This window comes from Apium graveolens, chromosome 9, assembly GCF_009905375.1.
Source record: "Apium graveolens cultivar Ventura chromosome 9, ASM990537v1, whole genome shotgun sequence".
In the NCBI taxonomy this organism is placed as follows: domain Eukaryota; kingdom Viridiplantae; phylum Streptophyta; class Magnoliopsida; order Apiales; family Apiaceae; genus Apium; species Apium graveolens.
The window spans coordinates 30,946,684-31,018,772 of NC_133655.1; the positions used below are offsets into that span (position 1 = coordinate 30,946,684).

The 72,089-nt window shown below is 34.6% G+C and overlaps 3 protein-coding genes across 4 annotated transcripts; 1 reads left to right on the forward strand and 2 right to left on the reverse strand.

Moving 5' to 3' along the window:
- The first annotated feature begins 15,238 nt into the window (after window positions 1–15,238).
- Window positions 15,239–30,219, forward strand: LOC141683201 (zinc finger protein BRUTUS-like At1g74770). Its single transcript, XM_074487898.1, has 12 exons — window positions 15,239–15,508; window positions 24,135–24,356; window positions 24,553–24,747; window positions 24,822–25,159; window positions 25,330–25,561; window positions 25,879–27,590; window positions 28,161–28,376; window positions 28,458–28,595; window positions 29,346–29,580; window positions 29,662–29,721; window positions 29,797–29,868; window positions 29,967–30,219. The coding sequence occupies exons 1-12, from the start codon at window positions 15,296–15,298 to the stop codon at window positions 30,066–30,068; spliced, it is 3,735 nt and encodes a 1,244-aa protein (XP_074343999.1). The 5' UTR covers window positions 15,239–15,295; the 3' UTR covers window positions 30,069–30,219.
- Window positions 30,220–30,936: 717 nt separating this feature from the next.
- Window positions 30,937–31,551, reverse strand: LOC141682986 (uncharacterized). Its single transcript, XM_074487674.1, has 2 exons — window positions 31,150–31,551; window positions 30,937–31,064 (listed from the first exon to the last, which is right to left on the reverse strand). Exons 1-2 carry the CDS (start codon window positions 31,521–31,523, stop codon window positions 30,962–30,964), a joined length of 477 nt encoding a protein of 158 aa, XP_074343775.1. The 5' UTR covers window positions 31,524–31,551; the 3' UTR covers window positions 30,937–30,961.
- Window positions 31,552–32,959: 1,408 nt separating this feature from the next.
- Window positions 32,960–44,527, reverse strand: LOC141683969 (uncharacterized). Of its 2 annotated transcripts, none has more exons than XM_074488781.1 (15): window positions 41,621–44,527; window positions 41,415–41,543; window positions 41,125–41,316; window positions 40,932–40,984; window positions 40,439–40,748; window positions 40,171–40,255; window positions 39,874–40,050; window positions 38,928–39,038; window positions 38,222–38,403; window positions 37,918–38,133; window positions 37,398–37,670; window positions 36,761–36,908; window positions 36,524–36,657; window positions 34,106–34,192; window positions 32,960–33,726 (listed from the first exon to the last, which is right to left on the reverse strand). In XM_074488781.1, the coding sequence occupies exons 1-15, from the start codon at window positions 44,252–44,254 to the stop codon at window positions 33,640–33,642; spliced, it is 4,818 nt and encodes a 1,605-aa protein (XP_074344882.1). In that variant the 5' UTR covers window positions 44,255–44,527; the 3' UTR covers window positions 32,960–33,639. The 2 variants fall into 2 exon arrangements, with proteins under 2 accessions (XP_074344882.1, XP_074344881.1); XM_074488780.1 differs by having other exon boundaries at window positions 40,129–40,255.
- Between the last annotated feature and the right edge of the window lie 27,562 nt (window positions 44,528–72,089).

Below are 72,089 nucleotides of genomic sequence, written 5' to 3' on the forward strand. Positions count from 1 at the left end.
AACTCGGAATTTATTAAGTAGTGGAAACTGGAAAGAGGCTTAGGTTATGGAGATGATAAAAGTGAAAAAGGAACTGAACAAATTGAGCCAATTGTTTTTAAACAAACTGCTACGCCAAAGGTAAATCTTGTTAAGTTTGTAGCTAAAACTGTAAAGTCTGATTCTGAAAAGATGAAAGAGTCTGTGACAGAAGTTCAGGAGAAGTCAACTTCGGATAAATTAGAACAGGATAAACCAGCTGAAGTCAACATAGGCTTAATGACAAAGAAGCAGCTTAAGCATAAGCTGAAACAAATAAGGAATGACAACAAGGTTAAGGCAGCTAGGAAAACTAGGAATGGAAAGAAAGGTATGAATAAAAGCAATAATTATATGCTTGTTCCTAATGCTCCTAGAAAGAAATGTTATAACTGTAGAAACTCTAACCATCTTACTTCTTTTTGCAGGAAGAATAAGAATATAAACTCTTTACCTCCTAAGTCAGGAGTTAAGAGTCAGTCTGTTAGGTTTAAGCTACAAAATCCTTGTTTTCATAGTGGTAGTTTATGGCATTCCATTTATACTTATAAGGAATGTCATAGTTTATACTATGATTATTATCAAATAAAACCTTCTTTAAAGAAAGTTGCTTTAATTCCTTCTAGTGTAAAGTCTGATATAAGTTCTGATAAACAGCATGTTAGCATAAATTTTGATATTAAATCCGCTGCAAATGCTAACAAACTTAAAAGACCAAAGGATCCAAGCAAGTCTGGGTCCTTAAAACTAACCATTAGTGGTCTTTGTGATTGCAGGGCAACAGGAAAAACATCCTAGTACTGGATAGTGGATGTTCAGGATATATGACTGGAAATAAAGCCCTGCTCTCAGACTTTGTGGAGAAAGTTGGCCCAGGAGTTTCTTATGGAGATGGAAACATGGGAAAAACTCTGGGATATGGCAATATTAATTTTGGAAATGTCATCATTGAAACAGTAGCTCTTATCTCAAGACTTAAACACAATTTGCTGAGTGTGAGTCAAATATGTGACAGAGGTTATCATGTGGATTTCTTTGAAGAACACTGTGAAGTTGTAAGAAATTCTACAGGAAAAGTGGTTCTGAAAGGTTACAGTCATGGTAACATTTATGAAGCCAGACTTTAAACAAGTTCTGATGGTTCTGCAATCTGTCTGTTGAGTAGAGCATCAATTGAAAAAAGCTGGAATTGGCACAAAAGACTCTCTCATTTAAACTTCAACAACATAAATGAGCTTGTAAAGAAAGATCTTGTGAGAGGACTGTCAAAATCAGTATTTGCTCCTGATGGCCTTTGTGATTCATGTCAAAAGGCAAAACAAAGAAAATCTTCTTTCAAGAGCAAAACTGAGTCATCAATTCTTGAGCCTTATCACCTACTGCATGTTGATCTATTTGGTCCTGTCAATGTCATGTCTATTGCAAAGAAGAAATATGCTATGGTTATAGTGGATGGGTTCACAAGGTACACTTGGGTGTACTTCTTGCACAAGAAGAATGAAACTGCATCTACTCTAACTGATCATGTTAGACAGCTGGATAAGTTGGTCAAAGATTCTGTTAAAATTATAAGAAGTGATAATGGCACTGAGTTCAAGAATTTAATCATGGAAGAGTTCTGCAAAGAGCATGGAATCAAACAGGAATTTTCTGCACCTGGAACTCCACAGCAAAATGGAGTTGTAGAAAGAAAGAACGGGACTCTCATTGAAGCTGCACGAACTATGCTTGATGAAGCAAAGCTGCCAACCTACTTTTGGGCTGAAGCTGTGCAGACTGCTTGTTTTACACAGAATGCAACACTCATAAACAAGCATGGAAAAACACCATTTGAGATGGTGAAGAAAAAGAAGCCAAATCTGAAATACTTTCATGTATTTGGATGCAAGTGTTTTGTTCTTAAGACTCATCCTGAACAGCTGTAAAAATTTGATCTAAAAGCTGATGAAGGAATCTTTGTTAGATATCCACTTTTCACAAAATCCTTCAGAGTCTACAATTTAAGAACAAGGGTTGTCATGGATTCTATCAATGTATCTTTTGATGATAAGAAGATTACTGGACTTGAAGATTTCAATGATCACGATCAGCTGAGATTTGAAAATAAAGACTTAAATTCTGATTCTGTAAATTCTGATGACCTAAACTCTGATCCTGTAAGTACTGATGTCATTGAATCTGTGGTAACAACTCCATAGGAAAATGCACCTGTCTAGGGGGAGCAAGCTGAAGATCCTACCACATCTCAAGACTCTCAAGAAGCATCAAAACCTGACACTGGCTCTTCAAGTTCTGATTCATCTAGTTCTGATGAGCCAAATTCTGATAATTCTGGAAACTCTGATACCTCAAATCCTAAGGATCCAAGTCAAATTCTGAAGTCTCAGAGAGCATAACTACAGGGGGAGCATCAGAAAATGCTGATGGAGATAGCATGGATCATAGGGGAGGATCCAGTTCTAGAAGTCAACTTCAATCTGCAAGGAAGTGGATCAAATCACAAACACCTGACTTAATTATTGGAGATCCTAAAGCAGGTGTCAAAACTAGAACATATCCATTATTGGCACAAAATGGGTGTTCAGAAATAAAACTGATAGTGATGGCATAATTACAAGAAACAAAGCAAGGTTGGTTGCTAAAGGCTACTCTCAATAGGAGGGTATTGATTATGATGAAACATTTACACCAGTTGCTAGATTAGAAGCCATATGAATCTTTTTGGCTTATACTACTCACAAAAAGTTTAAAATCTTTCAAATGGATGTGAAAAGTGCTTTTCTTAATGGAGAATTGGAAGAAGAGGTCTATGTTGAACAACCTCCAGGCTTTGTAGATTCAAAATTTCCAAATCATGTCTACAGGCTTGACAAAGCACTTATGGCCTAAAGTAAACTCCTAGAGCATGGTATGAGACTTTAGCTCAATTCCTTCTGGAAAGTGAATTTCACAGAGATACAATTGATAAAACACTGTTCTACCTCAACCATGGAAAGGACTTACTTTTGGTACAAATATATGTTGATGATATCATATTTGGTTCTACAAATGTCAAACTCTGTGAGAGATTTGCAAAGCTAATGCAGTCAAGATATCAAATGAGTATGATGGGAGAACTTAGTTATTTTTTGGGCCTTCAAGTCAATCAAAATGAAGAAGGAACTTTTATCTGTCAATCCAAGTATACCAGAAACTTACTAAAGAAGTTTGGAATGCAAGACAGTTCAACTGCATCCACTCCCATGGCCACTACAACCAAGTTAGATAAAGATACCGGTTCATCAGTAGATATTACTAACTATAGAGGTATGATTGGTTCTTTACTCTATTTAACTGCAAGTAGACCTGATATCATGTATGCTACCTGTCTTTGTGCAAGATTTCAGGCTGATCCAAAAGAACCTCATTTAATAGCCGTGAAGAGAATTTTCAAGTACCTTAAGGGTACAGCTAATCTGGGATTGTGGTATCCTAGAGAATCAGATTTTAAGCTAATAGGTTACTCAGATGCAGATTTTGCAGGATGCAAAATAGACAGGAAAAGCACTAGTGGAAGCTGCCAATTTCTTGGAGGCAGATTGGTTTCTTGGTTTAGCAAGAAACAGAAGTCAATTTCCACATCCACTGCAGAAGCAGAATATATTGCTGCAGGAAGCTGTTGTGCACAGATTCTTTGGATGAAGAATCAGTTACTGGATTATGGGTTAAAATTTCTAAAATCCCTATTTACTGTGATAATCAAAGTGCTATTGATATGACAGGTAATCCAGTTCAACACTCAATGACAAAGCACATCAGTATTAGGTACCATTTCATAAGGGAACATATGATGGAAGGTACAGTGGAATTGCATTTTGTTCCAACAGATCAACAACTAGCATATATCTTCACAAAACCACTATGTGAAGCTACTTTTACAAAACTGGTAAATGAACTTGGAATGGTTTCAGGTTCTTTCTCTAAATATTCTTAGTTTTTGTTCTCATACATCAGACTTTATGATCAGTGTTTACAGATTGTTTTATTGTCATATAATCTGTGCTAAAATTGAGAATTCATTAAATGCTGATTGTTATCTGATGTGGATCTTTAAACTCTGACAGTGTTTTGAATGTTCTGTGACTATTCAATCCAATGAGGATAAATGTGCTAGATACTGACCTAGTAGTCTTTAACATACTAGACATCCCATGTTTGAATTAGTTGTTTATGTGGAAACTCATTAACACAAGCAAATTCTGATTTTAAGCTTAGTCAAGTTTATTTTGTGTATCTTATTACTAAGTCACAAACTAGATTCTTGCTTCTTATCTGTCATATTCTGATGTCAGTAAATCTTAAGAATGAACTAAATGCTGATAAGCCTCACTTATCAAAAGAAAAGAAAAAAAAATTCAGGTACTCCTTTGAGATCTAGAGTAAATATGTGGAAGGGCAGACCCCAAATGCATTGCTGGTATTAAGTAATATGCATTAGAAAAGTAAATAAATTTTCTTGGTGACTTTTCACATTCTCTGATTACTGGAGAAATACTCTGACAACAGCATAAATTCTGATAAGCAGTCGTGACTCACTTACACTGAGAAGCCACTGTAAAAAGGAATTTCCAAAGATGCATAAAATGAGCACAAACAATTGAGGTGAATTCTTGTATAAATTTGTTCTTGAGTAGACTTTGTGATTGATGACAGATTTTAAGCACTTTTCTTAGTTATGCCTTATTTCTAAGATATACTGAAGTTTATCAGACTTTAATCTTTATCTGAAATTCTGCTGAATGCACACACTTTCACTCCATATGAATGATGAAAATTACTATGGTGATTAAGTTGTTTTTGACAAATAGTTAAGTGTCATTTGCATAAATTCTGAGGATAAGTTCTGATGAAAGTTCTGATGATTAAAATCTGAAGAATCAAGTCAGTATTTTAAATGAAGAATCACAGAAAAAGATTCACTTTTTGAGTTCAGAAGCCAAATTCTGATGATTGTTAAAATCTGATATAAGTTTAAGTTCTGATATTAAATCCTGATGGAATCCTTGATGCTTACGTGGCATTATTCTTTAATTGAGTTATTTGTGGTAAAAACTGAAATAGTCATATTTAAATCAGAATATATTAGGGTAAGATAAAAACAGTCATAATCATTATGGGTTAGTGGTAAACGTGTTTTTCCTGAAAAACTGCATGTGCACGGTAATTATTGCTTATTTTACGTGTCCATTAACTCCTGCTTTAACTTTTTTTTACTGACTGTTCACACGTTTCCAGGTGTAAAGTGTATCCCATGCTTCAAAAATATAATTGTTGAGTGAAGAGAGTATATATATGGGAGTTAAAAGATTTTATAATCTTTTACTTACTTTTCTATTCTTAATTTCTTTTATTCTCTCTCTCTCTCTAATATTCCCTGAAGCGTTTTCTTACAGGCATTCTCACAAACATCTTTCGCGCAACATATTTTCTCACTTAATTTCTTACAAAGATAGCACCAAAAGACTTGATTTTCAATGGAGCTAATTTTGTTCCCAACAACTACTCGTCTATTCTTAGCAAGGCTGAAGCTCCATCGGAACTTCACTTTATTCAGGATTTCCTTGCTAATTCTGATATTGGGTATTCTTTGACCCAACCTGAAGTAATATCTGGAACCCAAGTGCTGGAGTTTTGGAGAAGTGGAATCTATGATGATGGTGGTGCTCAAGGGTCCCCAAGTATTATCTTTACAACAGGGGAGGATGAGCATGTCATGACTTTGGCTACAGTTCGTCAAGCATTGCAGCTGCCTGAGAACTGTGCTTATACAACTGTTGAGGAGCCAGTTCTTCAAAATATGATGGATGGTCTGGGGTATGAAAAGACATTGGCCAAGTTGGGTCAATTGAATAGATCTTACATAAGGAGGGAATGGAATTTCTTCTTTGAATGCATTACAAAGACCTTCGCCAACAAATGTTCTAATTTCGATGCAATCCCCATACTCAGTCAACAAATCGGGTATGCTCTCATTAATCAAACTGATTTTGATTATGCAAGTCTTGTTTTACGCTTTATTGGGGATAGGATGATAGAAGATAGGAATACTGTCTATTTTGCTAGATTCTGTCAGCTTATCTATAGTGTTTGTTGTTCTGATAAGCCCCAGTTAGCTAGTGAATCACTTTCACCATTTAGACTAGCTAAAAGAGCTTTTAATGACTTGTTATCTAATGATAATAAAAAGGCTGTATTAAGAACCCTCCAAATTCCTTTATCTGTCAAACAAGCCTTAATAACTTATGATCCAATTACATACACTGCACTATATCCTAATGTTCAACCATCTGAACCTCAACCATCAGCACCTACCACCACTACCCATACACCTCAAACTTCTCAACCACAACCAACATCTACCATCAGGATATCTGTCAAACCATCAACTCAATCATCTCAACCTGAATCATCAGCACATACCATTAGATCTTCATCTTCCAGGCCAAAGAGGACAAAGTCTGTTCCTCAACCTCCATAAAAGAGAAGGATGATGATTCTCAGAGATGAATCTGATAATGAAGAGGAAACAGTTGAAGCACGGGTTCATGCATCAGAACCTATGATAGTTGGAGCTGAGAATGTTACTTCTCAGAAAGAAACTGTAGCTCAAAGTTCTAATATTTTGAAGAGGAAGTCTGTAAGTTCTGAAGTTGCTAAAGCAACTCCTTCACAGGCAAAGAGACTAAAGAAAATGAACATTTGGTATATTCAAATTATGAATATCAATTTCAGAAGTTGTAGTTTGTTCTTCAGCATCATCTGTAGCCTTAATAGGAGAGACAGGAGGTGTTGACACAGAATTCTGAGCTTGAGTAGGGAATGGCAGAGCTTCAATTACCACAGGTTCTGATGAGATCAGAGATTCCTGATCCCCTTCCTCAGCTTCAGTTGAATCCTCAGATATAGGCTTGGCCTTGTACCTTTCTGCCCTCTTTTTCTTTAGTCTCCTTTCCAGTAAAGGAGTAGCAAGGCTGAAGCTCCATCGGAACTTCACTTTATTCAGGATTTTCTTGCTAATTCTGATATTGGGTATGCTTTGACCCAACCTGAAGTAATCTCTGGAACCCAAGTGCTGGAGTTTTGGAGAAGTGGAATCTATAATGATGGTGGTGCTCAAGGGTCCCCAAATATTATCTTTACAACATAGGAGGATGAGCATGTCGTGACTTTGGCTACAGTTCGTCAAGCATTGCAGCTACCTGAGAACTGCGCTTATACAACTATTGAGGAGCCAGTTCTTCAAAATATGATGGCAATCTGGGGTATGAAAAGACTTTGGTCAAGCTGGGTCAATTGAAGAGATCTTACATAAGGAGGGAATGGAGTTTCTTCTTCGACTGCATTACAAAGACCTTCGCCAACAAATGTTCTAATTTCGATGCAATCCCCATACTCAGTCAACAAATCGGGTATGCTCTCATTAATCAAACTGATTTTGATTAAGCAAGTTCTGTTTTAGGCTTTATTGGGGATAGGATGACAGAAGATAGGAATACTGTCTATTTTGCTAGATTCTGTCAGCTTATCTATGAAAGAGATATGTCCTAAGTCCAATCATGTATGATGATTTAGAAATAACTTTTATGTAATATGTTTTGATTTCATTGATATTATTAAAAGGCTTGTTTTATTTTTATAGCGGGCTCTATCTATTTAAATGTTTAAATAAGATATACCACAGTTTAGAGTAAAGCTTTTTATGGATTGTGTTGAGATCATAATAATGAGACCTAAAAGATTATAACTGTAAACTAAAATAGTTCCTGGTCGTAGGATTACTAACTGGTAATTAATAATCCGTAAAGATCGGTACATACAATGCTTGCTTCATTATGAAGGATGTCTGTTCTCATAGATATTTGTGTGGTGACACTATAGCTAGTATGTAGGTGCTTATTATAGAATAAGTTCACTGAACATGACTCACACAGCTGAACAACTGATGGAGTTCACTCACGTGTCAGCAGTTGTTCACATAGTGATAGTTGTACAAGTATCCTTAGACTTGAGGTCATCATAGTCATCTTGTGTACACTGAACTATGCTTTGGTTTAGTTCTTAGTCTCAAGGGACAATTATAAGGGCTCTACTGGGTATAGGAATTTGTACACGAAGATAGTGTATGATCAATAAAGGATCTACCCCTTTCAGTGTAGGAAGAGAATGTTCAATGCTGATCCACTTATGTTAGTTCAGGAATCTCTGGCCAGAGTGAATGAAATTAGAAAGGAGTTTCTAATTTACATTAAATAGAACCAAGCATAGTGAATGGGAAAGCAAGTGATTAAATAAGATAGACTTGACACAAGTTCCATGCCTTGTATTTAATCGTGACATTGCAGGGTAGAAGGAATTAATTGTACGGTAACTACTCACTGAATAGGTTCTTGGTATTCTAAGCAGTGAATTCGTATTATCCGGATAGTCGCGATATGCTGAGAAGTATCCCTCACGATGTAGAATAAATATGATTAATTAATTAATCATATTTAATGAATTAGAGAATTTATATAAATAATGATAAAATAGTTTTATTATTATTTATTTCTACTACCGGCTTAATATTGAACCTACAGGGTCACACCATAAAAGAGAATGATTTAATGGTGGAGGAATTAATTAATAATGGCCGATAATTATTTATTTATGAAATAAATAATTAATTGGCAAATTTAATAATTGATTAAATGAGATTTAATTGATTATAAATTAATTAAGAAAAGGTTCTTAATATTATTAATTAAGAATTTAATTTTTGGAAATTAAATCAAGTGAGAGAATTATTTCTAAAGAGTTTAGAAAAAGGATTAATAATTAAAAGGTGTTTTAATTATTAGTGAGAATAATAAAGGGTTAATAATAATAATATTTTATGGGAAAATTTTCAGCTGAAAATTTTGCCTAGAAATATACTATTATAAATCCTATTTTTGCCTCAACCAAAAAGATTTACAAAACCCTAATTCTCTCCATCTCCTCCTCCTTCATTACATCGTTTTCTTGGTGGATACCGGTGGAGTGCTTCACACTTGAGGAGCAGCTGCTAAGGATCTCCGTTCATCGTTCTTGGATCGCTATTAAAGACCTCCATCTTTCCATTAACGTAAAGCTTCTTAAGGTAAACATACTGAACTACGAATTAAATATTATTTTTCGCATGGATCCTACGGAGGGTTTCGTTTTTTTTTTAAGATTAAATTTACATTTTTGTTGCGTTTATGTGCTAAAAACCTTTCAATCTATAGTGTTTGTTGTTCTGATAAGCCCCAATTAGCTAGTGAATCACTTTCACCATTTAGACTAGCTAAAAGAGCTTTTAATGACTTGTTATCTACTGATTATAAAAAGGTTGTGTTAAGACCCCTCCAAATTCCTTTATCTGTCAAACAAGCCTTATTAACCTATGATCCAGTTACATACACTGCACTATATCCTGATGTTCAACCATCTGAACCTCAACCATCAGCACCTACCACCACTACCCATACACCTCAAACTTCTCAACCACAACCAACATATACCATCAGGATATCTGTCAAACCATCAACTCAATTATCTCAACCTGAATCATCAGCACATACCATCAGATCTTCATCTTCCAGGCCAAAGAGGACAAAGTCTGTTCCTCAACCTCCACAAAAGAGAAGGAAGATGATTCTCAGATATGAATCTGATAGTGAAGAGAAAATAGTTGAAGCACGGGTTCATGCATCAGAACCTGTGATAGTTGGAGCTGAGGCCCAAATTACTAAGGTCCCGGCTAACCAAGTTTCTCAGAAAGCTCAATTGGAAGAAATCCAATCTTGAGTAGAACTTCTTCTATCTCTCTTACTTCCTGATGATGCCAAAAAGGGGGAGAAGGTAGTTAAGTCCAAATGCTCACCTACTCAAATACTGAAGAAAAAGGATGATAAAGGTGATGACCAGGGAAACTCTGATAAGAGTAGAGGTCAAGGAAAAGTTCAAGGAAAATCTTCTACACATAACAAGTCAAGTTCTGATGCTATGAATGCTAAAAGTCTAAAGTCAAGTCTTGATAAAAAAAGTCTGATGTCAAATTCTGATATTCTGATTCAGTCAGGATCTAAAGTCTCTCAGAAATTTTTACAAACTCTGAAGATAAAAGGGAAGCAGACTACTGTTTATTACAAAAATCCTAAATTCCAGACACTTCATGAGGAGATAGCTAGAAGATTATTTCTGAAACAAAATCCAAGAATGGATTTGGAAACTCTCAAGGAGGAAGAAGCTAGATTTGTAGCTGAGAAGACAAATCTTAAGTCTAAAGCTTCTGATGCGAAGAAACCTCCAAGACCTAAGGAAAAAGGTATTGTGATCAGGGAAAAGTCAAATTCTGAGACTTCAAAGCCCAAGACTAGATCACAAACTGAGATTGATCCTAAGTCAAAAGAAAAAGAAAAGGTTGATGAACCTTTAAAGATTGAGAAAAAGATAAGTACTTCCATTCCAGTCTATCAAACTACAATGCATGATGATGATTTGATAGAAGATGAAACTGTTCAAATTCTGAAGAGAAGAAAGATAATTGAAGAATCTAAAACAACCTCTGATATTGCTCAAGTTGTTCAGAATGAAGAACATCAAGTTACAGAAGAAACAGCAAATTCTGATCAAGTTAATTTAGAAAAGATGACAATTGCTGATAAGAAGAAGCTGTTATGGAAGAAAGCTACTCCAGTTGAACCAAAATCCAATCTTATGATGAATCAACTCGCAACATTTGGGTTGAGATCCAAGCAACCTAGAGATAAAGCTGGATTAGGTTCTGATGAAGAGAAGATACAAACAAGAGTAGAAGTTACTCAGAGATCCTTTCATGTTGACAGACAAACCATATGAACAAATCAAACAAAAGCACCCTGACAAAGTGTTATCTGCTCAAATTGTGATAGATGCTCATGATAAGGATAATCTAAAGGAGAAATTGATTTTATTTCTTAATGATGGACTAACTTACAGACTAGCTGATACTAATGTGATAAAGAAGTCTGTCAGAGAACTTCAACATATTCACTATCTTTTGGAAGTAAAATCTGATGTTACAAGAAGATGGTCAGAATATATTTTGAAGGCTATAAAAGATCTATTCAGAATCTCTGGTACAAAGACTTCTCAGTATATACCAATGATTACTGAAGGTGATGGAAGAGAAATTTCTATGCTGAAGAATTCTGCTAAGGTGGAAGTTATTCTGAAAGGAAAATGCTTATGTTATAATGAAAACTCTTCACATCCTAGAGTTATCAGACTTGGTGATGGACTTGAAAGAACATCAATTCAAGCTCTCAGAACAGCCATTTATCAAATTGGTAATAGTAAAGATGAAGAACTGATGCAGGTCAAAGCACACTTAGTTGAAGTTCTGAGGAAAGCTGAAGACAAACTGGTAAGAGATTTTGTTAAGAATCATTATAGATTCAGATTGATCCAGTAAAGTTGGTAAAGCTACAAGGACTGTAAGTTGTAGTTAATAGTCTTATTAAACTCTCATTGCATTTGAACTTAAATGTTTTTGACATCATCAAATCTATTAACTTGTATATTTTTGCACAATTTACAAGTTGGGGGAGATTGTTAGATATATTTGAGATGTCATGTCTAATATGTTTCATATTTAGTTTTCAGATCTTAACAAACAAGAAATATCAGTACTTACTGGAATCAGTACTTACTGGAAGTCGGAACTTAAGGATATCAGAACTTAGATTATCAGAAGATAAATATCAGAAAATGGATATAAGAACTTAAGTACGGGAGGACTAACAGTTAAGGAAGGAAGCTGATTTACAGGAAAGAAGATCGAGACTAATACAAAAGAAGATATGCATGGAAAGAGTTAGAGGACTAAAAGAATTGTATAAGATATCTGATTGATATATTTTAGGAGACAGAATTATATTCCATGTCAATTAGAAGTTATCTTGTAATTGTGTACTATACAAACACAGACATAGGTTTACACTATATGTGTTATCATTATCGAGAAGATCATACATCATAGCAGCTCTCGTGATATTTGTTCATCGCTGAAAGAGAACAGTTCCATTATAACAGAGTTTATTATATTGAATATATATGTTTACTGTTACTTGTGTTCGAAATCAATTTGATTGTATTCTACACTGTATTCAACCTCCTTCTACAGTGTTGTGTGACCTAACATAAATTTATATCAAAATTATTTTTAATTTGTAAAAACTAAATTATAAATCATTGTTTAAATTTTAGAATTAATTTTACATACTGATCTATTTTTTGGGTCCAAGATTTAAATTATAATTGAAATATGAAAACCAAAAGGGGGAAAGGGAGTTCAAATATTTAGTGGGAGGTTGGTAATGGAGTTCGAGGAATTTGGGGTAAACCTACCACTAAAAAGGAGAAAGTGAATGATTGTTTTTATTAAACAAACATCAACGAAGGGAATGAGTCTAATTTTTTCTCTTTCCTTTTGTTGAATACCTTATACCAAACACCCCATAAATAAATGCAAAGAAACTGGGCTAACTAAAATGTATGTTAAACAATTTAACATATCCCATATTCCATTTCTTAAACATGTACACGTAATATAATTAATATTTATTGTAATATTTTCTTCAAAAAAATATATATTATAAATTTGTAATATTATGTTGTCATTTCGAATCAATTCTCTTGTAATCAAAAAATTAAATATCTTTCCTTATAGATTTTAAAATTTTCAATATATAAATTATTATTATTTTATAAAGAATGAGGATACCCGATAGAATTTAGGAAACTTTCCTTAAATAATGATTACAATATACGTATAATATTAGGTACATGATTAACGATAAACGGGTAAATTAAGTTTTTTACTACTTGGGGGAAAAACAAGCTAAAATTAATTTAAAATTATTAGTCAATAAAGTGTTGATGCAATGATTGTTCCTCTTCTACTTCTTATGAGAGGTCAGATAATATAATATACTTACGTAATTAAATTATCTGTGTATTTGTGTACTCCCTCCATCTCAGTCATTTGTATACAAATTGTTTGGATACGGAGAACAGACATATTAGTAAAATAATGTTATTTTTGGTAATTTTGGTAGAATAATGGGATGAGAGATGAAGAAAAAATATAATTTAGTGAGAATAAAGTATAAAATTGGGTAAAGTGATAGGTTCAATCAATATTTAATGAATAAAGTGAGTGTAGTAGCAATAAGTAGTTGATGTAGTTAATTTTTACTATTTTTGATAAGTTTGAAATGTATAGAATTGAATGATAAATCCAGTTTTTGAAAAGTGTATAGCAGGGAGTAAAGGCTACATTGCCTAATTATGTTATTTATAAGCTTGGATTATCTGGGCTATATATAATTGTTACTATTAGGTAAGTGTGTGGACATGAGGTAGCCACATGGTGTGTGGGAGACAAACACACGCTAAATTGTATGGTATAAATTTATAATTAACCTCAGCTAAACTGTACTACTACACTAAGGTCGCCGCTAATTAACAACCACAGTCCAACTTCACAATAAAGAAATTATGTAATGAACTTAAGTATTGCCGGCAGATACATTCTTTACATCTCCGGGGATCAATTTGACCTTACAATTACAGAATATTTGGCCCTTGATTTATAGTTAAATCAAGTTACTTATTTTTAGGTTAAACTGTAATTTTATTTTAAATCAAAATGATTTTTTTAACATACTTCTTTAGTAATGAAATTTGTAGTTACATTCTAATTATTTTGAAGCTGCATAACTTTAGTTCCATTCTTTTTTGTTTTGTAAGACGATTTTAAAATAGTTAAAAGATGAACTTTAATGTTAACCATCTTTTTAAATAATTAATATCAAAAGTCGTAGCTCCTAAAAATCATTTTTTCACCATAAAAAATCGAATGCTCGCTCTTAAAATTTCTCCCAAAAATCCAATCCTCAACTTCAAACTGAACTTTTGTTATTAGTTTTTGAGTTAAATTTGGGCAAAATTAACTATATTATATATCAGGGCGACTTTGTAGCTAGTTTTAATTTGATTCATTGGACTACAAATTTTAATTATAAAATAATGACAATGCCTGTTTCTCGAAGACAGTAGTATAATTTTAATGACTATTTTGTTTATAAAGTCATTCAACTAATGCATGGATCAAGTCGCAAAAATAGTAAATTGTGTGTTGACCATAGTTAGTTAATTTAAGCTGCATGACATGCACCTTATATTTTGCTACAATTGTCACGTGACGTGCTCTCTTTTCGACATTTTCACATAATTAATCACACTTACGTGGCAGTATGTAGTTAGGTACAATGTCTTTGATTGCCTACGTGGCAATTATAACATATAATCAATTATTTTTTCAGAAAAATGGGATTGGAATACGGGTGAGTAACGGGTTGAAACAAAAATGAAATAAACAAATATTAAAATTAAAATATTTTAAGAACCAAACCGGAATTGTTTATATAAAAGAATCGAACTAAAACCAAATTGTAAATTTTGGTACGGTTTAGTTCCGAACAGAATTCTTATTATATTTCATATTTATATATATTTTATATATAGGTTTTTATCCACATTTTTTAATTGTGACTAATTTTGAATATTTATTAAAGATAACTTATTAAAAGTTGTATTCGACTACTTTCTAAAATTTAATAAAATATATATTCATCAAAATAATTGAAATATCTTATATATTTAAACAAATGAAAAATATAATATAATATAACATCATTCTTATTCTCAAAAAAAACATCATTCTTGAAATTTATATAAAAAAAAAAGAAACTGGACCTTGAATTAGTTAAAATCTGAAGGGGAACCAAATGTTTTGTTGGATTCAATTCAATTCAATTCTTGATTCTGAATTGAAAAATGTTCACTCATAAAAATGACCCGTAATTTTCGTGAGATTATATTTTGATATATATTTAATTGCATTACTATATCTACTAGTAATTTTTTATTGTGAACTTTCAAAATTACCTTGATACATTAATGTTATAACCTAACATAGGTTATCAGGTACGTGATTCTCATATTTTAAATAATTTACATTCTTTAATTATAGAGTGAGAGTGATAGGAGAGTCATAGAAGCAAATGCTTTATATTGAGCAGTGTCATGACAATGAAACTTCCTTTCTTCTCGCTTGGAAATGGCCGGAGAAGAACTCAGTGGGGTGCCGGAAGAAGAAGAAGACGAAGAAGAACCAGCAGCAACATTAATAATGGCGGGAGATATAGTTGGACTGATGGATGCTCCCATTCTACTTTTGCTTTGCTTCCATAAAGCTCTTCGTGTGGAGCTCACGGAGCTCCGTCGTATCGCAGTGGAGGCGGCGGAGAGGGGAGGTCGTGACGATGGTTTTGTCATTGACATTCGCCAGCGGTTTGAATTCTTGAAGCTTTTCTATAAATATCACTCCGCTGCTGAAGACGAGGTATTTTTTTTAATTTCTTTCTTTTGCTAAATTTCTTTGCTTAATAGTTAATTGTTAAGGCTAAAATTTTCATGTATGCTTTTAAGCTAAATTTTTTAAAAGTTAGAAATTAAAATGGCTTTCAACAATTTATTGTGCACTCTTCAAACACTCAAGAACTCAAGCGTACTCAGTAATGATGTATCCTTATTTTTATATTGTTAACTTATGATTATGCAATTTAATGTCGTTTACTTGTATTAAATTAATTTGATATTTTAATTCTGAATATGATTATTATATTAATTATATTACTAATCTACTTGTATTTTTGTTTTAAAATAAACACACATGTATTTAAAAAATGGTTAGGAAGTCATCACATATATTATCTGTTGGTGAAGTTGGTACTTGGTATTACTATTCCACTCGCTCACATGACTAATACAGAGCTCTGATTTGAGCCGACCCGCATTCAAATACAAAGTTCGACCTAGTTTACTTAAACGACTGGAGTTTTTGCCCAACCCTAAATTCAAAACTCAGTTAAATTCAAACTCGTACTCGAATACATTAAATTGTTAATAAATTTAATATTCATTATTTATAAATTGAAAATTAATTATATTTAAGTTTTTGTTTTTCTTTTTAAATTGATGAGCCTGCGAGAATAATAAGTTTTACTTGGCTTGATTAGCTCGTAAGTTAACTTGACTAGACTATTTAATTAGACAACCGAGTTCAGATAGAGATTCAGCTCACTTATGTTAAATAAGCATATCGACACGTTTAAAATTAACTAAACTCCAACTTGTTTGTTAGCTATTTGATTTAGCTCGTTCAAAATTAACATAAAAATGAACGTCATACGAGAAAAGTGGAGGGTGTTTTTATATGCATAAAATAATTATTATTGCATAGTATTATTATTGCTACATTTGACATATGATGTATAATCTGCGTATTTTTGTTGCCTTGATATATGATGTACAGTTAGGGTGTTTTCATATGCAAAAATTATTATAATATTATAAATGGTGTTTTGTTATATAATATATTATATAAAAGTAGAGAGAGTAAAAAAAAACTTAAAATTTCATGTTTATTGATATCACAAGATAATGTACATGCAAGCCTTTTATATGCTTCTAAAATATAGGTTACTTGAGAAGTGAAAAACCAAAAGTTTGTGTCAATTAATGGGGTAAAGGAGAAAACTCAAAGGACATCTAGAAATTTAAGAGTCATACAATAATATCATAACACTCCCCCTTGGATGACTCGTACAACAACATGCCTCATTAAAACCTTACTAGGAAAAACCTGTGGGAAAAACCCTACCAAAAGAAAAATAGTACATGTGTTGCTCGTGTAACAACGAGCGTATTATATCTCCCCCTCATTTTGACATGACTATGAATATCAACATAGATCTCAAAGTTTGCGCATTCCAATTTTGTGCACCAACTTCTCGAACGAAGATGTAGGAAGTGATTTTATAAACAAATCTGCTGGATTTTCACATGAACGAATCTGACAAACATCAATCTCTCCCCTTTGTTGAAGTTCATGGGTGAAGAAGAATTTTGGATCAATGTGTTTTGTCCGATCTCCTTTAATGTAGCATTCACGTGTCTGAATGATGCAAGCTTCATTGTCTTCATACAAAGTGGTAGGAATTCTTTTGTTGACTGAAAGACCACATGAATCTCGAATATGGTGAACAAGAGACCTCATCCATACACATTCTCGACTAGCTTCATGAAGGGCCAATAATTAAGCATGATTTGAAGAAGTTGCTGCAAGAGTCTGTTTTGTTGAGCGCCAAGATATTGCAGTATCACCATATATGGATATATAACCTGTTTGTGACCTTCCTTTATGAGGATCAGACCGATATCCTGCATCTGCATAACCAACTAATTCCACTTGTGAGTCTTTAGCATAAAATAAGCCCATATCCATTGTTCCTCGAAAATATCTAAATATTTGTTTCACACTAGTCCAATGTCTTCGAGTTGGAGCAGAACTATGTCTTGCCAATAGATTAACAGAAAATGCAATATCAGGACGTGTGCAATTGGCAAGATACATTAGTGCACTAATGACACTAAGATATGGTACTTCTCGACCAAGAAGTTCTTCTCCTTTTTCTCTTGGACGGATTGGACCTTTTCTAGTGAACGTACAACCATATGTGTACTCACAGGATATGCTTTATCCATAATAAACCGTTTACGAATCTTTTCAATATATAAAGACTGGTGGATAAAGATTCCTTTAGATAAATGTTCAACTTGAAAAACCAAGGCAGAGTTTTGTTTTACCCAAATCCTTCATTTCAAACTCTCTTTTCAAATATCCAATCGTCTCATGAAGTTCATCTGGAGTTCCAATGATGTTTAAATCATCAACATAGACAGCAATGATAGTAAACCCCAATTTTGTCCTTTTAATAAAAACACATGGACATATTACATTATTAGTATATCCATATTTCAAAAGATATTCACTGAGACGATTGTACCACATACGACCCGATTGTTTCAATCCGTATAATGATCTTTGTAATTTAATTGAGTAAATCTCTCGGGGTCTTGAACTATATGCTTCAGGCATTTTTAATCCATCAGGGATCTTCATGTAAATGTCACTATCGAGTGACCCATACAAGTAGGCAGCCACAACATCCATTAAATTCATTCGAAGCCATTATAGAATTGATAAACTTATTAAAAATCTAAATGTTGTTGCATTCATTACCGGGGAATAAGTTTCTTCGTAATCGATTCCCGGTCTTTGTGAGAAGCCTTGAGCAACAAGGCGTGCCTTGTATCTCACAATTTCAATTTTCTCATTTCTTTTACGCACAAATACCCATCTATATCCAACGGATTTTAAACCTGCGGGTGTTTGGACAATAGATCCAAAAACTTGGCGTTTTTCAAGTGATTTCATTTCTGCTTCAATAGTTTCTTTCCGCTTTGGCCAATCATTTCTTCTTTTACATTCATAGATCGATCTAGGCTCACGATCCTCGATTTCCTCAGAAATGTCAAGTATAGCTGCATATGCAAATATATCATTCATGACAATTTCTTTTCTGTTCCACCTCTTTCCTGAAATGACATAATTTATCGAGCTCTCTTCATTATCAATAATTTCAGGTGTTTGATCATCCTTGGAAGACGTCTCTTTAGTGATCAAATTTATGATGTCATTTGATGTTCCAACTTTCTTATCAAGTTTCCTTGTTTTTCTTGGAGTTTTATCCTTGGATCCAATAGGTCTACCACGCTTCTGGCGTGCTTTAGACTCATTTGCTAGCATGATTTTATTATCTTCTTCAGGAAGTTTAATCTTACAAGGAACATTAACAGCTGGTATATGTGACTTTGTCACATTCTTGACATCAGTAAATGCATCAGACAATATATTTGCGACTTCTTGTAGTGGATAATCTTTTGAACTTCAAGTTCACATTGATTTGTTCGAGGATCATAATGAGACAAGGATACTGTATTCCACAAAATTTCTTGCTTTTCTTTTTCAAATTTTGTCTTATCTCCCCCTAATGCAGGAAAAACCGTCTCATCAAATTGACAATCGGCAAATTTGCCCTGAATAAATCACCAGTCTTGGGCTCCAAATATTTAATAATCGAGGGGGAATTAAATTCAATATATACCCCTAATCTTCTTTGTGGTCTCATTTTTGTTCTTTGGGGAGGGGATATTGGAACATAAACTGCACACCCAAAAATTTTCAAGTGAGAGATATTTGGTTCTTGACCAATTACAAGTTGCATTGGGGAATATTTATGATAAGAAGTCGGTCTTAACCGGACTAAAGAAGCCGCATGTAATATTGCATGTCCCCGGGAGGTAGTTGGTAAATTTGTTCTCATAAGTAATGGTCTCGCAATTAGTTGTAGCCTTTTAATGAAAGACTCAGCAAGACCATTTTGAGTGTGTGTGTGGGCAACAGAATGTTCCACTTCAATCGCAATAGACATACAATAATCTTTAAAAGACTGGGATGTAAATTCTCCTGCTCTGTCCAATCTTATTTTCTTTATATTATAATCTGGAAATTGTGCTCGTAATCGAATTATTTGAGCAAGGAGTCGTGCAAAAGCCACATTACGAGTGGACAATAAACTAACGTGTGACCATCTTGTTGATGCATCAATGAGTACCATAAAGTACTGAAATGGCCCACTAGATGGGATAATTGGTCCACATATATCTCCTTGAATTCGCTCCAAAAATTTTGGGCATTCATTGACAACTTTTACAGGAGATGGTTTTATTATCAATTTTCTTTGAATACAAGCAACATATGAAAAATCTTTGGACAGTGGAACAATTTTGTTTTTGAGTGGATGTCCATTTGAATTTTCAATAATTCTTCGCATCATTGTTGAACCTGGATGGGCTTAAACGATCAAGCCATATAGTAAAATTTGTCGGGTCAACGGATCTTGTATTAATAGTCATGTGTGATTCAACTGGATTTATGAAAGTATAATATAATCCAGAATTATATGATGGAAGTTTTTCTATCACATGTTTCCTCCCCTAGACTATAGTCGTGATACTTAAATATTCATTATCACGTTTATTTGTCGTCTCAATATGATAGCCGTTGTGGCGTATATCTTTAAAACTCAAAAAATTTCTTTTTGATCGGATGGAAAACATTGCATTTTCAATCAATAAACATGTACAATTGGGTAGCACTATACTTGCTCTTCCGGAGCCTTCAATTATATCTGATGCACCCGATATTGTATTTACATTAGCTTTGGCTAATATTAGATGCGAAAAATATGCTTTATTTTTCAAAATTGTATGTGTTGTTGCACTATCCGCCAAACAAAAAGATTCCTCATCTTTTATAACACATGATGAGAGGCTACTGGCCATTTTTCTTCACGAAAAATTAAATAAAATTAGAAGTAGAGGTAGAACATCTCAAGTACTTCATTAACGAAAAAAACTTAACAAGCAATATAAGGCCTTGTTTAGTTATTCTTAGGCTCATCACCACCAAATTTAGGCATATTCACATCAACATCTTCAAAAAAATCACCAACTTTCATGTGAGTAAAGGCCGAAGGATCAACTTGATCATCACTTCCAAGATGTGCTTCAAGATGGGCAATCCCCAAAGGATCATTCTGTTCGGTGAAATTAGTTTCAACATTCTTTAAAGATGCTTGATATAGGTCAGCAAAGTGCTTGGAGGTACGATATGTACTTCTCCACTGACCTTTCATTCCACATTGACTACAAGTACTTTCACCCCTTTTAACCATTGTACTACCCTCGGATTTCTCCTCATTTATTGTTCGTTTCTGGTAGTAAGGCTTCCTTTTAAAGTTGGGGGGATTTTTTTGATTACGGCCTCTACCATGCACAAAACAATGACCACGGGCACGTCCACGCCCACGTCCATACCCATATCTATGTCCACGTCCACGTCCACATCCACGTCCAAATGATTTATTATCTCTATATTCATTATTAGTCACCGCATTCACTTCAGGGAATGGTGTTGAGCCAGTTGGACGTGCTTGATGATTTTTCAGCAAAAGTTCATTATTTTGCTCAGCAAGAAGACAAACAGATATCAGCTCAGAATATTTTGTGAATCCATGTTCACGATATTGTTGTTGCAAGAGCATATTATTGGCATGGAAAGTGGAATATGTTTTTTCCAACATATCTTTATCGGTGATATTCTCGCCACATAATTTTAATTGAGATGTAATTTTAAACATGGCAGAGTTATACGCACTCACACTTTTATAATCTTGCAATCGCAAGTGTAGTCAATCATAGCGAGTTTTAGGAAGTATCACCATTTTTTGGTGGTCATATCTTCTTTGAGATCCTTCCAAAGTGTTGATGGATCTTTAATAGTCAAATATTCAGTTTTCAATCATTCATCAAGGTGGTGGCGAAGAAATATCATGGTTGTTGCCTTATCTTGTTCGGAGGTTTTATTTCCCTCTTTTATAGTGTCACCGAGGCCCATTGCATTAAGATGAATTTCAGCATCAAGAATTCATGTCAAATATAATCATGACCATGAATTTATAATCATGCCCATGAATTTCTGTTGTATCTCAAATTGGTTCTCTTTCGTATGCATGCTTCGTTAACACTTTTATAATAAGCACATTCGGTCAATCTATACTAAACTATAATAACCGAACAGAGCTATAATTTGTAGTTTGGTTGACTCTGTTTTTGGTTATCCTTTTTGATCACGACCGTCAGATCTCTTAACCAAATAATCATAACCGTTAGATCCGAATACTAAAAAAATACACCAACCAAACTTACAGGTTCGAATCCCGCCAACAACAGACATTTATATTATTATTTATAAAATTGCAAATAAATTTCTAGGTTCGAATGCTACCAACAACAAACATTTATATTAATATTTATAAAAAAAATCACTAACCAAGTTCACAGTTTCGAACCCCACCAACATCAAACATTTAATTATTATTTATAAATAAGTTTAATAATTCAAATCTCATCAACATATACTATTTTATACTATACTATTTGATTTAACTTAAAATTATACACAATCAAATTATAATTAAATTGTTATTAATTTACGTATTCAATTATTTATATTAGAATTTCAATAAAATCATATAAAATATAAATAAAAATATATAAATAACGGGTTTTAAGCTAGTATTTAATAATATGCAAGAAAAACACATATGCATTAATATTTAAAAACGCATGATAATATAACATGATGATGGTGCATTGAATTCAATCTAATGGTACATTGAATGCAATCTACTGTATAAAATGGCTAATTATGATAAAGTCAAATCTGATCAGTTTCAAAGAATTCCAATTTGCTCTATGAAGATGATTTTATCTGAAAAAGTATAAAACACGAAGAAGTCACTGCATATCATCCTGAATCATACAATCAGATTACACAAAATGCAGATTTTGACATACTTATAAGCAGATTTCGGAAAAACGCAAAGAAGAAAGATTGTAGATAATCAAAAAGCCTTTACAACGAGTATTAACTCAATAAATTCCGATGAATAATGAATCAGGTACAAAATATACAAGAATCAGGCACATAACAAGCACATAAAGATCATCCAATTGCAACCGAAGCAAAGTAAACTAAAAATAGTGTATTTACCTGGTGGACAAACTGAAATAACGTAGAATCCTTCTTCTTCTTGAATTTTCAACACCTATTTACACTTTGATGATCTCCTTTCAACACTTAAGTAAAATTGATCTCCTTATTTTATAAGCAAATCGTGCTGATAACGTGTTATATAATATATAATATAAAAGTAGAGAGAGTAGAAAAGAACTTAAGATTTCATGTTTATTGCTATTACAAGATAATGTACATGCAAGTCTTTTATAGGCTTCTAAAACATAGATTCCTTGAGAAGTGAAAAGCCAAGAGTTTGTGTCAATTAATGGGGTAAAGGTGAAAGCTCAAAGGACATCTAAAAAGTTAAGTGTCATACAATAATATCATAACAGTTTTGATATATTAAGAATTTTGTTGTTAAATTAAATTACTGGTTCTCCTAAAATATTACTCTCTCTGTTTTTATATGTCGCTTGACTTTGTTGCACACAATTCTAAGTGTTTTGACCGCATAGATTAAATAATATTTTTTAAAAATTTTATTTTGTAAATTAAAGTTTTAATTATATACTTTTATTCGCAAAAAAAAATTGAAAATTATTATGCTAACTACGCGGTCAAAGCACTCAAGTCAAACTTTCATATCAAGTAAGAGATTACAAAGCTATTTTATCAAGATTATATAATATCATCCACATCATATCAATTTGGGGTGTTTTTGTTGGTAAAATTTATGTAAATGCATGAGTTTCTATTATAAATTGATTTGTAGCCAATCATACGGACATTAACGGTCCATTTTGGATATTAATTTGGAACCTCTTGAATTATTTTCCTGATATTTTATATTATCTATGAACAGTGAGATAAGAGTATGTTCGAGATGATCAAATCATCTACGAAGAGTGAGTTAAGAGTATGTTCGAGATGATCAAATCATCTACGAAGAGTGAGTTAAGAGTATGTTGCAGATGGTAAAAGTCGATTTGTCAAATTTTAAACAAGTGCCTATGGGAAAAATGGAGATAATTATAAATAGCTTTACGTGAGAGAAAAAAAAAATGAGTCACAAATAGATCAAGTAAATCATCTTAGCTTGAGTGACAAATTCAGAGTTGTAGAAAGAAGAAGCAAGTTGCAGAGATAAGCAAGGAAGAAGATGATCCGTAACAAGCTACATTTCAACCAAAACAAACAATCAGCTTGTCTTGTTACAGTGAGTGGATCAGACTATATACACCACTTTGGAATCTTCTACACGATCATTTCTAACTAACTTTTATAACAGAATCTGATGTCATAATTATCTCACTTGCATTCCAACTCAGCACCTTTGATCAAGCTGGATATAGTACATATTTGGTGGTGCTGAGTGTTATTCTCAGTGTCATCTATATAGCTTGAGGGTTTGGTAATCTAGTAACTATAATTGGTTTATAAGCACATCAATGGTATCCTGATATGATCACCACATTGGCAGGTCATTTTTATGGCTCTGGATAAACTTGTAAAAAATGTTGTTAATACATACTCACTCGAACATGCCAGCATAGATGACCTCTTCGGCTCTGTTTTCCACTGCCTGGATGTTTCAATGAACGACAGCCACGAAGATAGTTCAAGTCCATTCCAAGAACTTGTATTCCGCATTGGCACAATACAGACAACGATTTTCCAGCATATGCTTAAAGAAGAAGAGCAGGTATATATGTTGGTTACTTTACTATATCACAAACTATATGCTCAATAATTGTATAAACTTGAAGTAGTTACCATTGTTTTATAACCAATTGTGGCAGTGTTTTTGCACTTACCATTAATTGTGTCGAAATATATTCATCTCTGTGCACTTAAGGTACAGGCGAACACTATTTTATGACCATAAATACTGTGTGCAGATATTTCCACTACTTACGCAGCAGTTCTCTCTAGAGAAACAGGCAGCATACGTTTGGCAGTTCATGTGCAGTATCCCTGTGGCGCTGCTTGAGGACTTTTTGCCTTGGATATTATCTTTTCTTTCCTCACAAGAACAGGTAGAGTTTATGCACTGCATAGAAAAAGTTGTTCCCAAGGAAAAACTATTGCAAGAGGTAAATTCTGACTGAAGCTCTCAATGACTGCTACTTAAGTTATATGTGTAATATGCTGACTTCTATCTTGAAAGGTAGTACAATCTTGGATTGGTGGCAAGAAGCAGAAATATGATAGTGGTGCACTAGGAGTTCAGTTTCGTAAAGGCCTTGGCAATTACCGGGACATTCACAAGATGTACACGTCCGAGGCAAACATTGCAGAAAATCAGCAATTTGCAGAGATTTTTGCACTCCAAACTGGTGGAAACAATCCAGTTGATGGGATTCAACTTTGGCATAGTGCCATTACAAAAGATCTGCAAGTGATTTTGCTGGAGCTCTATCAAATGAGATCCTTAAACACCTTCTCAGATCTTGCTTCACTTGTTATACAGCTAAATTTTATGGCAGATACCCTCATATTCTATAGGTATATACAGTGATTACATAACTAAGCCAGTTTGGTGCCAAACGGAGTCCTCTTTAAAATTAGTGGGATCATCTCATTATATATGAACGGGGTTTGACACTTACCTTCTCTAAGTTATTGTCACTACTGTCAGTTCAATACTAACAATTCTCGATAAATGCTCTTTGCAGCAATGCGCTGAATAAAATATTTTACCCTGTATGGAATGAACTTTCCAAAGATTCCAGTTTGCCCGAATATGCACAATTCCTGGACGAGAGGAAAATTGAAGGTCTACAGAACTTGCTGTCTTATAAATCTCATATCGCAATACCACTTAAGAACTATGTTGAGAAGCTCTGTGGGGAACTGGAACTATTTCTGAGCTGGATTGATGAACATCTGACCTTACTTCAGAAACAGGTCCACTGCTTTTTCTGTTTATCATGCTTATACAGCAATGAAATTATGAAATTAGAGACTTAATCATTAGTAGTGACATAGTCCTACACTCCTACTATTTTACATAAGAGCATGATTAAAACAATATTTGCTGTATGTAAAAATCAAAATGAAACAAAGATACATTTTAAAAATCTGTTAAGCGTCAACAAATTTATATAATATTTTTGGCATGTAAATGAGGGAATTTTTACCTAAAACATAAATAATTCTACTTCCAGTTTATATTGAAACTTGAAGTGCATCCTTCTTATCTCACTTTATTCCCTTTAAATCAGGTTTTTCCATTCATAGGAATGAACTGCAGCCATTCAATGCAACAGTGGCTATTGTACACAAGCCTTAAGCTGATGCCACTTGGGTTGGCAAAATGCATGATTACTTGGTTTGCAGCTCATTTATCCGAGGAGCAATCCAAGTCCATTCTCATCAGTATGAATTTAGAAGCATCTTTAGCCAATAAGCCTTTGGCAGCTATCTTATGCGAGTGGGTACGCACTAGTTATTCAGGTAAGATCTCTACTGAAAAGTTCAAAAGGGACCTGCAGAAGTTTTTTAATAGCAGGTGTTCATTTTTGTATGAACAAATCAAGGAGGAGACCAAGCTCTCGAAACTTCAGTTGGATATGCAACATTACAACAGATCTAACTCTTGGCAACTAGAAGATAATTCAGCTACCAAAAGTGACATGCATACTTCATCTTCTGCCTCCGAAAGCACAAGGAATTATGACACATCATACAACAGTGGGATGAATTTGCATGTGTTACTCCCTCAAACTTCAAATATCTCTTCCCAAATTTCATATCATTCTTCAGCGAGTAATAATGCTACCACTTTTTCCTGCCTCAAATCGACACCAATGGACCACATCCTTGTTATTCACAAAGCTCTCATGAAGGATCTGAATTACCTTGTAATTGCTTCATCTAAGTTGTCCGATAGCATAGCTTTTCTTACGGACTTCCGTTATCGCCTCCGTTGTGTAAGATTAATGTATCAGATGCATAGTGCTTCAGAGGACGACATTGCCTTTCCAGCTCTGGAGGCCAAGGTGGATTTTAAAAATATCAGTCAATCCTACACCATCGACCATAAATTAGAAGTTGAACATTTCATCAAGGTTTCCAATATTCTCGATGAAATTTCAAGATTTCTTGCTACATTATCTAATTATGGTATAGATACCCCAGATCATAGGGAGCCGAAGTACAAGCAGTTGTGTGTGAAACTCCATGATACGTGCATATCAATGCATAAAGTACTCAGTGACCATATTCATCATGAAGAAATCGAACTTTTACCTTTATTTAGGGAACACTTTTCTGTTCAGGAGCAAGAACAAATCATAGGACGCATGCTTGGAAGAATAAAAGCAGAAAGTTTGCAAGAAATTATACCCTGGTTAATGTCATCTTTAGAGACAGAGGATCAGCAAAGTATTTTATCATTATGGAGGAAGGTGACTAAAAATACCAATTTTGATGAATGGTTAGGGGAATGGTGGGGAGGTGGGAAGGTGCTTCATATGGACAAGGTAGCAGAAAAATCAAATTCTTTGCCATGGTTGACCGTAGAAGAACTAGAGCTTGTGTCAAAATATTTGGTGAAAGGAAGGTCTGCCGAAAGAGATGGGTCTTTTCTTAAGATAAGCATAGAAAATTCACAAAATAGAACTGATTTATCTGGAAATCTTCTTCTGGCTAGTAAGGAAGAAAAATTGAAAGAAAACCAGCAGAAAGAAAAACCTTTAAAGTGTGTTGATATTACTGGCGAGGTTGACAACAATAGAGATGATGAAAGAACAGATTTCTCTGCTCTAGCTGATGAAAAAGAAAAAGGTTCAGCAATCCATGAGAAGTTGAGGGATGAAAAGGACATTTTAATAACGAGTCAGGAGGAACTGGATGCGGCAATAAGGTGTGTAACCCGTGAGCCAGCTTTGGATCTTCAAAAGAAGTCTTACATTATTCAATGCTTGCTTACCAGGTTAGCATCAAGCTTCTTCTCTTGGTAGCTTCTTATTACACAGCTCTATTGTCTCTCCTTTCACCTTTACAAATTACCTAATTGGTAATAGCGTAGATACCATGCAATTCATGTAAACATAGAACAAAAAAAGTGATAACAGATAAATCGAATGTGATTAGTATATATATCTGTAAAATATTTTCAGAAACTTGCATATTTTGAAGTCAGGCACGGGACTTGGTATATAACTGTAGCAAAGTAGTATCAACTTATATAATTTAATAGGTTTTGCGTAGATCTACAATGGATATATTATTTCCAGGTTAAGCAACAGGTTTCCAGCAGATAAGTTGAGATGTGCTGATTCCTATGCAGTAATTAACACTAGTGTGAATAGCTCATACTTGATTAGGTTTCTAATCACAAAGAAAAATGTAAAATTTTATGCTGGTGTTCCCTTGTATACAACTTCTGTGACTGTTCACTAGAAACTGTCCTTTTAAGGCAGTTGTTATTTTGCTATTTATATCTGATTTCATAATTGCTAAATGTCAATGCAAACTTGACTTGCACTTCCACGACTTTCAGCCGCTGGATTGCTACACAGAAGAAATTGCAGTCTGAGACCGAACCAACTGAGGAGGAAAAAGTTCCAGGACAATTTCCATCTTATCGAGATCCTGAAAAACAGACATATGGCTGCAAACATTACAAGAGGAACTGCAAGCTTGTCTCTTCCTGCTGTGATACACTATATACATGTTATAAATGTCATGATAAAGTGGCTGATCATTTTATGGATAGGTAACAATTAATATCTCAATATATAAACTTATCGTTATTTTGTTTTCTTGCATATTTGATATTTCTTATTATTGCATGCAGAAAAAGCACCACCAAGATGATGTGCATGAGATGTCTGATAATTCAGCCTGTTGGCCCCACCTGCTCAACCCCTTCTTGCAATAATCTATCCATGGCCAGTTATTACTGCAAAATCTGTAAATTATTTGATGATGAGAGGTAACAAAGAGTTTATAATTCGTTTTTTTTTGTCGTATAGATTCTTTACATAATTACATGGTACCTACTGCTTGGAACTTCTCATTCTTCCTTACAAATCTGACATTACATGTAGTGATGAAGACATTTAAGATTGGTGTTTTATTCGTAGTTACTTACATCATATATTCTGAAATTGTTCTCAGAGTAAATTGTTTCATTATGAAGGTTATACAATGTATACCGTAAATTTACTTAATTATCTTCTAAATATATTGTGAATTTACTCTATCTGATGCACTTTCCTGCTTATACATATGTGTGTCCTCCAAAGTGTATAAGCTGCAACTTTCCTGTTATACGAAAAGTTTTTCTCCGTGCGTCTGCAGAGTTTGCTACCAAGGATAGAAACAGGTGTTTGGTATTATTGGACCTGTTTAAGGTTATAGCATGATTGAACTTGATTTAGTAAACGAATTAATTCTGTAGGTGTTCTCTCTTTCTATCTAAATTAATTTTTTGGAAAAGAGAGAAAATGATTATTCAAAATGTCTCTAGCTGAACTTGAGGAACAATTCAGACAACGAGAAAACCTATCAAAGTGATATGCTTGTTCTGAAATTATATAAGGCTACATCGGTCGTCCTGGACCTTCATAAGATGGATCTAAATTTCAAAGTTGTAATCTTATAATCTTAATAATCAACATTTTTTCTACTGTGGAGGTTTACCTTTATTTTTAATAATCTAGCATATACTGGAAATGTACAGGCAAATTTACCACTGTCCATACTGTAATCTGTGCCGTCTAGGGAAGGGACTGGGAATTGACTTCTTCCATTGCATGATTTGCAATGCTTGCATGCATCCATCTCTTACTTTGCACTCATGTAGAGAAAAGTGCTTTGAGGATGTTTGCCCAATATGCCATGAGTCAATTTTCACATCAAGCACTTCCATCAAGTCTCTAAAATGTAGCCATTTGATGCACTCTTCATGTTTCCAGGTATTTATCTAACATGAAGTTCCTCCCCTTCCTTATCATTATACAATCATACCGATTATTTACTGACAGAATTTCCTAAAGGCCTACACGTTTTCCCACTACACCTGCCCAATTTGCAGCAAATCGCTCGGGGACATGCAGGTTTTTACCAAACTTTGTTGTCATTCTTGTTACAGTTTTTAGGACAGATTTAATTTTGAAATGGTTTAATTGTAGTTGTATTTTGAGATGTTGGATGCATACTTGGCTGATGAGAAAATTCCAGATGAACATGCTGGCCAAACTCAGGTTGATAGTGGTTCCTGTTGTTAACAGCTTAACTAGTTTTCCAGTTTATATAGTGTAAGAAGATGCTAGATTTGCTCAACTGTCTCAATTATGTGCAGGCTATATTATGCAACGATTGTGAAAAGAGAGGTAATTCTTCTTTCCACTATTTTTATCACAAGTGTCCTCAATGTGGTTCATATAATACAAGGCTTGTGTAAGTGAAATTGTACTGTATGTGGCTAATCTCTCAGAAACTCTGTACAGATGACTTGTACAACTTTTTATTCCACTGATTAAGCAATAAATATATGTACTTGTACTCTTCATTTCTCTTTAGAATTGAAGAAGATTGTACATAAGTTTGTTAAACATTGTATATATGTTTGAAATTGCGAGCCTTTGTTATTAGATGTAAGCAAACATCAAGCCATAAACTGTAAAAACATGTTATCATTACTGACGAAATAACTACATGATGATGGAAGAAAGCCTTTCTTTTCTGAAGTATGGAAAACTAAAATTCCTCAAATTAAACTTCCACGTTATCACGTTACAAATACCTTCAACTCTCTTTATTTATCAACTAAACACGATAATTTAATCTTCTCCGCAGTTGCGTGGGTTAGGTTCCCAGAAGTATGTTACAGTATACCATACTGCGCTTATTTGATGTTTATTTATCTATGCCAATAAAGGACGGCCCACCTTTTCCCATAGAGCGGTACGGTATGTTGCTGCAACATGTGTCCGTTTTGGACCTGACCCCAAATTTTTAAACCATCAAACGGTGACATGGTTCATGTCATAGTTACGATGGTGTCTGACATAAAAAGATGTTTTTTTTTCCTGATGACGCGGAATAGATGGATTATGGTTTGATTTTAAGCAATTACATGGAATAGATTGATTAAGTTGAATAAAAAATAAGTTCTACAAACAGATATGAATATCTATGAGAACAATACACAGGAGACAAACAAGGCAAATGGCAAGCGAAAATAGAAGATAAAGAACAATTATGTAATCATAATTGTATAAACATACATGATACTGATTAAATACATAAATGAACTTAAAGGAATAGCACAAAATTGTTTGAAGTCCATCACCTCTACTTCAAATTTGTTTGAGTAAAGCATTTTGCTGAACTCTTCAGTTCATTACCAGCAATTTGTTGAAGAGACTGCGTTGAATCTTGAACACATGATTCCGAACTGCAGATGAATTCATTATATTACGGAATTTAACTTTCTGGCATATAAACAAGTCTACAAATGAAACGAGTATACTCTACATTACCTCAACTCACAGGGTCCTTTTGTGTCAATGGAGGATTGTCCATCGTGAATAGCATCAATAAATTCATAATCTTGATCAACCATGTCTGGTTGAGTGTTGGGTGCTTGCAAGTTTTGTGCCATGTCGTTGTCATTGGTTTGGATCCTCAACGGATTGACTACATTGTGGCTATTAATATCAGAACCAACTTCATGTACATGACTGAAACTTACATTGCCATCACAAAAGTACTGAGGATCAGAGATAGCTGTCAACGTCACGTGATCGATAGATTGAGCTTCAAAAACGTCAAGTGCATTTTGAGGTAATGCTGCCATTGACAGGCCCGACAGAAACTGCGATGAATGATTTCGTGCAAATCGCTGTTTGCACATAACAAGTTGTGACAGAACAAGTTGCAGTTCTTCCTCCATTTGCTGAATCTGGTACTGATACTGCATTATCACACCTAAACAACCATGCACAGGAAATCTATCACGAATATTAGCTTCGTAGATAATCGATCTCATCGCCTCCATCTTCTGCGTCTCGTCGAGGTCCTTGAGTATTTTCAAAATGTTACCGACTCCGAATAGCTTATGTGCATTTTGGAAAATCTTTGGTTTGTCAGGTGGGAAAAAAGGAGCAAGTACACATTCTGAAGTGCACTTTCTCCTCTGATACCTGCACCTAGCACAAGCCTGGTTTATCCCACTCTTACTCATTTCTTGTTTTTAGGCTGACAAAACTGAGAAACAAGTGGTCATTCACTTGTAGTGCATGATTTGAGGATGAGTAAAATGAAGAGAGATTTAAATTTTTTCTTATCCTTGGAATTTCAAATTACCACTATAATTTATCTACTTATCCTTATTGTGTTTATTTCTGTTTCATTCAAAACAAACTATTGTTTAAGTAGTGTACCGGAACGTACACATTTTAAACACCAGAGTTAAATTTGAAATTTCGGAAAACATACATTTATTTTATCTATTTTCCCCGCATCATTTTAGTGATGCTATAAACTGATATTATATATTTGGATGTCTCTGCACCGTTGTTATGCCTATACTTTTTTCTCAAATTGGATTTTAGTGCACATTTTTCCATTTTAAAAACACATTTCTTCTTTTAAAAAAAAATATTATTATGGTCAACTGGTTGATTGAGAGGCTATTTCTTAAAAGATTAATACAGAGATTCTTCAAACAAATTCATCATCAATTTTATTTTAAACGTGTAGCAACTCCGGATAAGACAATTATGCTCGAGGATCGGTGGGAGAAAACGATCCAACAATATAGTGTACTTTAGCAGATCGTTTAATCAATATTATTTGTGTTTTCTAGTTATATTACATTATTTCCGACACGCATTTAATAATTTTTAACACCATACATTTGTTATTTGTCCAAGTAAACTGCAATTAGGCATTCAATTGCACAAGTAAACTACATTTAACTACACTTCAATTACACGTTCTAACAAAACATTATTTTTTTTCTACATGTGATAACAGGGGGAAATTTTAAAAGGGGAAGAAGACATAAACCTTGAGCTACTATTAAGGACATTTAAAGGTTAAAAGAACATTACAAAATTTTTAACATTATAATGTACACTTATGAACTACCCCTTGTAATAACAAGATTATCACCGAAATCGAAGAATCATAACTTAGAAAAAAACTTTGAAAGTGCAAGTGCTAGTTCTTTAAGTGAAATGTCAGCAAATGTACACCAGAATACATGCACTTTACTCTAAAATTGTCTTGACCTTTTCAGTTTCGAGGATTTGACTATACTCCGATTGAAGGGGATAGTCATTAGAGTGCAGTTGTGAAGGGAGAGGCCAACTATAAATTTAAGATCCAAGAGCCTATAAAATCACTGTACAAAACCATTTTGTTTCAAGAACAAATAGGAAATACAATTCTAATATAACCTGATAGTTCTTTACTATTACCTAAGTTTGTCTGCATTATAATAATACTGGCAAAGCATACCAGTCTAAGTTATCGACATCATCACATGCTCAAAGTATCCAAGTTGAAAAGCTCTGCAATTTTCTTCTCACCCGAACCATCTCCAAGTTGAAAAGACCACCATGAAGCGGAATAATCTTGAATTTCTGCGTCTTTACTTCATGCCATTAAATTTCATCAATTTTCAGAACAAACCTACTCTAAAACCCGGGATAATGGGAAAACTTTACTGACTAGATCCTCGATTGTTTTCGCAAGTATACCTCAATACCATCAGATATTATTCCATGACACAATACTTTGCTCCATTTAGCGTGTCTGTAACTCTACAAAATTTCTTGATTAGAACAGTAATCTTTACTGTTAATATCCTTGCCTGGATATTAAGCCCCATATGTACGAGTATCAATCTTTCCAATTCAACTAGAAAATACATCCCTGCATTGTCTCGGTTGCATGTTTGAATTTCAACCCACATAAAGCTCAAAGCTTCCGGTGCATGAGAATGTGATTAGGTACATGTAAAACTAGTTTACAGCTTCAAAAAAGAGCACCTGAGGTTGCAAATGTCCTCTTTCACACATCAGAATAACATCATCCCAACCACCAATTACCTACAGAAAAAATAGTTAGGTCTGTGAAATCATATATTAAGGTAATGAGAACTCAAGAATTATTAATTGTCAGTGATCCTCCTTTGAGTTTACTTTGTAAATGAAAACAATATACATCCAACTCCAAGTACGCAAGGTCATCACCACAAATTAGTGTGGTGAGGTCAAAATTTCAAAAAGTTCAATAAATTGATGAAGGGTCTTCATTTGAATGTCAGGTATTAATTTAATTTGCAATATACATGAAATCTGTGTATACACAATTGCAAGTTCAGCAGGCTCTATTTTAATTTCCCCCCACAGCCCCACTCCTACCATGCTGGCTATGCTACCTACGGACAGACTACGAAATAGTTATCACCAGAATGTAAGGATTTACCTTGACGGTTTTATCATCATACATAATCCACCGTTCATGATCATGACTGTATGCAAAACAAAAATAATGTTGCCCATAATAGCAAACCTACATAAGAAAAACTTTGTGAAGTTAAAATCGAACAGTAGAATAAAATATGAAGCATTGATTGGATATAATTACATTAGAATCTACATCGTCTTCCAAACAGACAAAAAAGACAGGCATAAAAGATACATAAAGGGAGGGGGTCCCAAGTAAATTTGCACAATAAACTCTTAACGCTACAGAATCCTACAGCACAAAAAAGATTATCACAGATGTGGCTGGTTTGTCAAAATCAACCATACAAATGTTATCATAAAATAACTTATAAAGATCTTCGGGTTGGAATAGGTACCAAAGATGATCGGGTTAATTTGAGCCACTTATAGGTTTAGGAATTGGATTATATTAAACACAACAAATTGGAGGGTAGAGATTTACATTAAAACAAACCATACTTTATACTTGTACATATCGTATGAGCTTTCTAACATGATTGTCTGGTAGAAACTATATCAGAGCAAGTCCAATGCTAGATAGAAAATGGCTATAGCCACTACTCTGATATGACACCAAAAAGTTGTTTTTGGTGCTAAAATAGCACTTGCACTCCAATGCTAGTTGTATTTTACAACCAAATAATTTCATATTTAGCTAATATTTCATCCAAATCATTCACTTTATTTTAAAGTGAACCTCCTTGCACTACATTATTAGTTATTTGATGATGTGGCAAGGATGGCTATAGCCATTCTTGGTCTCAAATTTAAGACCAAGTATCCATTTATACATTTATCCATCAATGTATAGCTATGCAAGTGGAGTTTTATGATTTTAGTCCAATATTATAGCTAAAAGACTAAATATAGCTATGCATTGGACTTGCTCTCACAAAGATAATCAAATATATCTTTCTAATACAAATATGAGCAACAAAGTCCGAACACGTAGAGGAATGAAAGATTACAAGAGTTTACATATACAAACTATAAGTAAACGTAAATCTGCAAAGAGTCGGAGAAGTAGCAAATAAATCTTCTCAAATATATATCCAATAACATCACTTCATTATATTCATCATCTCCGCAAATAAATCTTCTCAAATATATCCAATAAACATCATTTCATAATATTCATCATCTCCACAGATAAGATTTCTTATTTATATCAAATAAATCAATTCATAATATTCATCATGTACACCTGCTACTACTGCTGCTAAGACTACTAACACTACTACGACGACTACAACACTAGTATGATCAGGACACCTAATCAATTACATTTAGTTCTTTCCTATATTTTAATAATATAGAATATATACAAATCAATTTACAATTTCTTTGTTCACATCATTAAAATAAACATAGTTGTGTTTTAAAAGAAACAACTAGTTGGGCCAATTACTTTAAGCATACATTTCTTGAATCTCAGCGATTCCTTGAGAATTTTCACCAAAATGAAGTCTAAAACACATATAACAGGTAAAAACCAACACGAGAACATGTTCTACTCTCATTGGTGTTAGATTTTGTAGGATTGCAGCCAAATCAATACCCCTCTTTTCTTAAGGAAAAAGGTCAAAGTTTGAACCCTATAAGAGGGTAGCCCAATAAGCCCCTCATTTACTAATTACTAATATGAGGTCGACGGTTTGAACCTTAGTGGATCCATGTGCCCTCTGCAATTAAGCAATACTCAAAAAACAAGAAATTACACACTGTTTTGCTAGATGCGGGAGGACATTCTCCATGCACAAGGGGTCGCCCACCCAATTAAAATCACTAAAATCAAGGCAAGGTGAGGCCTTGACAACTATGATTATCTTTAATTAAATGTGCTAGGTGGAGACTGTTTAGGCTACAAATTAAGGTATAGCATGCCAAAGACTTGCAACATTAATTAGTTAAGATAGACCATAGATCCATAGATGGGCCATAATAATGGAATTAGGATGCCAGAATAATTTATCAATATGTCTTGTCCCAACTTTGTCCATAAAATAATGAAGTGGCAGTGCTATTGATTTAAATGACTAGAGAATATATTATTAAGCATAGTGTCAATTCTTCATCTAGTAATGATTAAGGCTTAATTATATGCTTTATAAAATATAATCAAGATAAATTCTTATCAAATATATGTTTAGATTTAAAAAAATTCAATGGACATTTAATTCTATAAATTAGATTTTTCATGTATACAGACAGAGGTGAATGAGAATTTGAACCATCGGCCTCGGTCAAGCGAGGAGAAGGGAAGGAGCCTAACCAGTAACCACTAATCTATCAACAATTCCTGAATATATCAAACTCATATTTGTATAAAGATAATAATAAGAACAACCATTCATACGTTCAAATCTCAAAAGATAAGCCGAGAAGTTGTGTATACCACTGAAATCAAGCAATGTCGATTATTCAGATCAAGACCTTGATAAAGAACGCCAATGTCTATCTCAGTAGCTAATGATGCCAATGTAGCTTTAATGTCATCAATGTTTTCACATGTATTCTGCCAGCCCAAAACTGCAAAAATAACATGTACATAGGCATCGTTGAACAAGTCACTTACAAATTAAAAAAAAAATCACCTATTAATTAATTATTTCGCGTGCACAAAATTAGCCACCTGTTGTAAAAACATGAGGGGGGGTTGAGAGAAAATGATGCTTGTAATTGAACTTTCCACAGCCTTTAGATTCTGGATCACAAGTGTACTGGTCATTCATTTCAACAAATTTAAGTAGCTCACCAAAGGAACTTTCAGGACTCAGAACCTGAATGGTAAAGGACATATTAGAGTTGAGACTACGCTAACTACATATTACTAATCACAAGTTATGACCCGTAAAATATTGATACTATGCAGGACAGAATTGAGAAAGATAAATTATATTATAAAATCAAGAACAGAAGATCAAAGCAATGAATTATATGAATCCCAAGAATAATTAATCAATATTATTTCCAAGAAAGTGTATAATCAAAGCCAGGTAATAATGTGGGGATTACAATACTTATATAATAAACTGAAACCCTAATAAATAACCTAATGGTCTAAGCCCCGTAACAATTGGGCTTTATTATAAATACCCTTCTTATTTAATATACTACTAGCCCCACATAAAAATATAGAGATAAATACTTTACTTATCTTTACACTAAATAAATATAAACTAATTAATAAAATATATATTAATACTTTATTCTTGTTCCTCATCATATACAATATTAAGCATTTCAAAAAAAATAATTCAAACACATACCTTCATAGTACGGAGGGAACTGGCATTTATATTATGAAAGAAAGATGTGTATTTCATAAATTTTGACTCCAAACCACAATTGTAGCAGTTCAGTCTTTCAGAAATATTCATTCCAAAAAGAGTGTGTGCCACACAAGCGTTATTAGCACAGTCCCACGAGCTCAGGTTGCTTCCAACAGTTTCAGTATTAGACATACCAAGGCCAGACGTGAATGACCGATGAAGACAGTCAAATATCACTCCTAATACTTCAGAAGCATCATTCATCTGAGCCTGTTAAATACAATCATGTTATTAATACACAAGGACCTCACTTTGTCATCTGACAAAGGGTTAAAGAAATTGTATGGGTAAGTGGTAACTGAAAGCTTTGACAACAAATAACCTACCAACTCCCATCTCTCCAATCAATTCAGAATATTGTTTCCAAAAAAAAAATAGTATATGCATGTGCTCGTGTGATATAACATACAACTGCACTACAAACCAAAGAGACAAATACTCACACGGTGAGAATTACCTCTTGGAAAAAGTTGCTTTCAGGATAGAGATTGCTTAAAGCAATCCTTAAAGGAGTTGGGGCAACAGCCTCTCTCTTCAAGTCTACGGATGCCATGTTCAAGGCATTGAAAATATCAAACAAAGCACAAATGACACAAGGATCACCAACATGAACATGCCCCGAAATTGACTTCTTCAAGAACTCTTCACGAAAACGTGTTATGTGCCATAAGGACTGCAGTGTCAAAAAAAATGACCAGATATTAAGTTGTAGATTGTAAAATTTGACAAAAAACATGACCCTAAACTTTAAAGAGTCGAACCTGTATGATAACATTCAGAAAACAATTATATTCCCCGACTTCATTTTTCAGACCTAGGCCATACACTTCTTCCCCATTGATATTTTCATTAGTTTCATGGGACAAAACCACACCGTCATCTATTTCTGATAGCTTTAGTGGCATCCTTGAACTTGGGAAGTTCTTGTGTGCATGGAATGTGTCTGAAATATAAATTAGAGCTTGTAAATACTAATTAGAAATAAGTTGCAGGAAAATTTTCTGTACAATTTGTTGCCAAGTGGAGTAACAGTTTTGCAGGAGGCATTGCACAAACCAACTGCATAATGCATATTATTTACATGTTTGTATTTTCTCCAAACAATTTGGTACGCACATGCCACTTGTAAACTTGTAATAAGATTAATTAAATTTTAAGTGGGTTCATTTCCTAATATTGTAGTGTTCATGACAGGATAACTAAAATGTTTTCTGTTAATGATCCGGGATTTAGTGTACCACAATACTTGCTAATACTAAATGCAAAAACTTACAGCCTATCATATATAGGCTATAAACTTGCTAATACTGAATCAAGTACAAGACACTTTGTGATGTGCCGCATTCTGCATCTGAACTAACATAGTTTAGACAAATAATTAGAATAACTAAATATATAGCCAATAAAAGACTACTTGAGGTCATTGCAATTGATAGAAAAAATGAAGGCGAATTGTTTATTAATTACCGAGGCTTTGCCGCACTGCTCTTTGAAGGTCGGCTTGAAATCTCTCTTCGTCGTCCTCTTCTGAATGTATTTGTCTCAATGTTTTTGAATTGTTCTCAGAACAATCACCATCTGATTTCATGTAAGACCCGTATCGTATTAGTTTGTTTCTATACAAGATGATTCGTCAAACATCTCAAAGGAATACGTATATGTGTGTGTACATATATATAATATCAAGACAATTCCGAAAGGTACGGCTATATTATTATGGAACAACGAAAACCTCAAATAAGCTCTGATGAAGCTCATTCTAATCATATTTACATACTTGATATTAAAATATCAAAAAAAAAAATTCAAAAAAAGCAAGATGCCGACAAATTATCATAAATGCAGGAGCTGCAAACATGCAATTGTAAAAAAATAAAACAGTAATGAATCGGTGACTAAGATGGACTATAGAGACTTAAAAAAGGTACTATTTCTACTCTTCCCACATACGATACGGGTGAAGGCAAGGGTGACAAAAGAGTGCGCAGCAGGGCACTAAACTGGTAAGAGTCGCTATTCTGTGACCAAAAGGTCTAAAAAGTAACAGTCCAACAATCACAAAGCCCAACAAGTATAAAAAAACATATCAGGAAAGAATCAGCGATATTCTAGATGCTCAATGATTTAGGTCATAAAAATATTCTAGATGCTCCAACTGTCTTTATAAATTTGATAGTGTTTTTAAGAACCTTAATCCTACTTCCATACATACAAACAAACCATTAATAAAAAAATGCATGTTTTACTGGCATACAATCATAAATAGTTGCACATTGAAGAATTGCATAAAGATGCAATTATGAAAACACTTGCATGCAATATGCAACAATAAGTATATAATACATCCCTTAAATCCGACCAGAAATATTAACAAGGTTTCTATATGCATGTGTGTACATAGTACAGGCCTTACCACGGATACTTTCATGTGAATGAGATCTTCCTGCTTCAACTGTTTCAGTCTCAGATGGCACAGGTTGCAACTTCCCATCAGCCAAATTTGCTGAATTTCTATGGCGTTTACCCCTCCTTCCCTTGCGTCCCTCAGAGAGAAAAACACCATTGTTTCGAATAGCTCCATTAGGTAAGCCTGCACAAGATAGAATATGACCACATTCATAATACCATCCAAACTCTGGAATAGCCTTGTGATATACTAATGACTGACTTTGTTTAATTTCTTCATTATAAAGATGGCCTTTGGTGATACCAATCAACTGGGATGCTTCCTCTCCAGAGTCTTCAGGCACACGTCCTAAGAGGTTTGGGAATCCAGTGCTCTGACCCGAGGATTCCTGAAGTTTGAGTTTTGTAAGTTAGCTCATAACAAAATTCAATTTGCATTCCACCAATATTTGGAGAGTCTGAATATCTGAATATAGTGTAACAGCAAGTCCTAATTTTCATATTTTTTTTGAACAGGATAAATTTTAATATTCTCTATTAATTATAATAATAGTAGTAAAACGAACACTCACCTGACTACTGTTATTCATTTGTCCCTGCACGTTTTTATCATTAACACTGTGAGTAAAATAATCATCTGGCAGCCCAACTGCCACCTCCTCTGAATTTGCTGCTGCAGATTTTTTATGTTGCTCAGCGAGGTGCTTCTGCTTAGCCTCATTTTCAATACGTCGTTGATAATCCAAGGTTTCTTCAAGTTTCCTTTCTTCTGCTTCAAGCTCAATCTTCCTTCTTAGTTCTTCCTCTTTATTTGACTCAACAGCAGTCCCATCAACAGTTTCATGATCTGGATGGTTTACATCGCTGGGAACTACTGACAAGCTGCAGAAATACATAGATCAAAGGGACACACAATTATAACAGAGGGACATACAAACTAACAGAGGGACATACAAACTAGATGATGAAATTAGGCATGGACTATGACATACAAACAATTATAATAGAGGGACACATTCACGAGGGTGCACAAGTTTATGCATGTTAAAAAAACAGAAGGCATACGTCTGTTCAGAACTCTCATGGTGAAGCATATGCAGTTCACTGCTACCAGAAACCTGCAAAAGATGCAAATCTATTACGCATACTTCATCTATTCAATTGATAATCATGAAGTAAATAAAGTGTGGCCATTTAGCAAGAAGCAAATAAATAAATAAAATACATATAGCACAATGAAATGCGACTATTTTCATACTTTATGATCCTTGGTTTTTCTGTAGTCCTTATTTTTCTTCTTCTCCTTAGATTTCTCATGTAGATGTTTTGCATTATCGGATGCACCACCTACTCCCTTTTTTAAGTCAAGATCAAGTTCTGCTAAAAATGCTTCTCTAGCAGCATCAGATTTCTGTGTCGCATCTTTTTCTGCAAGATCTTCCAAGCGTGCCTGGAGAGATAGAAATGAACAGACAAACAAAAGTTTGCTCAAAAATAATATGAAAGCAAGAAGTAATGAATTGTAGAAAAAATAATGCATATACAGACCCGCATAAATGACTTAATTAGAGGAACTAATATTGATTGATAATCATGGGCAGAAACTGGATCAAGCTTGACTTTAAGTTCCTCCATCCCACTAGCATTGCGCATAATCCGAGCATCAATTTTGCTGAGCTGCAGTGATTTAAAAGTGAGATAATATGGAAAGATAATGCAAACTTTACGTAAAAAGTAAACGATGACCTACAAACCTCAATAGACAAGTGTTCTTTTTGTCTCTGGATTGCAACTTCAATACAGGAGTTCACTTGATGCAGATAGTCCTTTTTCCAGTCAGTTTCTTCACCAGATTCCAGATCACAAAAAGGAGAATTCACTCCAGCATAATTATCTTCAATACCAAAATGGTTGTTGACATCCAAAGATTCGGCTTCTTTTAAAACATTAGAGATTGCATCCAGTTCAATCCTATTGCTAATAAGCAAACCATCACTGTCACTTTTAATGAGCTCTTCACGTCGCTTCATTAAGACAGACTCGTAACTTCTGGGAACACAATCAGTGGCATGCTCTTTCTTTTTACCTTCCTCGAGACAGATATCTTCTACCATTTGTAAAGCCTCCTCATAACTTAGATGCTCGCATTTTCTCTCACACAAGCTCTGTTGGTGGTGAAATTCCTTCTCAAGCATCTGAAGAATTTCCACGCCCTGATTTGTTTTCTCTTCTCTATTTCGTGTCCAGATGGCCAACTGTTCCGCAAAACTGGAACCTGTAAACAACCAGGACAATAAAGCATCTTCATCGATAACATGTCTATTCTCATGAGAATCGCGAGACGAAGATGTTCTAGTTGCATCAACCGGAAGAGCATCATGGCAAGTAATTGAATATATCTCCCAAGGCAAGAAATGTTCGTTAAACAAAAGGCATGATTCACATTCATCAAGAACTACCTGTTCTACAGTATCAACAGCTTGGCTGCTACTGCTAAAGTCATCCATGGAATTACTCTTCTCAGAATATCTACCTACTCCACAAGAATGAGATAGCTCCTGTAAGAATGCATGTATCTTCTTCAGCTCGGGAGCTCCTAGAAAGCATATGCATACAGGTGACAAGTCAACTCCATAGTTAAAAAGCCGAGAACCAGCCGAAAGCCCCTGCAACTCATCCATTGCAAACTGTATCACCTTACTGAGATGGCTTGCGGCCAGGTATTTATGTTGAATTAGCAACTCAAATAAGGAACGAATTTTCTCAAGGAGCTTTGCACGTTCGGAATCATCAAATAATGGCCAGCTATCAGGAAGAAATGTTGTATTGCTACCTGAATTTTCATTGTATTTTGTCCACTTCATGTCAGAAATCTTATCGTATTGTTTGCTACTCTCTGTATTTATGCCATTGCAAATATCATCCGATCTCTCGGATGAATCCCATGCATCTTCATACACAGAACTTCCGGTAAAAAAGTCCTTGTGCTCATCAGATGCTTGACCATCAGAGTGTTTCTCAAGCAACATAACTGCAGCATTAATATCCAATGGTTTCCAAGGACAGTTGAGAAGCAAGTCACTCGACTCCTTTCCAATATTTTGAGGCATAAGTGACTGCATTTTAGGCAACAGGATGCCCAAGTGCTCCAGATTAACATGGTTAATATGCAACTCAGAGTTCGCAAACTTCTCACTGCAACGGCAGCATGCCCAAAACTTCCACACTTTATTAGCTTCAGTAAATGACAAAGCTTCTGAAAGGACTTCAGATGCCAGCCCATCCTTTGACGAGCTGAAATGTGCCTTGATATCTGAGACTTTTATTTTAAACAAGTCTTTCTTCATTTCCAAGCTCATACATTTCCAAAAAGATTGAACCAAATCTTTTCTCTCAGCAGAAGATGCAGCTTTTCTGACATTCTTTCTCCGCTCACCAGCTCGCTGACCAGATCCTGAAGAGGTTTCTACAGCCTTATCGCCTTCATTTTGGGGTTGAGGTGACTCTGTTTTCTGCTGCAATAGCCGCGCTGCAGCAACCCGAACTTCAATCTCTTTCCTCCTCTCCTCAGGCGTCTTGGTTGCCTTCTTAATCTCATTGGGCCTTCGTGACTGAGCCATTTTCACCTCCATCGGGTCCTCCGTAGCTCTCCTAATCGGAATCAACCGAAACTTTTCCTCCCCATTATTAAGATTCTTCATCCATGACGAAAGCGAAGCAATATTCGATTTCTGAATCAACGACCGCAGCTCATTCTGCACATGTGCCACTCTCGAATCAAGAGTAGACAGCTTCAACTGACTCTCATCCTGCAAACTCTCCTTCCCGGGATCAACCGGATTCTCAATCCCCAACGCACGCTCACACTCCTGCACCACTTCCTCATAATCCTTCGCCTCACTCGCAGCCTCATACATCAAATTCGCATAAAAATGTGCAAACTCAATCGAATTAGGCGACAACACCACCGCCTTCCTGGCACTCTCCACCGCATTCCTCAAATGCCTTTGCTTCGTATTCGTATCATCAATAACCGACGCAACCTTAACACACACCGTCCCTTGCACTCTATGAATCAACGCTAAATACGGAGAATTCTCATTCCTAACACACATATCCTTCATAAGCCTTAAAGCTTTCGTATGATTCCCCCTCCCTAACGCATTTAGGGCACGCTCACACTCCAACTTAATAGCACCATAATTCGAAACACCTAAATCGCTCCCGTAACCTCCTCTAACTCTACTAACTTGCAGTTCATTCGTTTCGCTTCGACGAATCGACAAATCTAAACTACCGTTCCCATCCAATTCACCGCCAGACTCAATCGGCGGTGAATTCGACGATATCTTAGAGCGAGGAGCTGCGCCTCGCTTCTTATGCCCCATAACAATCCAATTTCATATATAATTATGTAAATATTATAAATTAAACATAACTAATCAAATACTTACTCGGAATTAAACAGGTGATTGAAGAGAAATGTGAGAAATAAGTTGAAATCGATCGATCGGCGTTGATGTAGAGAGGGCTGTTTGAGTAAATAGTTGTTATGTTGTGTGTGTATAGATGTAAGTATAGGATGAACACACCAACCCAGGGTGAGGTTTGGTTTGGTTTGGTTTGTATATCTTATATCTGCGCCCAAATACAAAGTGTTACTAAACGTTTTCTCTAGTCTAACAAACACATACATACATGTTGGATTTTATAAATTTTTTTAAGTGGAAACTTGCATTTTTATTTGATTAAATTAGATTTGTATAGGAGTATTTTTAAAAAATATATTTGTAAATTTTAATATCCTTAATGCAATTATAATACTTTATCATTAAAGAAAGATGACTTGTTATGTTAGAATATCTTTTTAAATTCTTTTTGTTTTAAAAGATATAAATTAGATACTTATTTGTATTGACTAGATTAATTTCAATGTTTTTGTCATTTTATTCACGGCTGAACTTGAAATATTATTATTAGTTAACTCCGAGTTTAATGTATTCTTCTTATATAATTATGAGTTATACGTGATATTTTTTAGGGTTTAATGTATATTTTATATCAAATCTTCAGTTATTTTATTTTAATTTAATAACATATATATTAAAAATAAAAATGTACACGCATTATGTCAAATATTTTTCACAACCTTTTATTCTTAAAATAAAAATGATATATTTTTTTGACGTTGTTAGATAATTATTAATCTTTTATCGTGGTGATGTGGACCGCAACAAAACTTTTTAACTCAAAATGAAAAATCACTTTTAAGTACTCCCCGGTCCCAGATCACTGCCCCTTCCCTGCCCAAACCCAACGCAAACAAGCTTGAATGAACATTTTATGTTTGCAAAAAAAGACAGCTAGTCCATAGCACATAACCTAGCCCAACATAGGGTATCAAGTGGGCTGAGGGACTGGATCTATCTTTATGATTGAAGTTGGTAGCTAGCTAGAAATGGGCTTTAAAAAGGATAGCCCGAACTTACGGTTCTAAACTTCTAAAATTAAAAACATTAAAAATAATCTTGTAATAAAAAAATTCTTTTGTGTATATAAGGGAAAACAAAGGTTTTTCCATTACTTTGGCCCGAACTAACACAAACTATACATTAGTTTTTCCATTAATTTAGAAAAATAGGATGTGAATTACTAAGGCTGTAAATTAATCTTAACTATCGGGTATCTTAACTTAGATCCGACTCGAAAATATAATACATGATTTATGATCCAAATATGGTGGAAAAGTCATAATCAAATAAAATATGATACGGGACATGAGTACTAACATACCCGCTCAGATTACGTCTCATGTTATCTTTTATAAAATAATGCTACCCGAGTATGATCTCTGACTTGTATTTGGTTAAAATCCGAATATGAATTATTATCTTAACTTTTTATATTTCTAAGTAAATAGCAGTTTTATAATTTTTATAATAACTTCTATGAATTTAAATTTTTAAGAATATCCATCCTTAAAATGGAAAAATTATAATTGTATATATTTTAAGTGTTTATTTGTGTTTATTATACTTTTAGAATATTATATTTATTTTAAAATAAATGATCATTATATAATATAAATTTATAATATTTATAATATTAGTGGATCATATTTGACTCAGGTCTGTTATGGATAATAAACTTGGTTATATTTATTACATGAATTTAATGTTAGGGTTCATGAGCTCAAGGCTTGTAATGGTTGGGCTTGTATTTCGTGGCTTAAATATGCCCTCACAAGATGCCTACGTATCTCTGTGTGTTTAGAAAATCAAGTCAAGACGTAATTCTGAATGGTAGTGAAACCCTTTATATAGATGTTAGATGTTCATGTATTGGGTGTTCAATGATACATTCACCATCTACAATTGAGGATTTGTTCCACAAAGACTTGTCTTGAGATAGGGATTTCATTCCTTTGGGCTAAATCTGAGTTACGGGATACTTCGTTACTATTGGAGTTTCTCTATTAGTGAAAATGGTCGAGTGCGGTGGATTTTCGAAAGTGGATGCGATAGTGTGAGTTGAGGTTATTAGTTCAACGCTATTTTGTATTCTTGTCATGGTTGATATTGTCTGACTACCATAGATGGTGCCGAATATTATAGTTAATCATTAGGGTTTGTCTAATACTAGGCTTTTTGAGATTCGAGTTTTAATATTGGTTGGGCTTGTGTTTCATGACTTAATTATTCATTCACAAGATGCCTACGTATCGCACTAAGCTTTGGAGATTTAATGAGCAAGTCTTCGTCTTTGATTTGACATTGAATTCCTAAAACGTAGTAAGTAGATTACTTATTGGTTTAGGTGTCTTGGATGCTACTTTTCATAGAGTTGTATCCTTAATTAGACACATTTAATGAGCTGTTAATTTATTTTAATTATTAATTTCATAATTAATAAATAATTTGGGTTTCAGGTCTCATTAATTGGGCTTTGTCATGGAACCACACTAGGTCTATTTAATATATCATTAATTATATTTCTAGGATCATTTTTGGCACATATCATTTGCCCCCCAACTTCTGGGAAACTTGCTCGAAATTTCGTAGAAGTTAAGTTATTTCATGTTATTCCAAGTGTATCATTTTTAGCGCAAAGTGTGGAGCAACCTACACATTTACAATGTTTTGCCTTATTCGAGGCTTCCATATATTTTTTTAGGAAAATTTCTATAATTTTCCATATATTTTGTACATATTCTGTTAGGCCTGAATGATACTATAGAAGAGGGTTGAATATAGTATCTACAATCAATTCGATTATGAACACAAGTATGTAACAGAAAACAAGTTTATTCAATATATCAAACTCTGTTACAGTAGGTTTAATCTACTCTCTCAGTGATGTATGATATCACTAAAAGCTGCTAGGGTTACAATGAATAATATTCTCGTAAATGATAACACATATAGTGTAAACCCTAATCTGTATTTATATAATACACAGTTACAAGATAACTACCAATTGATATGATAATGATTCTGTTTCCTAGAATATATCAATCAGAGATTATCTACTGCAGTCCTATAGTTGTCCAATTCTTCATGCATATCTTTACTTGTTTAATCCAGATCCTCTCCTGTAAATCAGCCGCTTTTCATCCCTGGAGTGTATCCGCACTTAAGTTCTGATATAAGTTCTGACTCCTTAAGTTCTGATAACTTTCTATCTTCAGTAAGTTCTGATTTCCAGTTAAGTTCTGATATTCTGATAATAAGTTCTGAAACTAAACAAATCAGATTAGACATGACATCACAAATATATCTAACAATCTCCCCCAACTTGTAAATTATGAAAAATATACAAGTTAATAGATTTGATGATGTCAAAAACATTTAAGTACAAATGCAATAAGATGTTATTTTAAACAGCTAAATATAACTTACAGTACATGTAGCTTTACCAGTATCACTGGATCAATCTGAATCCAAAGTGATTCCTTGTAAAGTCTGTTACCAGCTTGTCCTCAACATTTCTCAGAACTTCAACTAACTATGCTTTAACTTGCATCATTTCTTCATCTTCATTATCACCAATTTGATAAATGGCTGTTCTGAGTGCATGAATTGATGTTCTTTCAAGTCCATCTCCAAGTCTGATAACTCTGGGATGTGAAGAGTCTTCATTGTAGCATAAGCATCTTCCCTTCAGAATTACTTCTACCTTAGCAGAATTTTTCCTCATAGGAATTTCTCTTCCATCATCCTCAGTGATTTTTGGAATGTATTCAGAAGCTTTTGAACCAGAAATTCTGAGAAGATCCCTTCTAGCCTTCAAAATGTAATCTGACCACCTTCTTGTAACATCAGATTTTACTTCCAGAAGGTAGTGAATATGTTGAAGCTCTTTGACAGACTTCTTTAGCACATCAGAATCTGCTAGTCTGTAAGTTCTGCCATCATTGAGAAATGATTTATCATAAGTATCCATGATAATTTGAGCAGACAGCACTTTGTCAAGGTGCTTTTGTTTGATTTTCTCATATGGTTTGTCTGTCAAAATGAAAGGATCTCTGAGAGTAGCTTCTACTCCTGTTTGTATATGTTCTTTGTCAGAACCTAATCCAGACTTGTCTCTAGCTTGCTTGGCTTTTAACCCAAATGTTGCAAGTTGATTCAACATTAGATTGGTCTTAGGTTCCACTGTAGTGGCTTTGTTCCATAGCAGCTTCTTCTTATCAGCAATTGACATCTTACCCAAATCAACTTGAGCTCTTTCAGAGGTTGATGTCTTGATGACTTTTTCAGGATTTGCAGATTTTTATGTAGCTTGCTGTTCTGAAATTTCTTCAGGATTTGTCAAGTTCTGAACTTCTTCACTCTGAACAACTTGAGCTATATCAGAGGTTGTCTTATATTTTTCTGTCATCTATCTTCTTTTCAGAGTTTCAACAGTTTCATCTTCTGCAGCAGCATCATCAAAGACTTGAACCATCTTGCACACATGATCCATCAGAATTTGAGGAATCTTCATCTTCTGTTTCTTGACTGTCTCCCCAACTTTTCTTTTTCCCTTGTCTTTGGGATCAGTAGTAGTTTGAGATCTAGTACTTGGAATCTCTGTGGCAGATCTTTCTTTTATCACAATCCCCTTTTCTTTTGGCTTTGGTGGCTTTTTAGCATCAGAAGCTTTTGACTTTGGTTTGCTCTTCTCAGCAGCAAATTTAGCTTCTTCTTCTCTTAATTCCTCTAAATCCACTCCTGGATTATCCTTAAGGAATAGTCTCTTGGCCAGTTCTTCATCAATAGTTTGAATTTTGGGATCCTTGTAAAAGAATATTACTTTCTTTCTCTTGAATTTCAGATTCTGCAAAAACTTCTGTGAATCTTGGCTTCCAGCTTGAATCATTACATCAGAAGTAGTTGCCAGAACTTGATCATCAGAATTTGTGATCAACAAGGGAACATCCTGATTTGTAGGCTTCTTTCCTTCCTTATTCCTCCTTTAAGTAGAACTAGACAATCTTTGATGAGAACCTTTCTGTTGAGAAGGAATCCTGCTCAATTGCTCTCCTTGACTGTGACCTCTACTCTTATCAGAGTTTCCCTGATCATCACCATGATCATCCTTTTTCTTCAGTGTCTTGATTGGTGAGTATTTGAACTTAACTACATTCTCCCCCTTTTTGGCATCATCTGTCAGGAGTAGAGAAAGAAGGAATTCCACTGAAGATTGGATTTCATTGAGTTGTGTTTGTTGAGAGGCTTGATTCTGCAATACCTCATCTAGTTGGGCCTACTGCTTGATTTGAACTTGCTCAATAGCTTCCACTTTTTCTTGAATTGGTCTGATAAACCTATTCTTGTCTAGTTTGAGTATCAGGTCTAGCTTATCAATTGCTTCCTAAAGTTTATAAACCTTTTCATGAGTCTTGGAGTATAGACCTTGAAGATTTTTAGTACTGAGAGCAGTGACTTTAAGTTGTGTTTTGAAGTTAGAATTTATCAACAACTCATCAGCTTTTGAAATATGTTCTGACAGAACAGTTGAGCTGGGAATGAAGTCAGGTTCATTCCACTTCTTTGTCCATTCAACTCCTCTAAAGGTTTCCTCCCATGGAACATGAGCATCTTCTTCAACAAATTTAAGCAGTGCCTCCTTGCCAAGAATTGGTGCATTGACTGGAGCACTTACTGGAGCACTGTCTCCGGAATTTGATAAAGTCTCATCATCTTCTGATAAGACCATAGTGTGTGTAATTGAAGGAGATTCTGGAGTTTCTGATTCCAAATTCCGATCTTTAGATTCCAAATCTAGAATTGGTCTAGTAGGAATTTCAGCATTTAGTATTGGAGAAACATGTGGAGTTGACTCCTTTGCTGGTGGTGCTTCCAGATACAAAATAGTTGGAATATTCAACCTGTGAATATCAATTTCAGGAATTAACCTTGAATCTCCAACTGGGGCAGTTTCTTTTAATGGAGAGATAGGAGGTGTGATCACTGTGTCAGGAACAGTGTCTTCAGGTTGAGGTGGAGCTGTCAAAACTTCAATGACTGTAAGTTCTGATGAGATCAGAGATTCCTGATCGCCTTCCTCAGCATCTTCAGTATCCTCAAATTGAATTTGTGCAATATGCACACCTACTCTAGTCTTCCTTGATCTTCTAGATGGTGGAGTGATATGATCTATATCAGAATTTGAAGGTCTTTTCCTTTTCAAAATCCCGGAACCCTCAGCTTTATTCTGTTTCTGAGGAGTTACCTCTTCAGCTTCTAAAGTCACGGGTTCTGATGCAGGAACCTGGACTTGTTCTTCCTCATCAGATTCATCTCTCAGAATCATCCTTCTTCTTCTCCTTGGTGGAGATTTAGGCACAAAGATATTTCTTTTGGTTTTGGGCCTAGAGGATGTGTCAGATTTTACAACTGGCACCTTTTGAGAAGTACCAGAGGTTGGTTTGGTTTTGGATTTGAGAGGTGAGGTTCTGATAGTAGGTGCTCATGGTTGTGATTGAGAGGATTGTGCTGGTTGATAGTAGGCTGTGGTTGAGTATTGAAAGGTTGTGTTGGTGGAGTTTGAGAAGTAGTAGGTTGTGTAGGTGCAACATCAGGATATATGGTTGTGTATGTGTGAGGATTAGAATTTACTAAGAATTGTTTGACCGATTGGGGAATTTGGAGGGGTCTTAGTATTTCCTTCTTATTATCAGTAGATAATAAGTCTGTGAAAGCCCTTTTGTGAAGTTTAAAGAGTTCAATTAACTCACTAAAGTTTTGAGGTGCATCAGAACAACATAAACTATATATAAGCTGACAGAATCTAGCAAAATATACTATGTTGCTATCTTCTTTCATGTTATCACCTATAAAATCCAAAATAGCAGTAGCATAATCAAAATGAGTTTGATTAAGAAGTGCATACCCTATTTGCCGACTCATGATTGGAATAGCATCAAAATTTGAGCATTTGTTGGCAAAGGCTTTGGTAATACAGTTGAAAAAGAAGCTCCACTCCCTCCTGATGTAGGGCCTCTTCAGTTGTCCCAGCTTGGACAAAGACTTCTCATAGCCAATATTTGCCATCATGTTTTGAAGAACTGACTCCCTAACTTATGAATTGTAAGTACAGTTTTCTGGCAGATGCAATGCTTGTCGAACAGTGGACAAGGTAACCAAGTTCTCATCTTCCCCTGTTGTAAAAATTATGCTTGGAGACCCATCTTCACCACCATCATCATAGAATCCAAACCTCCAAAACTCCAGAATTTACTTTCCTGAGAGAGTTTGTGGTGTTAGGTCACACAACACTGTAGAAGGGGGTTGAATACAGTGTTTAATACAATCAAATCAATTTCGAACACAAGTAACATTAAACAGATATATTCAATATAATAAACTCCGTTACAATGGAACTGTTCTCTCTCAGTGATGAACAAATATCACTAAGAGCTGCTAGGTTACAATGTATGATCTTCTCGATAATGATAACATATATAGTGTAAGCCTATGTCTGTATTTATATAGTACACAGTTACAAGATAACTTCTAATTGATATGGAATATAATTCTGTCTCCTAAAATATATCAATCAGATATCTTATACAAGTCTTCTTATCTTCTAACTCTTTCTATGCATATCTTCTTTTGTTTTAGTCTCGATCTTTTATCCTGTAAATCAGCTTCCTTCCTTAACTGTAAGTCCTCCCGCACTTAAGTTCTGACATAACCTTAAGTTCTGATATGACCTTAAGTTCTGACTTCCAGTAAGTACTGATTCCAGTAAGTACTGATATTTCCTGTTTGTTAAGATCTGAAAACTAAACATGAAATATATTAGACATGACATCTCAAATATATCTAACAATCTCCCCCAACTTGTAAATTATGCAAAAATATACAAGTTAATAGATTTGATGATGTCAAAAACATTTAAGTTCAAATACAATGAGAGTTTAATAAGACTATTAACTACAACTTACAGAACATGCAGTTTTACCATCATCACTGGATCAATCTGAATCCATCATGATTCTTAACAAAATCTTTTACCAGCTTATCTTCAGCTTTTCTCAGAACTTCAACTAACTGTGCTTTGACCTGCATCAGTTCTTCATCTTTACTATCACCAATTTGATAAATGGCTGTTCTGAGAGCTTGAATTGATGTTCTTTCAAGTCCATTACCAAGTCTGATAACTCTAGGATGTGAAGAGTCTTCATTATAACATAATCATCTTCCTTTCAGAATAACTTCCACCTTAGCAGAGTTCTTCAGCATAGGAATTTCTCTTCCATCATCTTCAGTATTCATTGGAATGTACTGAGAAGCCTTTGTACCAGAGATTTTGAGAAGATCTCTTATAGCCTTCAAAATGTATTCTGACCATCTTCTTGTAATATCAGATTTTACTTCCAGAAGATAGTGAATATGTTGAAACTCTCTGACAGACTTCTTTAGCATATCAGTATCAGCTTGTCTGTAAGTTCTTCCATCATTGAGAAATAAGATCAATTTCTCTTTTAGATCATCTTTATCATGAGCATCTATCACAATTTGAGTAGATAACACTTTGTCAAGGTGCTTTTATTTGATTTGTTCATATGGTTTGTCTGTCAACATGAAAGGATCTCTTAGAGTAAAAATTACTCCTGTTTGTATATTTTCTTTATCAGAACCTAATCCAGCTCTATCTCTAGGTTGCTTGGCTCTCAACCCAAATGTTGCGAGTTGATTAATCATAAGATTAGATTTTGGTTCAACTGGAGTAGCTTTCTTCCATAACAGCTTCTTCTTATCAGCAATTGTCATCTTTTTCAAATCTACTTGATCATTGTCAGTGGTTGATGTCTTGATAGCTTGATCAAAATTTGTTGTTTCTTCTGTAGCTTGATGTTCTTCATTCTGAACAACTTGAGCAGTGTCAAAGGTTGTTTTAGATTCTTCAATTAACTTTCTTCTTTTCAGAATTTGAATAGTTTCATCTTCTATCAAATCATCATCATGCATTGTAGCTTGATAGACAGGAACAGAAGAACTTATCTTTTTCTGAATCTTTAAAGGTTCACCGACCTTTTCTTTTCCTTATGACTTAGAATCAATCTCAGTTTGTGATCTAGTCTTGGACTTTGAAGCCTCAGAATTTGACTTTTCCTTGATCACAATGCTTTTGTCCTTAGGCCTTGGAGGTTTCTTTGCATCAGTATCTTTAGACTTTAGATTTGTCTTCTCAGCTGCAAATCTAGTTTCTTCCTCCTTGAGAGTTTCCAAATCCATTCCTCGATTTTGTTTCAGAAATAATCTTCTAGTTATCTCCTCATCAAGTGTATGGATTTAGGATCTTTGTAATAAATAGTAGTCTTCTTTCCCTTTAGCTTCAGAGTTTGTAAAAACTTCCGAGAGTCTTTAGATCCTGACCAAATCAGGATATCAGAACTTGACATCAGACTTTGCTTATCAGAACTTGACTTCAGACTTTTAACATTCACAACATCAGAACTTGACTTTTCTGTGTAGAAGATTTGCTAACATCAGAAATTACTTTCTGTGAATATTTTCCTTGAACTTTTCATTGACCTCTGTTCTGATCAGAGTTTCCATGGTCATCACCTTTGTCATCCTTCTTCTTCAGTATTTGAGTATGTGAGCATTTGGACTTAACTACCTTTTCCCCCTTTTTGGCATCATCAGGAAGTAAGAGAGAGAGAAGAAGTCCAACTGAAGATTGGATCTCATCCAATTGAGCTTCCTGAGAAGCTTGATTTTGTAGGACCTAGTAATTTGGGCCTGTTGCTTCTTTTGAATCTTCTCAATGGCTTCAACTTTCTCGAGAGTAGGTCTGATATATCTATTCTTGTCAAGCTTGATCTGTAGATCTAGCTTATCAGCATTTTCCTTTAATGTATCAACCTTAACATGAGTAATGGAATGTAGACCATGAAGACTTCTTGTACTCATAGCTGTAACCTTGAGTTGAGTATTGAAATCAGAATTTGACAATAACTCATCAGCTTTTGACACATGCTCTGTCAGAATTTTGGTGCTTGGAATAAAATCTGAGTCATTCCACTTCTTGGTCCACTCCACACCTCTGTGAGTATCCTCCCAAGGAATAGGTGCATCCTGGTCAACAAATTTCTTTACCAATGCTTTCTTGCCCAGAATGGGAGCTGGAGTCTCAACAGAAGCACTGTCTTCAGAACTTGAGGAAGACTCGTTATGTTCAGACAACACTACAGTGTGTGAAGCAACTGGAGATTCAGGAATAATGTAACACCCCCAGATCCGGGGTCGGGGATCCGGGTTGTCACGGTCTTTCTTTCCACAATATCACTTCACTTAATTAATAATAAATAACCTCATGCTGTGACCCCACACTAACACACACCACAACCTGTTATAGTCTCAGAGATGAAATTGAAATAAGTACAAGTCTTTGAATCCACAATTTAAAATTATTACAACCCAAAATGATTACTTGATAATTTACAGTTAATTGCCATTATCTGCCACAAGTTATAATTATACATAATTTGATTCTCAAAAGTAGAATGCCTGAACTACAATGGATCTACCTCTGCAGCTATAGCAGCTACAACATCATCGGGAAGACGCGGGACGCTTCCCACGCGCTTGCGCTGGGTCTGCTGGAGTCTGGCCATCTCTCCTAACTGTTGTTGTGTGATGAAGAAATAAAGCAAGAGTGAGCCTTACAGCTCGCAAGATAATACATAGTGATAACAATAATATAAGTATCTAAATGGATACTTACTAGAATCTTTATCGTGTGTAAGATAATTACTTACTAGATATAAGTAAAAACAAGGAATGAAGTTACCAATACTTCACCACACTTATATCATTTATAAAGCTACTTGAACTACCACCGTTCAAAGTATTATAAGTTTTAAGAAAAACATCCCATAGATGAGACCACAAGTTAAGACTTGAATAGATTCAATCTTTGAAATATTATTAAATGAAAAAGTTATGAGATACTTTATTTAGTCCCGATATATATATATCCACATATATATATCTCTAAAACATTTCCTGGAACCTCTGTTATGTAAAGTATGAACAGAGTTTGAAACATCCAATGAATTTTGGAAAGGAAAAGAATTTTGGCATAAACCAGATATCTTGCTGATCAGGCAAAGATACCAATAAGTAACCTTTTCTACTGTAGATGGATGAATTTCTCACCGGTCATCACCCTGGCCGCATTAGGACCTCGCGCTAGACCGTTACCCGGCCCCTCACGCATTGATGGACTGCCACCCAGCCACTTACACAATAATAGACCGTACCCCGGCCTGTCGCTTATGCCGACTCAATTAGATGGGCTTACTTCCCGAACGTTGGGCAAGTAATCAATTCATTTACCAAAACTGCAACCTCGTTGCGAATATAAAATACACCACAGAGCCGGATTCCCCAGGTTTTGAGCGAGTATTTAAATCCCCTTAAAAGGAAGATCTTAAATATAAAAAAAGAGTTTTGGAATCCACTCTGACTTTTAAAAATCATTTTGAAGACTCGAAAACACTTTAAAGAGTGTTTGGAGTAAAGCTGATTTAATGAAGTAAATCAGTCCCCAGAATATTTAGAAAATGACCGAATATTATTATTTAAATAATATTCCCATAAAGAATAGTCTTTATAAAAATAATTGAAGTAGAAGTATTAAAATTTATACTTGAAACGAGTATTAAATAACCAAAGATATACTTATATGAAAGTATTATCTTTATTTGAATAATCGAAAATAAGTTTGATTATTAACACCTTATTCTTTAATAAAATAAAGAATATATTTCAGCAAATAATCGGAGTCATAGATCCTCAAATGAATATTTAATAATATTCACTAATAATATAAAAGAGTCATAAGCCCTCGAATGAATATTCAAATAATATTCAATAAATAATATAAAAGAGTCATAAGCCCTCGAATGAATATTCAAATAATATTCAATAAATAATATAAAAGAGTCATAAGCCCTCGAATGAATATTCAAATAATATTCAGATAAATAAATAAAAGGAGTCATAAGTCCTCGAATGAATATTCAAATAATATTCAATAAATAATATAAAAGAGTCATAAGCCCTCGAATGAATATTCAAATAATATTCAATAAATAATATAAAAGAGTCATAAGCCCTCGAATGAATATTCAAATAATATTCAGATAAATAAATAAAAGGAGTCATAAGTCCTCGAATGAATATTCAAAATAATATTCATTAATAAAGTAAAAGGAGTCATTAGTCCTCGAATGAATATTCAAAATAATATTCATTTAATAAAATAAAGTTAAAGTTAAAGTTATCGAATAAACCTTATTCGATTAATAGTTGGAAAACTATAACCATATATATATATATAAATATATATATATATATATCCATATCCATATATACAAGATTACTCGGGATCCTCGACTCCCGGTTTTTAGAAAATATTTTCACCTTTGGGTCCCTATACTAAGGGTATATGCAAGTTACCGCTATTCTCTAGCATAGGTATTACCAACTGAACCAACAGATATATATTTCAAGAATATGAAACAGGCATGCATATATACCATATCACATGCTACAATATATCGCAAGAATTTGCTAAATAACCAACATGCATCTATCGCAAGATAATGCATATACAAGTGTATACATCACAACAACAGTATAACGGATAGAATACTTGCCTGAGCGACTTGGGGGTGAGAAAGGCTCGGGACGAGTCTGATAACCTATAAACAACAAGTAAGTTGGAATTAAACCAAAATCACTTGTAAATCTATACTTTAACTAACTTAGACTCTAACGCTTGTTTTGCGCTCACTGATTTGCTTAAGTCACTCGGGTACCCGCGGCTCCACCATTTTTAATAATTTAACCTTTACGAGTTTTAAAGCGATTCCTTCGCGAATGTCTTACCAACTGCCTAACACACTTACCATAAATGTTTCATACATTAATTAACCCTTTTTGGTCTTTAACCTACATTTCAAAGTAAGGCGAGGGAAAAAGTTTCGTTCGCGAAACGCCGTTACTTGAAACGGTCGTTTCTCCTAAACCGTGCATCGGAATCGAACGAACTACATATCAAAACGAAGCTCGTAACATGAGCTATCTAAACATGGCAGTGGTCATAATCTAGCAGGGGGTTCTCGGGTCCTAATGCTATGCACAAAAACAGTCCAAAGAAAATTGGACGTTACGACGGCTATGTTTACGCGATTTCCAAATTTTAAACCATACAAAACCAACCACAAACCAACCTCAAATCCAACATACAACCAACATCCATCCTTATCACATCATAACAACCCCAACCAATTCAATTTAATCATTCATACTTATGACTAAACTTAACTTTAATCATACTTAAGTTCCTTTAAATCAAAACCACAACAATTACCATTCCATTTCACTACCATTCCAAATCCCAAACTCTAAATCATAACAACAAGCTACAATATCAACCCACTAATCAAAATCATCTTATAATATATAGGAATCTAGGGTTTGGAGATGGTATACCTTCCTTGAAGTGGTGGGTGGAGCTAGGAAGCCTTAAGAAGCTTTGAGAAGTCTTAAGAATGCTTGGATCTTCAAGAAAAACAAGAAAAAGTTCAAGTTAAAAACTTGAAAACACTATTTATTGTCTTCTTCTTTGATTAAATGAAGAAGATTGAGAAAGAATTAATGGCTTAAACTCATGATATAGTCCTAACTAAGCATGAAGATGATTAGGGAATTATCTTACCAATTTAGGAAGCTTGGATCTTGGATTTTGAAAAATCTTGCCTTTAAAAAGTAAGAAAGCCGAGAGCAATGAAGAACTAATGCCTTGGTTGCTTTTTGATTTTTTGATGAGAATGATTTTTACTTGGCTTGGTTGACTTGTTTTGTATTTGATTTAGTCAATTACCTTCTTGCCCTTGAAATTGTGTGGTTACAAAGCTACCACACCTCCTTCCTTCCCATGTCATGCTTATGCCATCCTCATGATGTCATCCTCCCTTCCTTGTCCTCTTTCTATTGGTTGGATGACATCATTCCCACTAATCCCTTTGATTAACTTCCTAATCGTTTGCCTAATGACCGCTGATCTGTTATACGGTTCGCTTAACTTTCGTTCTCGTTTATCGTTTGAAGGATCATACCCGGGATCTTATTACTTAGGTTCCCTTAACCTTTCTCAATACATTATATTCCTTTTTATGATCCTCTATTATAATCCTTTAATTTAAATCCTTTTTATCCTGTTACCTTATACTCAATTCTCTCCGTATCTTGTGGATTTCCGGGAAAAACCAAAGTGTTCGGAATTGGATTCTGACGATCTTTACATACACTTATATACTACATAGAGTACTAATAATATCCCAGAATATCCATAACAGAACCCCTACATAGTGTGGCGTGAAAAGTTTCTTCATTCAGCTAAAACACTATTCACAAGGGTTACAAAAAGTTGAAAATTTTGGGGTTATTACAAATAACATCATCTAAATTCTGAGCATCAGAATTTATCTCCAGAACTGGTGTAGATGGTATCTCAGCATCTAAGATTGGAGAGTTGACTGTAGATGGCTGAGCTGCTGTAGGAGCTTCCAAATAAAGAACAGTTGGAATGTGCAGCCTAGTGATATCAATTTCAGGACTTAATCCTGAACCTTCAACTGTTGTCTCTCTTATCGGAGAAACAGTAGGAGTGATCACTGTATTAGGAACAGTGTCTTGAGCTTTAGCTAGAAGGGCTTCAATGATAATTGGCTCTTTTGAGATCAGAGATTCCTGATCCCCTTCCTCAGCTTCTGCAGAATCTTCATATGGAGATTTAGCATTATACCTCTTTGCCCTCATTTTCTTTAGTCTCCTTGCCAATGAAGGAGTTGCCCTTTCAGCAGAGTTTACAGTTCTTTTCCTCTTCAAAGTATCAGAACTTTGAGCTTCAGCATTTACCTGAGGGATTGACCTTCCAGCTTCTGTTTCTTTCTGAAAATTGATATTCTCAGCTTCAACTATCATAGGTTCTAAAGCATGAACCTGTGCTTCAATTGTGTCTCAAATAATCACAATTTATTATTGACCATAATTTTAATCAAAACATTCATCAAGAGATATAGTTCAAATAGATGAAGTAAAGATAAACAGACTACAATAAGAACATTTACATTCACATAATATGAGAGAAATAGTGACGAAATCTTGCAATCCAAGGAAATTTCATTAAAATATCCAAAGAGTACATGTTATGAAATTTATAGATTTCATGCAAAATATTACAAGATAAGCCTAGTCTAAGATCGTGAACATCAACAGCCTTAGTCTTGGAAGAAACCTATCGACTAGTTCCTCCTGCTGCTGACAAAGAGCACTGCAAGATGGATGATCCGTTCTTGCTGAAGAAGAGCCTCTCTCCGTTCTTCTTCCAAATGATCAAGATGGAGCTGATAGTCCATCAAAAAGAACAAGAGGTTTGTGTGAACCTCTTGTGGAACCAAGTTCCAGATCTCTTCCGGAATGGCGGTGACATGCCATTCCTGTTGCCAGTCATCACAACTAAACTCTACATTGAAATTTTCATAGTTCATAAATATGTTGAAAAGAACCATTTTTGTTTATGAAGGAGAAAAATGATGAGAATTAAAAGAGAGAGAATGAGTTTGAAATGGAAGATGATTTGGCTGAGATGAAATGTCGGTTTAAATAGCCAATGGAATACCAAGGGACTCGAGGACTGTTTAACGATTAAGAGTAGAAATAATGATGCCTCGTCTCCCTAGACCGATGTGTAATAATAACAGTCAGTAAAAAATGAAAGCAGGAGTTAATGGGCACGGGAAATAAGCAATAATTACCGTGCACATGCAATTTTTCAAGACAGACACGTTTACCACTAACCCTTAATGATTATGGCTGTTTTTATCTCACCTAATTATATTCTAATTAAATATGATCGTTCAGTATTTACCACAAATAAGTCAAGTAAATAAATAATGCCACGTAAGCATCAGAGTTTTCATTAGGATTTACATCAGAACTTGACTATTATCATAACTTAATGGTCATCAGAATATGGCTTCTGTACTCAAAAAGTGAATATTTGTTTCTGTAATTCTTCATACAAATACTGACTTGTTTTCTTCAGAGTTTAATCATCAGAACTTCCATCAGAACTTGTCCTCAAAATTTATGCATATGACACTTAACTGTTTGTCAGAAATAACTTAATCACCACAATAATTTTCATCATTCATATGGAGTGAAAGTGTGTGCATTCAGCAGAATATCAGATAAAGATTAAAGTCTGATATACTTCAGTACATCTTAGAAATAAGGCATAACTAAGAAAAGTGCTGAAAATCTGTCATCAATCATGAAGTCTACTATAGAACAAATTTATGCAGGAGTCCACCTCAACTGTTTGTGCTCATTTTATGCATCTTTTGAAATTCCTTTTTACAGTGGCTTCTCAGTGTAAGTGAGTCACAACTACTTATCATAATTTATGCTATTATCAGAGTATTTCTCCAGTAATCAGAGAATGTGAAAAGTCACCAAGAAAAAATTATTTGCTTTTCTAATGCATATTACTTAACACCAGCAATGCACTTGGGTCTTCCCCTTCACATATTTACTCTAGATCTCAAAGGAGTACCTGACTTTTATTTTCTTTTCTTTTGATAATTGAGGCTTATCAGCATTTAGTTCATCCGTAAGATTTACTAACATCAGAATTTGACAGATAAGAAGCAATAATCTAGTTTGTGACTTAGTAATAAGATACACAAAGTAAACTTGACTAAACTCAATATCAGAATTTGCTTGTGTTAATGACTTTCCACATAAATAACTAATTCAAACATGGGATTTCTAGTATGTTAAAGACTACTAGGTCAGCATCTGGAACAGTTATCCTCATTGGATTGAATTGTCACAGAACATTCAAAACATTTATCAGAGTATATAGATCCACATCAGATAACAATCAACATTTAATGAATTTCAATATAAGCACAGATTACATGAAGATAAGACAATCTGTAAACACTGATATAAAGTCTGATGCATGAGAACAAAAACTAAGCAGATTTAGAGAAAGAACCTGAAACCATTCCAAGTTCATTTACCAGTATTGTAAAAGTAGCTTCACATAGTGGTTTTGTGAAGATATCTGCTAGTTGTTGATCTGTTGGAACAAAATGCAATTCCACTGTACCTTCCATCACATGTTTCCTTATGAAATGGTACCTAATGCTGATGTGCTTTGTCATTGAGTGTTGAACTGGATTACCTGTCATAGCAATAGCACTTTGATTATCACAATAAATAGGTATTTTAGAAAATTCTAACCCATAATCCAGTAACTGATTCTTCATCCAAAGAATCTGTGCACAACAGCTTCCTGCAGCAATATATTCTGCTTCTGCAGTTGATGTGGAAATTGACTTCTGTTTCTTGCTAAACCAAGAAACCAATCTGCCTCCAAGAAATTGGCAGCTTCCACTAGTGCTTTTCCTGTCTATTTTGCATCCTGCAAAATCTGCATCTGAGTAACCTATTAGCTTAAAATCTGATTCTCTAGGATACGACAATCCTAGATCAGCTGTACCTTTGAGGTACTTGAGAATTCTTTTCACAACTATTAAGTGAGGTTCTCTTGGATCAGCCTGAAATCTTGCACAAAGACAGGTAGCATACATGATATCAGGTCTACTTGCAGTTAAATAGAGTAAATAGTCAATCATACCACTGTAGTTAGTAATATCTACTGATGAACCAGTATCTTTATCTAACTTGGTTGCAGTGGCCATGGGAGTGGATGCAGTTGAACAATCTTGCATTCCAAATTTCTTCAGTAAATTTCTGGTGTACTTGAATTGACAGATAAAAGTACCTTCTTCATTTTTCTTGACTTGAAGTCCCAGAAAATAGTTGAGTTCTCCCATCATACTCATTTGATATCTTGACTGCATTAGTTTTGCAAACCTTTCACAGAGTTTGGCATTTGTAGAACCAAATATGATATCATCAACATATATCTGTACCAAGAGTAGGTCCTTTCCATGGTTGAGGTAGAACAGTGTTTTATCAATTATACCTCTATGAAATCCACTTTCCAGAAGGAATTGAGCTAAAGTCTCATACCATGCTCTAGGGGCTTGCTTAAGGCCATAAAGTGCTTTGTCAAGCCTGTAAACATGATTTGGAAATTTTGAATCTATAAAGCCTGGAGGTTGTTCAACATAGACCTCTTCTTCCAATTCTCCATTAAGAAAAACACTTTTCACATCCATTTGAAAGACTTTAAACTTTTTGTGAGCATCATAAGCCAAAAAGATTCTTATGGCTTCCAATCTAGCAACTGGTGCAAAAGTTTTATCATAATCAATACCCTCATGTTGAGAGTAGCCTTTAGCAACCAGCCTTGCTTTATTCCTTGTAATTTTGCCATCACTGTCATTTTTATTTCTGAACACCCATTTTGTGCCAATAATGGATATGTTCTTTAGTCTTGGCACTAGGGTCCAGACTTTATTTCTTTCAAATTCATTTAACTCTTCATGTATTGCTTACACCCAATCAGCATCTTGAAGAGCTTCTTCCACTTTCTTTGGTTCAGTCTGAGATAGAAAAGAATGATAGAGACATTCATTTGATGTTGCAGTTCTAGTTCTGACACCTGCTTTAGGATCTCCAATTATTAAGTCAGGTGTATGTGATTTGGTCAACTTCCTTGCAGATTGAAGTTGACTTCTAGAACTGGATCCTCCCCCATGATCCATGTTATCTCCATCAGCATTTTTTGATGATCCCCCTGTAGTTATGCTCTCTGAGACTTCAGAATTTGAATGGGATCCTTCAGGATTTGAAGTATCAGAGTTTCGAGAATTATCAGAATTTGGCTCATCAGAACTAGATGAATCAGAACTTGAAGAGCCAGTGACAGGTTCTGATGCTTCTTAATAATCTTGAGATGTGGTAGGATTTCCATCTTGCTCCCCCTGGACAGGTGCATTTTTCTTTGGAGTTGTTACCACAGTTTCATTGACATCAGAACTTAACCCATCAGAACTTACAGGATCAGATTTTAAGTCATCAGAATTTGCAGAATCAGAATTTAAGTCTTTATTTTCAAATCTCAGCTGATCATGATCATTGAAATGTTCAAGTCCAGTGACCTTATTATCATCAAAAGATATATTGATAGATTCCATGATAACCCTTGTTCTTAAATTGTAGACTCTGAAGGCTTTTGTAGAAAGTGGATATCCAACAAAAATTTCTTCATCAGCTTTTAGATCAAATTTTGACAGCTGTTCAGGATGAGTCTTAAGAACAAAACACTTGCAACCAAATACATGAAAGTATTTCAGATTTGGCTTCTTTTTCTTCACCATCTCATATGGTGTTTTTCCATGCTTGTTTTTTAGTGTAGCATTCTGTGTAAAACAAGCAGTTTGCACAGCTTCAGCCCAAAAGTAGGTTGACAGCTTTGCTTCATCAAGCATAGTTCGTGCAGCTTCAATGAGAGTCTTGTTCTTTCTTTCTACAACTCTATTTTGCTGTGGAGTTTCAGGTGCAGAAAATTCATGTTTGATTCCATGTTCTTTGCAGAACTCTTCCATGATTGAATTCTTGAACTCAGTGTCATTATCACTTCTTATAATTTTAACAGAATCTTTGACCAACTTATCCAGCTGTCTGACATGATCAGTTAGAGTAGATGCAGATTCATTCTTCTTGTGCAAGAAGTACACCCAAGTGTACCTTGTGAACTCATCCACTATAACCATAACATATTTCTTCTTTGCAATAGACATGACATTGACTGGACCAAATAGATCAACATGCAGTAGGTGATAAGACTCAAGAACTGATGACTCAGTTTTGCTCTTGAAAGAAGATTTTCTTTGTTTTGCCCTTTGACGTGAATCATATAATAACCCCAAATTTTGGAATTTTTGAAACCTTGATGAATAGTAACTTTTGCTGACTATGCTGATTAAGAAAAATTATCAGACCACGCTATATAGGAGTACTGTTATGGAAATTCTAGGATCGTATTAGTATTCCATAAAGTAAATGAATGTATGTAAAGGTCATTAGAATTCGAATTCGAACACTTTGATTTTTCCCGAAAATCCACCAGTACCGACAGAATTGAGTATAAGGTAACATGATTGAAAGGATTTTAATTCAAGGATTATAAATGAGGATCATTAAAGGATTATAAAATATTAGGAAAGATTTAGGGAAGCTCAAATAATGAGATCCCGGATATGATCCCTCAAACGGGTATCGAGAACGAAAGTTAAGCGAACCGTAAAACAAATACGCAACCAAGAGATAAGCTTGTACAAGAATCCAAGGTATTATGACATCATCAAACCACAAGACAAATACATGTGGCAAATAGATGACACAAGCAAGATGACATAAGCATGACAAGGGGTTTTGTTTTGTTGGTTGATTTTGAGCCATGTAAAATTTACCATGGTAAAAAGCTAAAACATTTTCCAAGGCAAAAAGGAGAAGCAACCAAGCAAATATCATAAAACACAAAAATTAGAAGTTGACTTTTGCTTCCAAGAGCAAAAGCTCTCGGCCAAAACAAATCCAGCAACTTTAAACTGCCATATCTCCTTCAATACTCACTCAAATGTTGTGTTCTATAGCTTGTTGGAAAGGTATTGAGATTGCCTACAACTCTTGTTCACAAGTCTCGTCCAAATTAGCATGGTAAGACCCTCATTTTTACAGTTCTTTCAATCGGACTTTTAGAAACTTCAAATCCTAACTTTGTGTTCTTGATTTCTTTGGAAAGATCAAGCTTGTAGGAGGCTCCCTAAGGTTTCCTAGCAACTTAACACCTCCCAAGGAAGGTATAAAATTCAAACCCTAGCCTTTACTTTGATTATTAGTGAGTTTGAAGGTTGAGTTTCTAAATGAGAAACATGATCTTTGATTATTAGAAGTTTGATTTGAATTTGGAGTGATTTGGTGAATGAATCTTGTTATAGTTAATAGAACTTGATTGTGGTTGGTTGAGGTGAAGAATATGAAGAATAAGGACTGGTATAGTATTATTTAGTTTATGTTTTGATGTGTTAATGATTGTGGGTTATTTAGTGAGGTTTTGGTGTAGTGAGAAACTTGGAAAACTCGTAAACATAGCCGTCGTAATGCCCGTTTTCCTCAGACTGTTGTACATGAACCTCGAACCAGATAACTCACTGACCAATCTGTAACTTTTCCATGATTAGATAGTTCATGTTACGAGCTTCGTTTTGATATGTAGTTCGTTTGATTCCGATGTACGGTTTAGGAGAAATGACCGTTTTAAGTAACGGCATTTCGCGACCAAACCATTACCCCTCGCCTTACTTTGAAACCTTGGTTAAGGACCTTAAAGGACTAATTGGAGTACGAATAATTTATGTATAGTGTATTATGCAGTTGGTAAGGCACTCGTGAAATAATCTCCTTAAAACCCTTAATGGTTAATTTATTAAAAATAGTGGAGCCGAGGGTACTCAAGTGACTTAAGTAAATCGTTAAGCGCGAAAGCGAACGTTAGGACTCTAAATGGTTAAAGTCTAGTTTCTTAAGCGACCGGGGTTTAATTCCGACTTATGTTGTTGTTCATAGGTTATCGGACCCACTCTAAGCTTAAGTCTAACCCGGAGCACTCAGGCAAGTTTTCTACCCGTTATACTGTTGTTGTGATGTAAATATATGTATATGCATTATCTTGTGATAAGTGCATGATTGTTATTAGCAAATTTTGCGATATATTGGAGCATGCTGATATGGTATATATGCATGTCTGTTTCGTAATCTTGATATCTAATTGTTGATTCAATTGCTTATAAGTTGTATAATACCTATGCTAGAGATAAGCAGTAGTTGCGTATACCCTTAGTATAGGGGACCCAAAGGTGAACATATTTTCTAAACCGGGAGACGATGTTTCCGAGTATATTATATATATATATATTTATATATATATAAATAGTTTTCAAAACTATTATTCGAATAAGGTTTATTCGATAACTTTATTTCACTTAATGAATATTATTTTGAATATTCATTCGAGGACTTATGACTCCGCTTATTTTATTTAATGAATATTGTTTTGAATATTCATTCAAGGACTTATGACTCCGCTTATTTTATTAAATAATATTCTTTATTTTATTAAAGAATAATGTTTCGATAATCAAACTTATTTTCGATTATTCAAATAAAGATCGTACTTTCGTATAAGTATATCTTTGGTTATTTATTATTCATTTCAAGTATGAGTTTTAAAACTTCTACTTCAATTATTTTTATAAAGATTATTCTTTATGGGAATATTATTTAAATAATAATATTCAGATATTTTCTAATATATTGGGACTGATTTATTTTATTAAATCAACATTACTCCAAACATTCTTAAAAATGTTTTCGAGTCTTCAAAATGATTTTTAAAGGTTAGGGCGGATCCCAAAACTCATTTTTATATTTAAGATCCTCCTTTCGAAGGGGATTTAAATACTCGCTCAAAACCTGAGGGATCCAACTCTGTGGTGTGTTTTATATTCGCAACAAGGTTGCTATTTTGATAAAAGAGTTTTTGATTACTTACCCAATACCCGGGAAGTAAAATTCTTGGAACAAGTTAATCCGTTAACAGGCATCTCCTGGAAAATATCGGTGAGTTTTCCTTTCCAACTAGATACGACTTCTTGGTGGAGCCGTATCAACAAGTTTCTACTTGGGGAAAGTGGGAACGAGCTTTACGTTTCAGAGTCATGGATTTCATCTGAACTAGGAGTGGCGTAAGTGGTCGAGTGGCGCCGGTCCAGCCTTATTATATTGGCCCAAATGGCCTGGAAGTTCCACAAGACGGTACATTCCTTAGGAGTCCAGTGTTCGGTTGACAAGTAAATCCGACAGGTTCTCCTCTACATGTAGAAAATGGTGGGGTTGCACTACTACGACTGATCATCGTAAGTGGTCTTCCTGGCGCGGCAAACTCCCGTAATGAGTTCATCATCCAATTGGATATTTCTGCAACACTACCCAGAGCACTTCGATAGAAAGGCTGCAGTTGGGCGATTGTTGAGTGTTGGCAGGGTCAAGTTTTCAAAATGATGTTTGCATCAAATGAAGTATCTCGTAACTTCATTTTATTTTGATGATATTTTAAAGATTTAATCTATTCAAATCTGGTCTTGTAGTCTCATCTATGTGATGAACTTTTGAAACTAATTATAACTTGAACGGTGGTAGTTCAAGTAGTATTTGGAAAAGATATAAGTATATTGGAGTATCTTGTAACTTCATCTTTTAAACTTATATCTAGTAAATGATTATCTTATGCATGACAAAGATTTTCAGAAAAATGTTGAGACAAGGTTAGATATATGAGATCACCTTGCAACGATATTTTTATACAGTTATACACTGGAACTCTGTGTATATTATACATGGCAGAGGATTTCAAAGATTTTGAAAAGTATATAAGTATATATACTGAATATTTTGCGACTTCGTCGCATTAAGAGGTCGAACTTGGTTCATTTCTTTTGACCAAGACTTTCATGAGTACTATGAGAAGGCTCATATATTGTTAATCATTATACATATTATTTTGGTGGGCTTGCTGCTCACCCTTGCTTTCTTCTTTCATCACACAACAACAGATAGAAAAGATGAACAGGACCAAGCTCCCGATTCGCGAGCGGATAGGAAACGTTCTGCAGTTTCCTATAGGCGTTGATGTCGCTGTAGCTGAGGTAGGAACTACCAATAGGCTAGGCTTTCAACTTTCGATGTACCAGATTTATGTATATTTATGAATTGTAATAATGGCAAAGAAAATGTAAATTTATTCAGAAAACCTTTTAAGGTGTATTGGCAGATAATTGTGGAATAAAATGACTTGTGATTATTTTTGGATGTTCATCTCTGAGACTATAACTTGTGGTGTGTGTGTTTATTGTGGGGTCACAGTATAGAGTAGTCGATTAATTATTAAGATTGGGTATTATTAAGGGAAATGGAACTCGTGACAACCCGGATCCCCGACCCCGGATTTGGGGGTGTTACAAATCACAAAGGCCATCAGGAGCAAATACTGATTTTGGAAGTCCTCTCACAAGATCTTTCTTTACAAGCTCATTTATGTTGTTGAAATTTAAATGAGAGAGTCTTTTGTGCCAATTTCTGCTTTCTTCAATTGATGCTCTACTCAACAGATATATTGCAGAACCATCAGTACTTGTTAAAAGTCTGGCTTCATAAATGTTACCATGCCTGTAACCTTTCAGAACCACTTTTCCTGTAGAATTGCTTACAACTTCATAGTGTTCTTCAAAGAAATCCACATGATAACCTCTGTCACAGATTTCACTCACACTTAGCAGATTGTGTTTAAGTCCTGAGACAAGAGCTAATGTTTCAATGATGACATTCACAAGATTAATATTGCCATATCCCAGAGTTTTTCCCATGTTTCCATCTCCATAAGAAACTCCTGGGCCAGCTTTCTCCACAAAGTCTGAGAGCAGGGTTTTATTTCCAGTCATATGTCCTGAACATCCACTATCCAGTACTAGGATGTTTTGTTGGATTTTTAACGCAGCGGGGGCATGGCAAAACACTTTTACACATACAAAATCCAAATAAAAGCATATAAATCGTGAATAAAAATTCGAGGGATCGAATCTAACCTTTTATAATAATTTGGAGACAATGATCAGAGATCCTTAGCAGTTGCTCCTCAAGTGTGAAGCACTCCACCGGTATCCACTAAGAAAACGATGTTAAGGAGGAGGAAGGAGGTGGAGAGAATTGGGTTTTTCAAACTTTTTGGGTTTTCGGGTTTGATGTGGGTTAGAATAAAATTAGGGTCTATAATAGTGTATTTATAGGTAAAATTTTCAGCTGAAATTTTCCCATAAATAATAATATTATTATCCCATTTATTATTCTCATTAATAATTAAAACACCTTTTAATTATTAATCCTTTTTCTAAACACTTTAGAAATAATTCTCTCTCTTGATTTAATTTCCAAAAATTAAATCCTTAATTAATAATATTAAGAACTTTTCTTAATTAATTTATAATCAATTAAATCTCATTTAATCAATTATTAAATTTGCCAATTAATTATTTATTTCATAAATAAATAATTATTAGCCATTATTAATTAATTCCTCCACCATTAAATCATTCTCTTTTTATGGTGTGACCCTGTAGGTTCAATATTAAGCCAGTAGTAGAAATAAATAATAATAAAACTATTTTATCAGTATTTATATAAATTCTCTAATTTATTAAATATGATTAATTAATTAATCACATTTATTCTACATCGTGAGGGATACTTCTCAGCATATCGCGACTATCCGGATAATATGAATTCACTGCTTAGAATACCAAGAACCTATTCAGTGAATAGTTACCGTACAATAAACTCCTTCTACCCTACAATGTCCCGATTAAATACAAGGCATGGATCTCGTGTCAAGCCTATCTAATTCAATCACTTTGCTTACCATTTACTATGCGTAGTTCTATGCAAATTAGAAACTCCTTTCTAATTTCATTTACTCTGGCCAGAGATTCCTGAACTAGCATAAGTGGATCAGCCTTGAACATTCGCTTCCTTCACTGGAAGGGGTAGATCCTTTATTGATCATACACTATCTTCGTGTACAAATTCCTATACCCAGAAGAGCCCTAATAATTATCCCTGGAGACTAAGAACTAAACCAAAGCATAGTTCAGTGTACACAAGATGACTATGATGACCTCAAGTCTAAGGATACTTGTACAACTATCACTATGTGAACAACTGCTGACACGTGAGTGAACTCCATCAGTTGTTCAGCTGTGCGAGTCATGTTCAGTGAACTTATTCCATAATAAGCACCTACATACTAGCTATAGTGTCACCACACAAATGTCCCACTTGTACTAAAGCCAATCACTCTGGTATCTAATACCCATCTTGTCTTTATGACGATCAAAGTGACTTTCATAAAGTAGCTTTGTGAGTGGGTCTGCTATGTTGTTATGTGTGTCAACTCTAATTCAATACAATACAAGAAATGTTACCGCGCTCCCACTAACCCTTTTGTAAACGCATGGTTCATCTACGTTTTTGATAAAATCAAACTATTTGATTGTCTCATCAAAACGAATGTTCCATCTTTCGAGAAGCTTGCTTTAAACTACGTATGGTTCGCAGCAGCTTACACACTAGGTTTTCATTTCTCTTGGAAAGAAAACCATCTGGCTATTTGCCAGATCTCATAGTCGTAGTAAGCAGCAATCGCAAGCAAAATCCGAACTGATTTTAACAGGGCTACAGGTAAAAGGTTTCATCAAAATCAATCCATTGCCTTTGTTTGAATCTTTTTCCCAAAAGCCTGGCCTTAAAGGTCTCCACCTGGCCATCTGCTATAATCTATCTTTTGTATACCGTATACATAGATTCCATTCTGGATTTCATGGCACTATGCCATTTCTCTGAGTCAACACTACTCATAGCCTCATTATAGGTCACAAGGTCGTCATCATTAAAGATCGACAACTCATTGTCATTCTCAATGACAAGGCCATATTACCTCTCAGATTGGTGAGACACTCTCCCTGATCTATGAATGGGCTGTTCCACAAAAGGTTGTTCAGTTAGAACAGGTGTTTCCACTTGATCCGTAGTATTTTGTGCTTCTTGAACTTCATCAAGTTCAATTTTGCTCCCACTGTTTCCTTCAAGGATAAACTCCTTTTCCAAGAAGGTAGCATGTCTGGAGACAAACACCCGATGATCGGTGCAAAAGTAATACCCTAAAGTCTCTTTAGGATATCCCACAAAACTACATTTTACGGATTGATATTCCAGCTTATTTGGGTCAACTTACTTGACATAAGCTGGACATCCCCAAATCTTAACGTGTTTAAGACTCGGTTTCCGTTCTTTCCATATCTCATACGGAGTTTGAGGAACAGATTTGGAAAGCACCTTATTCAGTAAATATGCTGAGGTTTCCAATGCATAACCCCATAGGAATACTGGAAGATTTGCATAGCTCATCATGGACCGAACTATGTCTAACAAAGTTCGATTTCTCCTTTCAGATACCAATCTGGAGGCGTCCACTGGGAGACTATACCATTTACTTTGAGATAATCTAGAAACACTCCATTAAAGTATTCACCACCTCGATCTGATCGAAGAGTTATAATACTATGTTTGGTTGTTTCTCCACTTCATACTTATATTCTTTGAACTTTTCAAAGGCCTCAAACTTGTGTTTCATCAAACACATATCCGAATCCAGATCTATCATCTATGAAAGTAATGAAGTATGAAAATCCACCCATGGCTTGCGTAGACATTGGTCCACATACATCTGTGTGTACCATTCCTAGCAAATCTGCAGCCCTCTCTCCATGTCCACTAAATGGAGACTGCAGTGCCACTATAAAGTGAGATTTTCATCATCCTTTTTCTTTTATTAGTTTGTTCAATCTGAAGTAAATTATGTCACATATATACAGACCATTATTTAAAGTACCACGTCCATAAAGAATATTATCTCTAAGAATAGAACATTCATTATTCTCAATAATAAATGAAAATCCAGCCAAGTCTAACATGGGAATAATATTCCTCACAATCGAGGGAACAAAATAACAATTATTTAAAACAATAGTCTTGCCCGTAGGCATATGTAAATGAAATGATT

Excerpts from the sequence above, each read along its gene's own strand:
- LOC141683969 (XM_074488780.1), bottom strand. The coding sequence starts at position 44,254 with ATGGGGCATAAGAAGCGAGGCGCAGCTCCTCGCTCTAAGATATCGTCG. Across the intron at positions 37,671-37,917 it reads AAAGCAACTTTTTCCAAGAG|GCTCAGATGAATGATGCTTC; the intron begins GTAATTCTCACC and ends TGTATTTAACAG. Across the intron at positions 34,193-36,523 it reads GACATTGCTTGATTTCAGTG|GTTTGCTATTATGGGCAACA; the intron begins GTATACACAACT and ends TTTCTTATGTAG.
- LOC141682986 (XM_074487674.1), bottom strand. The coding sequence starts at position 31,523 with ATGTGCAAACAGCGATTTGCACGAAATCATTCATCGCAGTTTCTGTCG. Across the intron at positions 31,065-31,149 it reads AAAGGACCCTGTGAGTTGAG|TTCGGAATCATGTGTTCAAG; the intron begins GTAATGTAGAGT and ends ATTCATCTGCAG.
- LOC141683201 (XM_074487898.1), top strand. The coding sequence starts at position 15,296 with ATGGCGGGAGATATAGTTGGACTGATGGATGCTCCCATTCTACTTTTG. Across the intron at positions 28,596-29,345 it reads AAATTATTTGATGATGAGAG|GCAAATTTACCACTGTCCAT; the intron begins GTAACAAAGAGT and ends GGAAATGTACAG. Across the intron at positions 29,722-29,796 it reads AATCGCTCGGGGACATGCAG|TTGTATTTTGAGATGTTGGA; the intron begins GTTTTTACCAAA and ends GTTTAATTGTAG.